Source organism: Spinacia oleracea, chromosome 4, assembly GCF_020520425.1.
Source record: "Spinacia oleracea cultivar Varoflay chromosome 4, BTI_SOV_V1, whole genome shotgun sequence".
Taxonomy (NCBI): Eukaryota; Viridiplantae; Streptophyta; class Magnoliopsida; order Caryophyllales; family Amaranthaceae; genus Spinacia; species Spinacia oleracea.
In genome coordinates this window covers 148611436-148683524 of record NC_079490.1, presented here as the reverse complement: position 1 = coordinate 148683524, position 72089 = coordinate 148611436, and the positions used below count along the sequence as shown (strand labels likewise).

Here is a 72089-nt window from a genome sequence, read left to right as displayed (position 1 = left end):
AGAAAAAGAAATCAACAATCAAGAAATCGACAAACAAACAATCAAGAAAATTCGACCAAAAAACCCAGGATATTCGACAAAATGAACCCAAAAAATCGAGAAAATTCGAGAAAAACAACTAATCTTCATTTCTTAAGCAAGATCCGTACAAAATGAACCCAGAAATTCGAGAAAATTCAACCCAAAAATTCGACAAAAACAACCCAAAATTAAACCCAGAAAATCGAGAAAATCAACCATAATTAACCCAAAATCAAACCCAGAAAATTGAGAAAATTAAACCCAAAAATTCAACCAAAATTCAACCGAAAATTTCAACAAAATTCACCCAAAATTATACCCAGAAATCGAGCAAAATTATACCCAAAAATTCGACCAAATTCGAGATAATTAAACCCAGAAATTCGACCAAAAAAACAGAAAATTAAACCTTGAAATTCGAGAAAATTATACCCAAAATCAACCACCAAATTTGACCAAATTTAACCCAAAAATTCAGCCAAAATAACAACCAAAATCAACCCAAATTTTCGACAAAAATCACCCAAAAGTTCGACAAAAAAACGCACAAAAATAAATTAATACTCACTTTATCTCAATGTCACGATTTTGAGGATTTAGAGGTCAAATTCGACCATGAAAACTCTAGATCTAGAGTTTTCATAGTCGAATTTCACCATCTAAAGCCATAATACGTATTCTACAACTTTTTCTGGAAGGTGGTGGCAGTGGCGGAGGTGTGGTGGTGGTGGCGGCGATCTAGAATTTCAGTGTTCTTGAAAGAAATGTGAGAGAAAGATGGAAAATGAAGAACATCTTAGTGTTCTTGAGAGAAATAGAGAGAGAAAAGTGAGAGAGGAAGGAGGAGAGAGGGAGAAGTGAGAGGAGGAAGATGGAAAATGAAGATGTTCTTCAGAGAAACAGAGAGAGGAAGGAGGAGAGAGAGGGGAAGGAGGAGAGAGGTCCGAATAACATAATGAAAAGAAGAGAGAGATGAAGATAGGGACGGGTAAGTTGGGGGGAGGGAATGAATAAAATAATGAAAGTGGTGAAATTTAGGTTGGAAAAAGGGTAGAATCTTAGGGTTTTTTGGTAAATAGTGGAGAATCTTAGGGTAAATTGGTAAAAAATCTATGGCAAAAAATAGTAAAGATTCAGTAGGGGAACAACAAAAAGAAATGCCAAAAAAGGAAATGGGAACAACAAAAAGGAATGGAGGGAGTATAAGGCTATATTATACTAGCATTTATGAGGAGTCGAATAACCATCTAAAATCGTAAAATTAATATAAATTATACTTAACCTCACTTAATCAGAAAAATTAAGAATATTATCAAAAAAGAAAAAATAGAAAATCTAAGACTTGACCATACTGTCATTCATATTAGGATCAAGTGGTAAACCTTATGATTATTAATTGTATCAATTAACTTATCATAAATTGATCCTAAGTTTAGGATAGATTAGGATCAAGTACTAATTAGTTCTACAATTGTTCCTAAACTTGACGCTACAATTATAATTTACAATTTTATAATTAAATTTAAAACAAAGATCTTAGACCCTAAGATGACACGTATAACTATGTAGATAAAAATTAGTACCAGGAAAAGTTCCTAGAATTTAAGAGTAGAAATATAGTTAAGGGTGATCAAGAATCAAGAAGACTCACTATGTACGCTTAATTAATTTTTTCTAACTTTTTAAAAAAGTTGGTAGGTAAGGTATGTATTAATCTAGACAATATAATAAGTCGAGATAATAAGGTGGGTGGAGAAGCGGGTGGTAAATATTAGTTAGGCGAGTGGAGCTAGAGAGTGTTAAAGTGGGGTTTGAGATTTTAAGGGTTAAGGTACGTTTTAATAAAAGTTAGCAATTATCAAAATAAAGTATAAGTGGCTTTTTAGTTTTTACTTCTATCAATTCAATAATTTTTAAAAACTCAATTTGCCGAATAAGATGTCAAACACAAACTAAATACACACAAATTAGGTATATATTACTAAATAAAAATTGAAATTAACGCAACCACAACATTTCGAGTTCTATGATATGGTAATGCAAATAGTTACATTATACCCCCATACAGTCCATGTATACTAAAGGATTATGATAGTTAGTTTTGTGATAGGCAATGTAAATTTATGAAGTGAAATTTTGTGTTTTGACAAGTAGTAAATATTAAAGCGTAAAACTTTCACAACTACTATATAAATTAATTATTTATAATATGTAATTATATATTTTAGAGTTTTATATCATCACTTATTATTTATTGTTATTTGGATGGAACACGTACAAGAGGGAGGGGGGGTGAATTGTATTTTGGAACTTGCTTCTAACTTTTGCGAATTATAAAAGAAACTTCAAGAAAGTATATATAGAAAATAATGCAAGAGAGAATTTTGGGTGGAAATCTTTTGCACACATACAACTTGAAAACCACGTTAGTTGATTACTTTAGTTTGTCATCATCAAAACCATATAGGCTCAATATTTATAGTTTTAAATTAGTGATAGCTTAATATTTGAATTTTTATAAACCGTGCAATTGCACGGGTACTATATTAGTTATATATAAATTTGTATGAAATCTGGTAGATAATATATATTATCTATTACTCCCTCCGTCCAGGAATACTTGCACCGCTTTCCTTATAAAGTCGTCCTGGATTACTTGCACCGTTTCGATAAATGGTAAACTTTTATAAATATTATATCAACTATCCCCCTTCGCATGTCATTTTGTGGTCTCATTCACCCTCCCCCTACCCACTTACCCCATTTTAAAAGTTGACACATATCTCTATCTATATTAAAAAAAATACTCCACTATCAACTACCATCTAATTAAATAATAAGTCAATTACTTTGTATTAAACTCTGTGCCGGTCAAACCGGTTCAAGTATTCTAGGACGGAGGTAGTACATTATACTAAAACAGACAGCAGGAATGACACATGTTATTTCCTGGTGCAAAATTTTCCCGCCAAAAACCATTACCTAAAAAAAAATCTACTTTATTCTTTTTTATTTTCTTTCCTTTTGTATAAATGTTTATATATGAAAAAATTATGGAATATAACATTATTAGACAATTTTGGTAATATTTTAATCAAATCTTCATATCAATAATAGAAAATAGTTTTACTCAATATTTTGGTTAAAATTAGCATATTAACCATATCAAATATTTTGGTCAAATCATCATGTTAAACATTTAAAATATATAATACTTAGTAGGACGGTCATTGTATATATATGATAAAATGAGTACTTTTTAGATTTATTAATTACGCATGCAATAGATTTAACTATTTAAGGGATAAATATTTCATAAAAAAGAGGGTTAAATAATAATTTTTAAATATCCGTGCGTGCACAGGATCTAATCTAGTATATATATAAAGGTTTTTTTTTTTGTGAGCATTGGGAGTGTCCACGTAGAATTGTCCTGTCATTAATTATATTTTGAAAAGATAAGGAAAGTGAATTTTGAAAAAGATAAGATTAAGTGAATATTTAAAAGAATTAATTTGATAAATATTTTTTTATCATTTTTTAAAAGATAAAATCAGATATATGTTAACATAACTTCATATCCAATGTCAAATTTAACTCCTATATAAATTATTGACATGATGCATCGGCTGGAACCATGAAAGTTGACGGCCGGAGAAAATGGTGAAAAATCAAATAATACAACACAAAATAAATTAATCCGTGCATTGTACGAGCTTAAATCTAGTTATCATCAAAATAGAGTTTATAAATATATATTCTCCAAATAAAAAAAATTAATGATGGATAAATTTGTTATTGCTCATTCAGGGTCTTATTTATTAAAAAAAAATTCAACAAATAAGGGTAAATAGATAAAATTATTTTCATTCTCGTTCACCACTTATGTCAAACATAAAGTTATCACTTAGATATTAATACCCACTTAATGCTCGCACAGTCGCCCCGTCAACCTCATGACCAAATCCCTTAACATCTATCTAGACCATTTACTTTATTGAGTTAGAGATGACTTTGAGTCGGGGTAGGGTCTTCACACCCACACCCGCCTAAAATTCTCATTTCCATCTCCTCCATCTACGATAGGAACCCCTGTTCATCACCTCCCTTCACGTGTATCCACACCCACCCCTATACTCGACCTTTTTTTTATAAGAGAGTTTTGAATTTTTAAACTCTATTATATAGAGCCTTTGAAAGTTCGTTTGTCTGATTAAAGTTATTGAGTAAATAAACAAAATATTATAATATGTAAGTTAATAGTACTTTTTTGTATATATTCATAATCAATCAGATGAATTAAGGATTAACGACTCGGGCAGGTCCAATATAAAATTCATCACCGCCCCTTCACTCACAGCGGATACATTTTTTAACCCTCACCCAATAAACTTTCCTTTATCGCCGCCCGCTTGGGGCGGATGCATAGAGGGGTCTCTCAAAAACCCGCCCCAATGACAATCTGACATCCCTCTATTCGATAAATAATTAAATTTTATTTTCAACTAAATTTTAAATATATTTATATAAGTTTATTACGAAGTATCAAAATGATTGTATTAGCTAAAATATTGAAAATATATTTAAAAGTGACATACATAATTAGGATTGGGTGAGTGTTCTCAAATCCGATCAATTAAAACTCGCCCCATCACCAAGGTGGGTACATGCTATCTTATACCCATCCACCAAAAATATGTTTTTGTTAGTCAACATTAGTCAATCATCTACGTTTAGCTTTGTCGCCATACCAATATAAAATTCAAACTTGCCCCATCATCAAGTGTTGATTCACCATTTACATATATAATTTTTTTTGTACGAAATTTTATAGTGATATTGCAATCATTTACATTAATATATAAAAAATATTTTGTTATTGCAAACATATTAAGAATAAGGAAACCTAATCATCTAGATCATATGACTTTGGATATAGTTGATTACAATATATTAGTCAAAATTTTAATCAACATGCTTTTAAGACTTCAATAATACGGGCGAATAAATTATTATTTGTGCTCCGTATAAAGATATTACGATGATGAGAATGTGGTAAAAAGTTGTTTTTTATATTTAAGATTAAGTATAGGATTCGTATGAAAGAAATTATATGACTAGGGGGTTCATTTTGTTAGTTAACAAACGACCTATAAAATGTTTGAGACAACCTTGTTAAATACATTAAAACAATAGTTAACTTTGTTATGCATATCCTTATTCATTACATGCCACAAATTCTTAAAAGTGGATAGTATTATAATAATATAATTGATAGTCCAAGTTAAACTATTATAAGATTTTCTATATCGGTTATCGATTAGAAATTATATGCAAATATTTTTCATTGGATAACAAATAAAAAAAGAATAATTGATTCTAATAATCTCAACTTTGTGCGGTTTGCTTTTATTAATCCCAACATAACTATGAGTTAGTTTTCAATAATCCAAACTTTAGGAGTCATTCTCTTTTGACAGTCCTAAATGACATGTAACCTTTCAAACATGTCAAAAATTCCTTTGTTAACTTGTTTTTTTTTTTTTTGAATCTCCCTTCCCGTTGTCTACCCTCCTTCTTCCATTAAATCTTTAACTCACAGTCTCACACCACAATCCCAATACCCCCATGACCATGCTCTCTTCTATCTCCTCCCAAAACCATCCTTCTCTTTCCTTCTTCATTAAGCCTGTAAGTACTACATTTTTTTTGTAGTTCCAACTAAAAAGTGAAAATACCATCTTAATAAAAAATAAAAAATCCCAGGAAGTTCAAACAAACATCAAGTATAAAAAAAGTTTGAAATTATGATAAAAAACAAAATTGCGAAAAAAATGCTCTAAGTTATAAGATTAAAGTTGCACCTTCCTTCTAATTGAGTAGGAAACCACCATCTTCGAACGTCCCATTCGTAATTCATGCAACATCTTTTACACCACTCATTATTCATTTCTAGTAAAATTGCAATTATAAAATGGAAAAGAAAAAGTTCTTTAGCAATATAATAGTATCTGATTTCCAACATTGATAGTAAACTACTTCGTACTTCGTAATAAGCGAAAATAAATCAAACTAACTTGAGTTGCTTTAATGGCATCTTGGTTATTGTTGATTTTTTAGATGAATCAGTTAATTTTATTTTTACTGAAAAGAGACCAATAAAAAAATAACACGTGGCAACTTTTACCTGTCTAGTAGGTTGTTTTCGATTTTGACACATTAAAAACGAATTACTCATAAAGTTTGAATTATTAAAAAATAACTCATATTTGGGATTAATAAAAGCAGACATGTCAAAGTTGGAATTATTACGGTCAATTTCTCCAATAATAAACGATCAAATGAACGTTCGAACATATATGTACCCAGTATATGACACAATTTCTAAACAAAACTTGATAATACTTACAATTAATTATTATTTATGACATAAGAGAGGCAAATCAGAGAGCAACATTTGTCATCTCTACATCATTTGCCTCTATTTTAGTATAGTACGGAGTATATAGATTTAAATTAAGAAATTTATTGACATGTGTAAATAAGTAATTCGTAGTATAATCGATTATTACCATAAGTAATTATAAGATTTTAGGTAAAATATATATAAAGTATATTAATTATTTTATCATAGGTTAGTTACCAATATTATAAAAGAGGCAAATTAGAGCAACATTTGTCAGCTCCACATCAATTTGCCTCTCTTTTAATATAGCACTTCATATATAGATGTTTGTTAAAAGTCGACTAAAATATAAATCAATTGTTTAGACTAAAATATTTGGAGGAGCTTTTTTAGGTAGAGAGGACTATGTGTTAGTCGTGTTTTCTTGTTTACTAATTCTTCCATTTTTTGTTTGGATAAACCACTTTTTTTTTTCACGTTTGTTAGTAAATAACTTCAACTATTAATGTAATACCTCGTATTTTTCGTAAATTATAAATATATTTTTATTATATTTATAAGGATTTTTACGAATTTAATTGCATTTAATGGGAATTAAATGTATTTTATTTTTAATTAATTTAATTATTAATTATTTGCGAAAACCAGATTTTATTAAATAAATTCAACGAATTTATTTAATCGGGAATTGTTGGGTCATGTTTTGAAAACGAATTTAATTTAATCTAAGCCCAGTCAAATTTCAAGATCAAACACAACAAGGCTTGCAATGAATTAATATTAATTAAGCCCGTAAGCAAGCCCAACCTTAAATCCTTAAACCTAGCCCATGAAGGGATGAGAAACTATAAATACCTCCTTCCCTTCATTAAATCCCCACTTAATATTTCAGCAATCTCTCTCTCCCTCTCTCTCCTTCTTTTCGTCCGCCCCTTTCCTTCAGCCCCAAGGCACGAGCGTGCCTTTGCTCGTGTGCCAGCCCGCGCCTTACGCGCAGCAAGCCCTCACTCCCTCGTCGCTTGCCCGCGCGCCTAGCAGCAGCGCACTCCCTGCCTGCTCGCTCGTCCTCGCGCCCAGCAGCAGCGCCCTCGCCTGCTCGCCCGCCCTTGCCTCGCGCGCGCTGCGTGTCGTGCTGTGTTGTTGCCCACGTCGCTGCCCCACACGCAACACACTAATTGTTGCGTGTGTCTGTTGTTGGTGGATAATCAAATCGTATACTTTTAACTTTTCAAATTTTAGTTTTTTAAATTGTTTTAATTATTTAATTGCGATTATTTAATTGTTTGGATTATTTAAATTGATGGGAACGGTTATGAACACCGTGTTTTAATATTTCGTATTTGAATTGTTGAGATTGATTTTAATTCAAAATAATTATGATTTTCAGATTTAAGGGTTAATTAAAGTGTCAATTTTTAAGGTCAAAACATGATTTTATTAATGACCTATTAGTAGGATTTTATTTCCGATTGTTCAAGCGATTGATTCACATAATTTAATGACGATTTAAATTATGGGAATCAACTTAAATTTTCAGATTTATTAAAAAGCTTAAAGTGTTGATTTTTAATGGTTTTTAAGGTCAAAATTCAATGTTTTTATGCTAGGACTTGAGTTGACTATTTGAGACTATTAAATTAACGAATAACGATTAATTTCTAAATAAACCAAGGGTTTTAGATTCTTAAATAGTTTCTGAAAATTTAGCAAACATGAATAATAATTAAGTTTCTCCTTTGTGTTTATAGGAGTTGATTTCTAGCTTGAGTAGTGATTCGCACAGTGACCCCCGTACTTAGGTATTCCAGGTACGTACAAGACTAGGGTGACCACCCATCCCATGAGGACTTTATGAAGTATATTGATTGTGAATCACGTGAAATTAAGTGTTGAGAATTCATGTTTGATGTGTGAACAAGCATGTGAGAATTGTTGTTGAATCTATGTGAATGAGCATGTTATGGATTGATTAATGCTTTATAGATTCTATTGAACTATCATGCTATGGAATTTTATAATCATTGAATTATGTCAAGCATGTTGTTCAAATTGGTATGCATGTATGAGTGTTTCGCATACAAGTTATTATGATTATGCTATTGTACGGGATGTCCAGCATACAATGAGCCTATTGAATATTGCCTCAGTGCATTGTTTATTATATTGCCTCAGTGCATTGTTTATTATATTGCCTCAGTGCATCGTTTATTCTACCGCAAGTGTAGAATACATTTAAAGAGTTTGTGTGAATTGAACTAAGGACTATTCGTGCTAAGGGCACATCCCGCATGTTAGAAAGGACAATGCTGGGTCGTCTCAACGGTATTTTGAGATGGAACTATGGAATAAATTCACTTGAGTCCTATGTTTGATCACAAGTCCTAAAGGATTAAAATGAATTGTCATTGTTTAAGTATTCATGTGTGTAATTGTTGAATTACTTGTGAGTTATGTCTTTGGGTTGAGTCATGAACTTAACATACTAAATAACGTAAAGTGCAACCCAAATGAGCTTCAAAACTCTTGGAACGTATATACCTTGAGTATGAACAATGGGGGAGTCGTGTCGGAGAAACTCGTACTCCTTGAATGATACAAGACGTTGTTTCATTCTTTTGGGTTATTCGCTTATTAAACGCGCAGGAATTCCGTCGGTATGGTCCGACTGTCGGTAGAAAGCCCTACTCTATATTATTTGGTGTTTGGTGGGCTCCCAACACCCTCAGTTTCCCTCAGTGGTCTTGTTTCCCTCAGTGGGTTTTGTTATTATATTTTGAAGCTAATTCTTATTAATCAATGAGTTAAGGGTCGTGTCAAGTCTTGAGTATATCTTTTTGGTTGATTGGTTTACTTGAATGGCTTTTGCATGTGGATTATCTTTGTTGTTCGAGTGAAGCATGTTAGGATAGAATGTTATTCTAGCTTGTTCGTACTCAACTTTTGCTGACTTCGTGCTTCATGTCTTTCGGTCATGACCTTCGCGTTAATGACCCTATGATGATTCATCATTGCACTTGCATTGTTGGGGAGTAGATTTCAATAAGCAGGTTGGTAGAGATAACTTGCGGGAGAAGTTATCATGGGAATAGTGATGAGAGAATATTTCATCTTTCGCATTTATAAACTCTATTTCTTATTTATAGTCATGACTACTATTACTACTATTATCACTATTTTGAACTATTTACTACTTTGGTTTGGGCGTTGGTGGTTCCAGTTTGTTAAATGATCATTCACTATTTAATGTATTTTGAAAGTTAGTTAATTTCGCTGCGTAATTCTGGTAATTTCTTGGTAATTCCTTTGTTTTAGGTTGGAAAAATATTTTATAAAAATCAAGGAATTATTAGGGTGTTACAATTAATATCTTTAATTATCAATTAGTAAAAATTATTTTAAAAATTGATAGTATTATGTAAGTATTTAGACAAATCCAACAAAATGCTACGGAGTACATGACTATGTTCATCATAAAGTATTAATAATCACCAAAAAACAGAAAAAGTTGTTAGGTTATGATACATATGATATTACATAAATCATGCGGAAACAACCATTAACCCAGGATTACATATTATTTACACATAATCATATAGCATAATTTAGATGCATACTCTTTGTTGCGTGCCCTCCCTAGCTGCGCCCGAACCGAGCAAGAACAAGTCTTTAGGACTCCAAGTGTCGTCCCTCCGTAGATAGTCCACAGCACGTCCGGATCCGCCTTAAGATTGACCAACTAGAATCGCCCTTAAGGTACTAGAATTTTCGGCACTTTTGAGCAAGATGTGTGATTGAATTTTTCTCTCAAAAACTCACTTTGAATACTTTTAAAACTCGTTATAAATTGTGAACCCAGGCCACATATTTATAGGGGTATGGAAATGGAATTGGAATCCTATTCAGATACAAATTAATTAAACCTAGAATCCTACAAGAACTCTAATTAATTAATTTATCAAATAGAATTAGGAATTTAATCATTAACCGAACTCTGCACGTTTTAGGAATCGTGCATGAACACAAACACTTACGCACACACACACGGCAGCCACGATGGGCCGCCCATGCGCGTGCGTGCGAGCAGCAGCCCACGCAGCGAGGCCCACGCGAGCTACAAGCCCACGTAGCTCCTGCGCGCGCTGCGCGCGCTGTGCGCGCTGCCACGGCCTGCTGGGCCTGGCCTTGCGCTGGGCCTGGCGTGGCCTTGGCTGTTCGTGTGGCGCGCTTGGCTTGCTGGGCAATGGCCTGGCTTCGTGCTGGGCCCTCGTCCGGCAGGCCTCGTCCGATGCTTATTCGTACGATACGCTTCCGATTAAATTTCCGATTCCGGAATTCATTTCCGATACGAACAATATTTAATATTTCCGATTCCGGAATTAATTTCCGTTTCGAACAAATATTTAATATTTCCGTTTCCGGAATTATTTTCCGATTCCGATAATATTTCCGATTCTGACAATATTTCCGTTTCCGGCAATATTTCCGATTCTGGCAATATTTCCATTTCCGATAATATTTTCCGATACGTACCATGTTTCCGTTTCCGGCAACATCTACGACTTGGATAATATTTATATTTCCGATACGATCCATATTTTCGTTTCCGGTAATATCATCGTTTCCGGAGTATTCATTTCTTGCCTGTGACGATCTCAGCTCCCACTGAAACCAAGATCCGTCGATTCCGAATATTCATAGATGGAGTATTTAATGCCATTAAATACTTGATCCGTTTACGTACTATTTGTGTGACCCTACGGGTTCAGTCAAGAGTAAGCTGTGGATTAATATCATTAATTCCACTTGAACTGAAGCGGCCTCTAGCTAGGCATTCAGCTCACTTGATCTCACTGAATTATTAACTTGTTAATTAATATTGAACCGCATTTATTAGACTTAACATAGAATGCATACTTGGACCAAGGGCATTATTTCCTTCAGTCTCCCACTTGTCCTTAGGGACAAGTGTGCATTTCCTAATTCCTTTGTCGCTTGATGCTTTCTCTTGAACATAAGGTAAGAGTTGTCATCCTTATTATGTCCAGAGGTGTTCCTCGGTTTCAGAGTTCAACTGATAAAATAAACAGATAATCATAGCCTATGATTCATCCGAGCACGACCATGCATTTCACAGTTTCTAGCTCTCCGAGTGGCCTTGTACAACTTTTAAGCATCTCATCCCGATTTATGGGAGGACAATCCCAATCTTGCGATCTTGAGATTAGACTTCGTTTGATAGGTGATTACCTGAGCGTTGCCTTTATAGCCTCCTTTTACGGTGCGACGGTTGGTCAACGTCAAAGAAACCAGTTCTCAAACAAGTAATCTCAAATCACTCAGGTATTGAGGATTTAGTGTCTAATAATTTAATGAAATTTACTTATGACAGATTTTCATCTCTTACAGTAAAGTTTCATAGGTCTTGTCCGATACTAGTCTTCCCAAAGTAAGTATCTATGCAAATGATTATGACATTGCCATGTCCACATAGTTCAAGAAACAGAACTACTAGTCATCTTGCATTCTAATCGTCTAACGTTTTCTATGCGTCCAATTTTATAGAAAACTCCGATTAGGGACCATTTTCAACCTTTGACATTCAAGTTCACTTGATAGACATTTCTTAGTCACAGGACTGGTCCTGACAGTCTATCTTGAATATATCGTCAAATTGAAGGGACTCATCATTTAATAAACCACAAATTAAATGGAAAAAATGAATTCTTTTCATTTATTGTGAATGATTAACCAATAATGTTTTACAAATATTTAAACTCTAAAACTTTAAAACATTAAACAGAGACATCAAAGCCATTCTCCAATATGCTTGATTCCCATAGCTGCAGTGTGCGAGTTGTGCTTCGCTTGCGGCAGAGGTTTAGTTAATGGATCTGATATGTTGTCATCAGTTCCAATCTTGCTTATCTCGACTTCTTTTCTTTCAACGAACTCTCGTAGAAGGTGAAATCTACGAAGTACATGCTTGACTCTCTGGTGGTGTCTAGGCTCTTTTGCCTGTGCAATAGCTCCGTTATTGTCACAATACAGGGCTATTGGTCCTTTAATGGAGGGGACTACACCAAGTTCACCTATGAACTTCCTTAGCCATATAGCTTCCTTTGCTGCTTCATGTGCAGCAATGTACTCCGCTTCAGTTGTAGAATCCGCAATGGTGCTTTGCTTAGCACTTTTCCAGCTTACTGCTCCTCCGTTGAGGCAGAAGACAAACCCAGACTGTGATCTGAAATCATCTTTGTCGGTTTGGAAACTTGCGTCCGTATAGCCTTTAACAATTAATTCATCATCTCCACCATAGACCAGGAAGTCATCTTTGTGCCTTTTCAGGTACTTCAGAATGTTCTTGGCAGCAGTCCAATGCGCCTCTCCTGGGTCTGACTGGTATCTGCTCGTAGCACTGAGTGCGTACGCAACATCCGGGCGTGTACATATCATAGCATACATTATTGAACCAATCAATGATGCATATGGAATCCCATTCATTCGTCTACGCTCATCAAGTGTTTTTGGGCACTGAGTCTTGCTTAGAGTCATTCCATGAGACATGGGTAGGTAGCCTCGCTTGGAGTCCGCCATCTTGAACCTATCAAGCACCTTATTGATATAAGTGCTTTGACTAAGTCCAATCATCCTTTTAGATCTATCTCTGTAAATCTTGATGCCCAATATGTACTGTGCTTCTCCTAGATCCTTCATCGAAAAACATTTCCCAAGCCAAATCTTGACAGAGTTCAACATAGGAATGTCATTTCCGATAAGTAATATGTCGTCGACATATAATACTAGGAAAGCAATTTTGCTCCCACTGACCTTCTTGTATACACAAGATTCGTCTGCGTTCTTGATGAAACCAAAGTCCTTGACTGCTTCATCAAAACGTATGTTCCAGCTCCTGGATGCCTGCTTCAATCCGTAGATTGATTTCTTTAGCTTGCATACCTTTTTAGCATTCTTTGGATCCTCAAAACCTTCAGGCTGTGTCATAAACACAGTTTCTGTTAAAACGCCGTTTAAGAAAGCAGTTTTGACATCCATCTGCCATATTTCGTAATCGTAATATGCAGCGATTGCTAACATTATCCGAATAGACTTCACATCCCCAAATCTTAAGAAAAGACACATTTGGAGGCTTTCCAAACCATAATTCGTATGGAGTCTTTTCGACAGCTTTAGACGGAGCTCTATTTATAGTGAGTGCAGCTGTATTTAGTGCATGTCCCCAAAATTCTAATGGAAGTTCGGCCTGACCCATCATTGACCTGACCATGTCTAGCAAGGTTCTGTTCCTCCGTTCCGACACACCGTTCCATTGTGGTGTTCCAGGAGGAGTCAACTCTGATAGAATTCCACATTCTTTCAGATGGTCATCAAATTCATAGCTCAGATATTCACCGCCTCTATCAGACCGCAGTGCTTTAATCTTCTTGCCTAATTGATTCTCTACTTCACTCTGAAATTCCTTGAATTTGTCAAAGGATTCAGACTTATGCTTCATTAGGTAGACATAACCATACCTACTGAAGTCATCACTGAAAGTGATAAAGTAGCTTAAACCACCTCTAGCATTTGTACTCATTGGTCCACATACATCTGTATGGATTAAACCCAATAGTTCATTTGCTCTTTCTCCAACTTTAGAGAAAGGTTGCTTTGTCATTTTGCCAAGTAAACATGATTCGCATTTACCATAATCCTCTAAGTCAAATGGTTCTAGAATTCCTTCCTTTTGAAGTCTTTCTAAGCGTTTCAAGTTTATATGGCCTAATCGACAATGCCACAGATAGGTGAGATCTGAATCATTCTTTTTGGCCTTTTTGGTATTTATGTTATATACTTGTTTGTCGTGATCTAATAAATAAAGTCCATTGACTAATCTAGCAGATCCATAAAACATCTCTTTAAAATAAAACGAACAACTATTGTCTTTTATTAAAAAGGAAAATCCCTTAGCATCTAAGCAAGAAACTGAAATGATGTTTTTAGTAAGACTTGGAACATGGAAACATTCTTCCAGTTCCAAAACTAGCCCGGAGGGCAACGACAAATAGTAAGTTCCTACAGCTAATGCAGCAATCCGTGCTCCATTTCCCACTCGTAGGTCGACTTCACCCTTGCTTAACTTTCTACTTCTTCTTAGTCCCTGTGGATTGGAACATAAGTGTGAGCCACAACCTGTATCTAATACCCAAGAAGTTGAATTAGCAAGTATACAGTCTATAACGAAAATACCTGAAGATGGAACGACTGTTCCGTTCTTCTGATCTTCCTTTAGCTTCAAGCAATCTCTCTTCCAATGCCCCTTCTTCTTGCAGTAGAAGCATTCGGATTCAGAAGTGGGTTGACTGACCTTCCTCTTTACAGATTTGGCTCCAGTTTGCTTAGTTGGGCTGGCCTTGTTGCCACCTTTCTTAGCATTCCTCTTCTTTCCAGATTTCTTGAACTTGCCCCCACGCACCATAAGCACATCCTGCTTATCACTTTTGAGCGTCTTTTCAGCGGTCTTCAGCATACCGTGAAGCTCAGTGAGCGTTTTGTCCAGACTATTCATACTGTAGTTCAGTTTGAACTGATCATACCCGCTATGAAGAGAATGGAGGATGGTGTCTATAGCCATTTCCTGAGAAAATTGCTGATCCAGCCGACTCATATTCTCAATGAGTCCAATCATTTTGAGAACATGTGGACTTACGGGCTCGCCTTTCTTAAGCTTGGTCTCAAGAATTTGCCTATGAGTCTCGAATCTTTCGACTCGAGCCAGATCTTGGAACATGTTCTTCAACTCACTGATGATTGTGAAAGCATCTGAGTTGATGAACGTTTTCTGCAGATCCGCACTCATGGTGGCGAGCATTAGACATTTCACATCCTTGTTGGCATCAATCCAACGATAGAGGGCTGCCTGAGTGACCCCGTCGCCTGCAGCTTCGGGCATCGCCTCATCTAGGACATACTCCTTTTCTTCCTGCATAAGAACTATTTGCAAGTTCCTTTGCCAGTCAAGGAAGTTTTTCCCGTTCAACTTCTCCTTTTCGAGAATTGATCGAATGTTGAATGAATTTTTGTTTGCCATATTAAAAACTACAATTGAAAAGAATAAACAAATAAATAACCATTCACAGTTTCTCTTAATAAACTTAAATTCTAGCATATATGCATAATTCAATGTTTATTAAGCATTTTATTCAAGTTATGTGTTCCGGCAGGTGTGAATAAAATGATTCCAAGATCCTAAAATCATTGAAGAACTAAGCACAGTTTGTCGACTTAATCCTAGAACATCTTAGGTAAGCAAAAGCCTTTTGCTAATAGTCTAGAAACTATTCTTGGTTGATAGGTACGTCTAAGAACTTATTAGGTAAACCTATCGATTTTGCCACGACATAAAAGGACTCCTTACTTATATCGTTGAGTTTCACCAAAACTAACATGTACTCACAATTATTTGTGTACCTTGCCCCTTTAGGACCAATAAGTAACACCTCGCTGAGCGAAAACTATTACTAGATTGATGTAAAGGATATCCAAGCAAGTGTATATTTTGGCATGGCACCTTTTAACTCAATTTTTAAGTTTGGAACTTAAGACTCTTACTATGTTGGTTAGATTTTAAGTGAACTAAAATCCTTAATCATGCAACATAATCAAGCTTTTGATCTCATGCATTTTAAGACATATTTAAAAGCGATAAATAACTTAAAACATGCATAAGATAAATGTGATCTAGTATGGCCCGACTTCATCTTGAAGTTTTGACTTCAAAGTCCGTCTTGAAAATCTCCGTGGGAGGCACCATTTTCTTCAAATAGGATAAGCTATAACTAATCACAACTATTTGATGGTTCGCAGACCATATTTGAATTGAAAAATAACTTTGGTACTTTAGACCAATTACATTCAAATTGATGGTACGCAGACCATATTTTCTATCCTATTTGGGCCATACTAGTCACTTCATAACCTGCAAAACAGTACATATACAATATATACCATTCACCCATTCATTATCATGAATGGCCCACTTAGCTGGTTAGTAAAACACATTATGCATCACGTAAATATTTGCAGCAATTAATCAAGGGCACCAATAATCTACCAATTATTCAGTCCTTATTAATTCTAATCAAGTTGTTTTAACCTTAAGGATTTGTAGACCTAATCAAGAGTTTATGACTAAAAAGCGCTCCCACTTAAACCAATAAATTCATATGCTTTACTAATTTTAAACATAAAAATGTATTTCTAGTCTAACCGGAAACATACAATTTTAATTAAAATTTAAAGCTCATATAAATTTATAATTGAATCCAAAAAGTTTAATTTAATTTCAGTCGTTATTTAAATTAATTCATGATTTTAATTTTAGTAAAATAATTAGAATAAATAACATTTATTATAATTACAATATTCAAAATTAAAATCCAAGAAAATAATTTAAATTATTAATTTTAAAATTAATTAAAATTACGTGAACTGAATTTTTTTTAAATTAAACATTCAAAACGATCTAATCGTAACGCAAACACCCTACGCATTGCACGCCCATGGGCCGCACGCATACAGCCATTGCTGGCCATATGCGCGCAGCCCATGCGCTCGTCGCATAGCTGCTGCTCTACCAATCGCAAGCCATCGCACGCTGTGGTGCTCGCTGCGCGCGCGCCAGCGCTCGTCGCACGCGAGCCATCGCTCGCAGTGCGCGCTCGCCAGCGCTCGCTGTGCGCGCGAGCCATCGCTCGCTGGGCGCGCGACATCGCTCGCTGGGCGCGCGACATCGCTCGTTGTGCGCGCGAGCAACGCTGGGCGCAGCGCTCGTGGCACGCGAGCTTGCGCTCGCTGCGCGCGAGGCTGCGCGCTCTTGCGCGAGGCAGTGCGCGTTGTGGCGCAGCTCGCTTGCTGCCCACACGCGACTGCCTTGGCTTGCCTTTCGCCCATGCCCATTTGTTCATAGCTCGTGGCCCACGACACAAGGCAGGGCTGCTGCCTTGTGCTCGTGCACTACGCCCTTGCTCATTGCATTCGTGCCGCACGGGCGACGAGCTCCCTTGCTCGTCGTCGCATGCCCGCACTATACAACACCCCTTAAGGGTAACACGAAGCGTCCATTGCTTTGTGCGTGCAAGTTTTATGAACGAATCGCATAAAAATTTAAAATTTATATTTAAAATTAATGACAAATTAATAAATAATATTAATTTCATAATTTTAGGGCGAAAAATCGAAAATTTATTATCCAATTGATTTCCGATTGTCATGGATTCAAGTCTAGGTCATAAAAATTTAAAATTTATCATAAATTTACAATTTTTATGGTGGTTTATAATCATAGGTTTCTAATTAAATTATAATTAATTATGAAAATCAAATTAATTCTAAATTATTCTAATTTTCAACAAATTAATCATAATTACAAATTAGATTGCATAATTAACAAGGCTAGGCATTCAAACTTGTTAAACATATACAGTAGGTCAATCAAAAATTCAAGATTTATCAACAAGAATCGCAAATATTTAATTTAACATCTTAAATTTACGAAATTTTGCATTCGAAAAACTAAAACCTTCGAAAAGTCATAGTTAAGCTTCGAATTTGAGAATTCTGGGTTCGGCAGAAAAATACTGTTTTTGTCAAAATTTTAGAATGCCTTTTACATGCGGAATTGACACAAAAATCACTCGATTTGGATGAGTAACGAAGAAACTGCCGAAAAACTGCGTACGTATAATTAAATAAACGCAATTTGCAATTAATTAACAATTACGAAAATTAATCACCCCTTTTAATTCTTGCAAATTTGTAATATTTAACCATGTTTATGCAAATTAGATTATGAAAATAATAAGGGGCTCGTGATACCACTGTTAGGTTATGATACATATGATATTACATAAATCATGCGGAAACAACCATTAACCCAGGATTACATATTATTTACACATAATCATATAGCATAATTTAGATGCATACTCTTTGTTGCGTGCCCTCCCTAGCTGCGCCCGAACCGAGCAAGAACAAGTCTTTAGGACTCCAAGTGTCGTCCCTCCGTAGATAGTCCACAGCACGTCCGGATCCGCCTTAAGATTGACCAACTAGAATCGCTCTTAAGGTACTAGAATTTTCGGCACTTTTGAGCAAGATGTGTGATTGAATTTTTCTCTCAAAAACTCACTTTGAATACTTTTAAAACTCGTTATAAATTGTGAACCCAGGCCACATATTTATAGGGGTATGGAAAGGGAATTGGAATCCTATTCAGATACAAATTAATTAAACCTAGAATCCTACAAGAACTCTAATTAATTAATTTATCAAATAGAATTAGGAATTTAATCATTAACCGAACTCTGCACGTTTTAGGAATCGTGCATGAACACAAACACTTACGCACACACACACGGCAGCCACGATGGGCCGCCCATGCGCGTGCGTGCGAGCAGCAGCCCACGCAGCGAGGCCTACGCGAGCTACAAGCCCACGTAGCTCCTGCGCGCGCTGCGCGCGCTGTGCGCGCTGCCACGGCCTGCTGGGCCTGGCCTTGCGCTGGGCCTGGCGTGGCCTTGGCTGTTCGTGTGGCGCGCTTGGCTTGCTGGGCGATGGCCTGGCTTCGTGCTGGGCCCTCGTCCGGCAGGCCTCGTCCGATGCTTATTCGTACGATACGCTTCCGATTAAATTTCCGATTCCGGAATTCATTTCCGATACGAACAATATTTAATATTTCCGATTCCGGAATTAATTTCCGTTTCGAACAAATATTTAATATTTCCGTTTCCGGAATTATTTTCCGATTCCGATAATATTTCCGATTCTGACAATATTTCCGTTTCCGGCAATATTTCCGATTCTGGCAATATTTCCATTTCCGATAATATTTTCCGATACGTACCATGTTTCCGTTTCCGGCAACATCTACGACTTGGATAATATTTATATTTCCGATACTTCCATATTTCCGTTTCCGGTAATATCATCGTTTCCGGAGTATTCATTTCTTGCCTGTGACGATCTCAGCTCCCACTGAAACCAAGATCCGTCGATTCCGAATATTCATAGATGGAGTATTTAATGCCATTAAATACTTGATCCGTTTACGTACTATTTGTGTGACCCTACGGGTTCAGTCAAGAGTAAGCTGTGGATTAATATCATTAATTCCACTTGAACTGAAGCGGCCTCTAGCTAGGCATTCAGCTCACTTGATCTCACTGAATTATTAACTTGTTAATTAATACTGAACCGCATTTATTAGACTTAACATAGAATGCATACTTGGACCAAGGGCATTATTTCCTTCAAAAGTAAGGGTATGTGTGAATATAATAGCTAGATTAAAAATCAAATAGTTGCATCTAAAATTTAGGAACTACGTAGTAAAGTAGTATATAGATTAGATTACACAAGTTTTTTCATGTTTAAAGAAGTTATATTAATTTTTTAAAGACGTAAAATATTACTATCAATTGCGGTGATGATTATCGAATTTAGTTGCTAAATATACTACGTACAAAATAGTACAATCAATGACGGTTATAATTATCTCATTTAGTTGATAAATATATTACGTATAAAATAGTACAATCAATGCCTTTTTATAATGATCGCATTTAGCTGTTAAAATGTTGTAGAGTACGTACTATTGTAATTTTTTATACACTCCTATTCATACTTGATTTTCTAATTTATTTGTGTTCGAATTATGTAAGTACGAAATACAAATAAGTAGAATACCCTTGAATTTTTATAAAAATCATAACATATTCGGTATAATGGATTAATTTTTAATAAAAAGATAATCTTAAATTGATTATATTGTTACCAAATATAGAAAAGATACAATATATAATTTAAAAATGTATTCCCTATGTATAGAATGAAATCTTTTTTTATTTTGAGGAAAAGAGAAGCAAATATATTTTTGAGGTAAATGTTAACAAAATAATTATAGAATCAAGTATTTTATTTTACTTTTTAATTTTTTTATATCTACAAGAGAGGCCAATCAGTGAGATTTGTCATCACCACATTGATTTTCTCTCTTTTAGTATAATATATAGATTAGCTCATGTCATATGTCAAGCAGAGCTAAGAGCATCATCAACCTTGACAGAGGCCTGTTGTCAAGTTGTAGTTGACCTTTTCATTTTTGTGCAATGTTGACAAAGAGGAATATTAACTTATTTCTAAACTTGGCTTGGGTCAGGTTTCTGGCAAATGGTCAAGTAAATAGGCGTGCCTTTATTTTTCATTGTTAATGGTTTAAGTATTTATCTTTTATTGGCTTAGAATATTTGTTTTGTGGTGTTTTTAAAAAAAATAGAAGATTTGGGTTGTGGTGTTAATTCGCTATTTTTATATGTATGAAAATAATTTGCATTATTTTAATATATTAATTATAATTTTTATTTTAAAATTTAGTAGTTGATAAAATTAGTTATTGTGTAGGAATTAGAATTTGAGGTGGGGTTTATGTAAGAAATAGGTGAAATAAATTATTGATCTTGAGTCAAGATTGTAGAAAAAAAAGAAGTAAGAATCAGAGTGAGGTGTGTCAAGTTAATGAAAAATGAGGTGGAAAATGAAGAAAGATGAGAGAAAAATTATTCTACGCTTGACCAAGAATCAAGGATGTATATGGTCTAAAGAACATACGTACTCAAGTTTTTTTTAACTGTTTTGTCTCGATTGCATAACCATATTTTACTATACATTCTGACCAGTATAAGAAAAATGAGTTATGTTGGTCAACAACTTATTAGATCTGTCTCAATGTATATACTTTCTCCTTTTGGAAATACTCGCAATGTTTGGACTTTTTACACTATTCATATATTCTATTTTGACTATTGTCGGTGATTTATATATTAGATAAATATAGTAATTTGGGATCTTGTTAGATTCGTCTTGATGTGTATTTTTAAAATATTAACTTTTTATTATTTTTGCTTGAAGAGAATTTAAGATATTAATGATCAAAATTGTGCATTGGCATGTGTGAAAGTGACCAACGTTGCGAGTATTTTTAAACAAAGGAAGTATTTTATAATATCAACTTATAACAAACTTCTAATGTTAATCTATACTAATATATTAAAATACTATAGAACAATATACGTGCACCCGGCTCAGGGTGCACCATTTCAAATTTTCTCATTATATGTGAGGAGAAAATGTGAGCACTAATAATTTTCAGAGTAATTAATCAACTAATGATGAAGAAAAGGATAAGACTTTGTTTTGATTTTCGGATGTGGAGTTTCAGCTTGGGAAGGTTGCTACGGCCGCTATTCTTGTGTCACCCCCGTAATTTTATAACGACAATATCTATATGGGCACATATTTACAACAAATAAATATGAGTAGAAGTCAAAATCCGGGTGACGCCCCAGCCACACAATAGTTTAACATATTAAAGATTGAAGTCACACATTGTTAGACAATGTAATAATTAACAACGAAATGTAAACTACTATGGCATATTACATTTAGTCATTTAAGATGCAGTAAACCAATTGCTTGTTGGTTCAGTGTTGATTGGGGCTGAACTTGGTAGGGAGGACCCGTGTTCGATTCCTCGCAACAACAATTGGGAGGGGACTGAAACCTATCCACCCACAACTCATCCTGGATCCGAATTAGCCCTGAGGATGAACCGGATTCTAACACAAAAAAAAAAAAAAAAAAATACCATGCATTAAGACGTTCGAATATTTGGTTTGATATTTGGACCCATTCAGAATCATTAGATTAAACTTTGTAAGTAATGACGGATCCGGCAACTTAGAGATAGGGTACGTAATGATGGATATAACTTCCAATAAACTCATAACCATGAAATTTCGGGGCAAAAAATCTATAGGGAAATTCTCATTGGTAGCATTATACTTTTGCAAATTCTCATTGATAACAAAATTTTTGCCACATTCTCTAAAATAGCATTAATAATTTAGAATCTCTCTAATCTAACATTATTTTAATAATTTCTAACAAAATGTATTCTCTAAATAATAGATTACCAACTTAGACTGTTCGAGTAATTTAATCTTTGAATACATGTTATCTCTGCTTGATTTTCTTCTAAGGGAATTATTAATTTTTAATATCATGACCTTAATGGATAGGAGATTAATCACAACAATTGAATTGTAGCATTTACACGATCATTGGAGTCACCTTCCCTTTCTTCGGAGATCTTCTCAGTTTCTTCGGTGGATTCGGCTAATCGGCTTTGCTCCCACGTCGTACTTCGTAAGCTCTTCACAGCAAACCTTCTTCTCTTACTTGTAACATTGGTTTAAAAAAAACAGAGCTTTAACTTTGCTGTCATCCCGAAATTTGTTTTGGAGAGGAACTAAACTCTGAATTTTGGTAAAGTATTTTGGTTGGGAATGTTTGAGGATAGTAATTAAAAAGATGGCTATTTAGTATAATATTGAACCATATTCAGTATTTAATCGGTTAATTTGGTGGAAATTTTTAAAATAATGTTAGATTAGAGAAATACTAAATTACTAATGCTATTTTAGAGAAAGTGATAAAAGTTTTGTTACCAATGAGAATTTGCAAAAGTATAATGCTACCGTGGAGAATTTCCCAAATCTATAATATAAATTCATCCACCAATTTATCAGTCGTTGATGTATATAGTTCAATTTTTTGATATTGATGTCTACGGTTGCAAAGAAGATTGTATATTTGTAATTGATTGATCCATTAAGATTAGTTTGCCAAAATTTTAAGTTAAGCTCTTCTATTGATTGAACCTTTGAAAAAGATAATTAACGTTGACACGTACTTTTATTACTCCATTATCCATACACATCTTGATAATTAAAAATTATTCCTTCAGTTTTTAATTGTTCTCTTTTAAATTTAGTTTTTTCAAGCAGATTCCAAATATTTCGTAGGAAAAACAAAAAGAAAAGGATTAGAATAATTTTGATCCCGTTAATTGTGATAATTAACGTTTTAATTGTGGTCGATAAAATTAAAACTTGAATTGCTCAAAATATTGAATGCGGAGTATTATCATTTTTGTTCGTTGCAAATAGGAAATAGAAAATTCATGAACGATTCCCTAAAAATTGCTAAAACGAAAACTTATTTCCAACTTGCATTGGTTTTAAACTATTTTTTATGATACCGTCTACATAGGATCGTGTACGAGTTTCGTACGTTTTTTTTAATAATAAGATAAACCACTAACACCAGTAGCAGTTTAATTAAAAGAACCACTAACACTAGTAGCATTTCTATATGTTAAACTGTTACCACTGATAGCGGTTCATCTTATTATCATTAAAATAATCATTAAACTAGTATGTGTGCCTGTGTGGGAAACATATAATAAGATGAACTGCTAACAGTGATATAACATATAGAACCGCTACTAGTGTTAGTGGTTCTTTAGGTTAAACCGCTACTGGTGTTAGCGGTTCATCTTAGTAAATCGCTAACATTGTTGACGGTTTTATGCCATATTAAAAAAGAATTTACGAAGCTAAGACTCGATTCTACGTAGATGGTACAATAATAGTTTATAAATCATTGCAAATTAAGAATTAGTTTTCGTTTTAGTTTTTTTTTTTAAAAATAAATCGTTCGAAAATTCATAGATCTGCTACACGTGGAATCAAAAGTTCGTAATTTTTTTCTTTGACATCGGGGTCTAAAGTCATTCAAAGACTGCAAACACCAAGAATATGACCGACAAAACAAGCAACTGCATTTTTGCTGTGTTCAACCGTTGGATCACTTTGATGTAAAGGTCTTTAGTCTTTACCATTGAAAAATATGATTTGGACATCACCGACACATAACTGACAACTAATTGCACTTTAATTTGCATCCCGTTTATTTGTTCACTTAATTTACAAATTAAAGCACGAAATAAATTTTGTACAAATTTTTCTTTTACATCCTGCGTAAATATTTTAAATGATTAAATATTTAACTTTAAGTATCTTATTAGAGATTTTAAAGGATTCTCAAAGATATTTTAAAGGATCAATCTATACATAGTCTATACCTAGTCTATTTATACCTAGTATTTAAAAAGAATAACCATATATTATTATAAGTCATGTGTCACCATAGATTATTTTTATTGATTTATTTCATAAATCAGAAATGCTCAATTTATTGGAGCTAACATATAATTGTTTAAAATGTTATTCCATGATTGGTAGTACTTTTTAGAAGACCAATAAAATAATTACAAAATGGTGTAATTTTGTAAGAAAACTAATAAAATAATATAAAGAGTGAAACGTTGTGAGAGAAGAATAAGAATACTTTGTTTAAGAATTAGAAGAAAAAAAAAAATGTATGCATGAGTTCTAATCATTTGATTTACAAATAAAAATTATCTAAACTTATATGATATTGTCTAAATATATCGGACCTAATTTTAGTGATAAATCTCACTTGCGTGACCTTCAGTCTTTGTGAGTCTTCTCTAAACTTTATTGATTGTGAAGTAAGTGAAAACAAGGTGACAAAGGAGTTCCAGAGGTTAACTTTTTGGTGCCAGTAAATTACAACAATTTTACTATTCCGAATAATAAATTGAATAAAAAAAGAAAATGGGCGCTAAAACAGAGCTGGCAGGGAGTCGCATTCTTGTCTGGGTCTCTCTCAAACAGCGGTTACATTAGATGCTTCCACTTCACTCCTTCACCTTCCCACCCTTTTCATCTTCTTTTATGTTAAAAAGAAATATACCCACCACCTACTTAACTCAAGAGGTGCCTGCAATTGCAATACAGAAACAAATAAAATCACATTATTAAGTTTTTACCAACTACAGTACGAATTTCATATACACAGAAATTCCCCAGATCTTGTTAGCTTGAAAGCTCGCAAATTATGGCGTCTAAGCTTGTTATCATTGCTGTTATTGTCCTGGATATCATTGCTTTCGGCCTCGCTGTTGCCGCTGAACAAAGACGAAGCACTGTAAGTTTACTATTTTCATTTCTTATTGCGAATGTTTAGACTACTTCTTCTGTCCGAAATTAATAGTCGCGTTGATCGTGTCACGACTAAAGTAAGGGGAACGACTGAAATTTAGTTGATGGGTTAGTTTATTTGAATGATGATTTTGCTAATTATGATTAGTTGATTGGAATTTCTTATTACTAGATCCGACAGAATTAGCAGATGAGGGCATTTATTTTATTGATTTATTCTCACAAAACAGAGCAAGTTAGTAGCATTTTTTTGTTTAATATATTTTGATCAATTAGTATTTAAATCGTGTGCTGTTTGTTGATCTGATGATATGCTAGATATTTACTGAGTTATTAGCGTTTAATTAAGCTAAATTCCCTGCTTAAATCTTGACCTTTTGAGACTATACTAGAACCCAGAACTGAATCCATGTGGCTCTTGGTGTTGGTCTATTGATCTCACATCTTATTGATTTTCCAAATAATTGAGCATCTACGATCTACCACACATGTAGCACATAAATAATTTGGTAATTTCGATAATTAAGGCGAATCAGATTCTGATATCAATGTATTTTTGCGATCTAGTTGCCATTAAGCTTGAATTATTCAGTTTTGTTGCTGTCAGTTGGGTTCTTTCTGTTAGGAAATGAACCAGTTTACTTATTTGTATCAGAAGTATCAAACTTATCAATGAGGTCTTAGTGTAACGGTTGAATATCCGATGGGAGTACATGTTGTTATTGCCTCTCTAATGAAGGGAAAGAGAGGTGTCATATTTCATATGTTTGTATCAGTTGTTGTAATCAAAGGCCTCAGAAGGACTAATCTTTTGAGTTTAGAAGATTGCGTATTTTCATCTTAATTAGCAGCATCATTAGCTCTTTTTGTATTTTTAAATTTCCATTTATGAATCTCAGCATTGTGTAAGAACATGTAGCAAATGACGGATTTGTCTTTGGCCAGGCCCATATTGTAACAGACCCAGACGCAGACTACAAGTACTGTCAGTATGATTCAGACATTGCCACAGGATATGGAGTTGGTGCATTTTTATGCCTTCTGGCTAGCCAAGCGGTTGTTATGGCAGTAAGCCGATGCTTCTGCTGTGGTCCGGCTCTCGTTCCTGGAGGATCAAGGGCTTGTGCTATCATTCTTTTCATTGTCTGCTGGTATGTATATTTATTCCGTTACCCATAATTATCGTCTTTATGTTTTAATTAACCATTGCAGTTTAATTAATCCTAAACTGAGCCGATGGAGTAATAGAGGTTGCTGAATTTGAGGTCAAAATTCTATTACTTCCCCAAATGTTCTCCAGAAAGGTTGAGAAATCATGGGACTTAATTGTTTCCCTTTGCTTGCCAAGAATGTTGATTTTTACTGAGAGTTCTCTGCTGGTTTTCTCTTCATAAAGCAGAACCTTTTAAACCTTTGATCTTGTTAATTATATGAAACTCCTTGATTTCAGGCTGACATTCTTCATCGCGGAGATATGCTTATTGGCGGGCTCTACAAGGAACGCCTACCACACAAAATACAGGGCCTTCTATGAAGACCGTGCCCCATCTTGTGAAACTTTAAGGAAAGGTGTCTTTGCAGCTGGAGCTGCTTTCACTTTCTTCAGTGCCATTGTCTCTAATTTCTACTATGTTTTCTACTCAAAGGCAAGGGATACCTTCCGACCATGAGCTGCAGTACATAGATCAATATAGGGCCTCCAATACCATGAAAAACATACTACGATGTTTTGGAGTCTTCATGAGCTCACAGAAGACTTTTTTTTTTTTTTTAGCCATTAGTCCTTATTTAGGAAGCCTTTGGAGGAGCATATGTCATGTGTTCGTTGTCGTGCATGCGCTGGTTGTTTGCTTGTTATCTTAGATTCTTGTTGGTTTGTAAGAAATTAAGAAACAAATAGACGGTCTCTCATATCATTGTATTGTAATGTCCCGATTCTTTGGTTAGTGTGACTTGAATAATTCCTACTTGTATAATCTTCGGCAACATCAACAACGCCTTAAGTTATATGTGATTTCAGTTTTTCATATTCCACACATGAAATTTGACTATGACAGAGCCACAGGGGACAACCTTGACTTAAAAACTATATGAAAAATCTCACCAGAAAGCATGATGGTCATCCTCATTACCAGTTTCTGTAACCTTGTTAATCCTAGAATCCGGCCATTGCCAATGCCAATGCCATCATTTGGGATGTCCTTGGACAAAGGTTCTCACAAGTCTGAGTCATAACTCATAAGGAGAAGTCAGTCTGAGTTGAAAAGGCATTGCTAATAAGGTGTTCTAAGAGTGGGACACCACCATCTCTAGCGTTGTACATTTGCAAATGTCAGTGTCTTTGCACCGGAACTCTGGTAAGAATCTCAGCTGTTGGGGTGCTTTAAACGTCAAAAATCTCCTCCAACTCCTCACATTTCGTCACTTGGAAGTGCTTCCAGACTACTGTTGCTGTAGAATCCAATTTACTTGATATGTTAAACAACACTGAATTATAAAGTAGATCACTTAGAAAAACCAGATAACTAAGTCAACAAAATCTTATACTTGAAAAAGTTATTTGATCTTACTCTTTGTTAAAGATAATTTATCGTTGACTTCAATAATGAAGGCAAATCAAGCATGTGCATCAGTGCCAGCAAAACTTAAGCATGAATGAAAGCGTCAAAACATTTTTACTCTCTAAGCATTTATAAAATACTCAAGCAGATGCCATCTCCAGTATTTAATCAATTGTTATACAGTCATATTTATCTCCTATTTCTGTATTTTGAGTTCAGATACAGACAGGAGGAGAAAATACATATCTGAAAAGCGTATTGGAATTTGGAAGCAGTAAACTTCCAATTATGGCTTCAAAGATTGTTATAATCTTGGTTTTGATCCTTGATATCGTCGCTTTCGGGCTTGCTATCAATGCTGAGCGAAGACGGACCACTGTAAGTTTATCTGATTACTCAATTTTAGTCCCCATTTATGCTCCTGTCCCCTTTTTTTTGTACAAGAACAAACTTACTTTTTATTACGATGGTTTGGTCAATATTGATTCTTCATATTTCATTTGATACGTTTTACTAGAATTGTTTTGATTTTATATCTGCTGGATCTAGTAGATTTTGTATGTACAGATCCTTTTCTGTAATTTTGTTACAAAAGCAGAGAAAAACACAACTTTTAGACTTAATTTGTTTCATAATCTACCAGTTTCTAATCAGTGCTATTGAGCTTATGATCTGCTGAGTTTCGAGGGTTTCAAGTTCTACCTTGTGCACGGTGCCAATTTTCCCTCAAAAATCAACTACATACATCTTGACCTTTCCTAACTATACTGCCATCCACTTCATTTATGTTCCTTCTGTAATAGATTTAGCTCACACATCCTGAAGATCTTCAAATTTGGTTTTTTTTTTTTAGATCTTTCCTACTTTTTCCGTGCTTTGGTGATGAAATTCGGAATAATTCAGTCTCAGAATATATTAACAATCTTTATAAGTAAAACATTTGAACCAAAAGCATCAAACTTTTCTCAAAAAGCAATAAGAGAGAAAAAAAGCTAAATTACTTGTACATTACTTTGCATACAAAATAAGAAAAGTAAACAAAGAAGTCTCACAGTTAACCAACTTGGGAAACCACCAACTACTTGCTAATGCTGCGTAGTATGGAGTACATTATTTCGAGACAGAGCACTGATCTTTGAAAGATTAAGAATTTTCTTCATGAATACGTACAGTATTATACTATAAAGTTATTAAGAAGATGATTCAAGTGATTGATTTGTTAACTGACAGGCTCAAGTAATTTCAGACCGGGACGTGAACTACAAGTATTGCCGGTATGATTCAGACAATGTAGCAACAGGATATGGGCTAGGAGCATTTTTCTGTCTTTTGTTTAGCCAAATAATTATTATGGCTGCTAGTCGTTGCTTATGCTGTGGAAAGGGTCTAAAACCTGGTGGATCAAGGGCTTGCGCCGTCACTCTTTTCATCTTCTGCTGGTAATTCTTTTCATCATCAACTAGTGGAGTATTACTTTTATCATCACAGCTTTTATAAGTTTTACTTTTACCAAAAACTTTCTCCTCAAATTACCAGAATCTTTACAATCTATCTTGTCAATTTTCCATTTCAGGCTAACTTTCATTGTTGCTGAGGTATGTTTATTGGCGGCCTCTGCAAGGAATGCATACCACACAAAATACAGGGCCTTCATTGGAGAAAACCCACCATCATGTGAGACTCTAAGGAAAGGAGTCTTCGCAGCAGGAGCTGCTTTCACCTTCTTCACCGCCATTTTCTCTGAATTTTACTACATTTCCTACTCAAAGTCGAGGGGCTGACCCTCAGCCCCAGAACACAGATAAACACAGTTTGTTAAGATGCCAGTAGTAAAAAGTCATATGGAGTAATTCAACACCAGTTCATTTGTGGTTGTTACTAAAATCTTGGTTTTAGGAGTAATTTGTGCAGGAGATATCATGTATTCTACTTTTGTGCTGAGTCTTTTAATTTAGTTTGGTTGTTAAGCTAGATTCTTGCTGGTTTAACAAATGAAACCAAAAATAATAGCAGATGGTTTATGTAATTGCATGTTATACTAAAGTCGTTTTGGAACGAAAGAGTTGTAGAGATGCAAGATCACTCTGTATATATTTCAACCCTCTGCATTCTTTTTATAGACAACTCCCTCCATATTACATTTATAAATTCCAAGCATTTGAATTGTACTAGGAACTAGGAAGCAAAGGACTGGTCTCATCCTCTACAAATTCTACCCCTTTAATACACACTTCCTTCTCATACTGCCAAATATCAAGTTCAGCAGCATGTATACATTTGATTGTTTTCCACAATGTTGGGTCATGAAGCCAAAATCTGTAGCAACTCAATGATGGTGAAGATTGTAACAGCTTTCAGATATATCCCAAGGGCAATAGGTTACCTTCTCCAGACGATTTAGACTTTCTAACTCCCTTGGCGCTTCTTCAAGATTTCAGCTCCTACAAGATCCATTACCATCAGTTTTGAAAGCTTCGCTAGTGAAGGAACATAAGTTAGCTCCCTACAATGTGAAAGTAAGACCACCTTCAGAGTTTCCAAATCAGAAAAACTCTCTGGTAACTTCTGAATTTGAGTTTCAAATAAATCAACAACTGTGAGGGGCTCTCATGTGCACAAAAAATGATTCTGGAATCCCAATACCACATGGAATTTCCTTGATATCATTCCAGCTAAATGAGGCTTTCACCAGATCCTTGCTCCACAGCTTCTCTTCTGGTACTTCTTGGAGTCTTTGTCTTGATTTTAACATAAAACATGGACTGCTTTTTGTGATCATAATAACCATATCTTGTTGTGGGTCCACCCCACTTGTTGCACAAGTAACTAATTTAATATAAAAATTTCCATTTATAGAACGGTGCAACTATTAAAGGACGATCCGAAAAGGAAAACGGTACGAGTATTAAGGGACGGAAGGAGTATATGTATAAAACAGTCAATATTTTTGTGTATACATAATTAAGTAATTGAATTCTTATCAAAATTACATCAAAAAGTTATTACTATATGACTATTAGAGTAATTATATTACATATAAATACAACTAAATCAATTTAAGAGTTACTATATGGTTTTTGCTGTAAGTATGTCACATATATTAATAACTATATTGTTAAAATTTACTACTCCCTCCGTCTCTTTTTGTTTTTTACGTTTGGTATTTTGCACGCGTTTTAACGATTAATTAATGTGCATTGAGATTTTTCTAAGGTTTTATGAAAACGAGGAAAATTACGCTTATTTATAATGTTTTCACTCTTATCAAAATTCTTATATTGGGAAAATGAGAAAAATTTAATGTCATAATGGAAAAGTGTGAGACATTAAATGACCAAATGAATTTAATTGGTTAAAATAATAATTGTACAAAATTTTTAATACTCCGTAGAATATTAAATCATTTATTTATAATATAAAAGGAAATGTAAAGAACATTTTGGAACACCCAAAAAAGAAACGTAAAGAACAAAAAGAGACGGAGGGAGTATATGACTAGTAGAATAATCATATCACATATAAATACAACTATATCAACGTAAGACTGTAAGAGTTACTATATGTGCGGCGTATTTTTTGGATCACGTGACGTGAACATTGTTAGTCTATGTCATATTTAAACGTTGTAAAAATACCTAACATATCCCGATTCAAACTGACAATAGCAAGTCCATCCGAGTGAGATTGTAAAAATTAGTGTAATTTGAATCGGATATCCAAATCATGTTAATCCTAACATTCCTCATTAATCCTTATGAACATCGGCTTTGAGTTAGAATTTAGCGTCTCCCCCGTCAAAGAAAAAGAATTCAGTGTCTCCCTCCTACCCAAAAAATACGTCGCATCTCCTTCCTCCTCCTCCCGCAACCGCATCCACATCCACCTTCTCTTAACACCCTACAAAAGCAGCATCTTTACTTGTAGTTATATCTCTAGTCGCCGGTGCCTCTGCCAACCACCTCTCCTTCTCTGCTGTTGCTATTCTCGGTAAATCGATTTTCTTCTGATTTTATTTGTACTTTTATTGATTCAAAAATGTAATTTTCTAAATTGTTAAATATATTCTGATGGGTTTCAAATTGTTAAATATATTCTGTTTGGTGTTGTTTTGTATTATAATTTACTTGATATTCGTATAATCCGTTCTGATATGGTTCGATTTTTCTGACATTCACTGTTCATTCTCCTTGAGCCCAGGACGGGCTCCCCTCCTGCCCTCCCTCAGGGACGGGCCTGAAACTGATGATAAAATTACTGTATGGTTAGTGGTAGTAGCCTTGTAATGGAAGAACTTACACTAGAGGGCGAGTCTGAAGACGAGGATGTTGATTTTAATCCATTTCTGAAGGAGAGTCTTTCGGGAGAGGGTTCATCGAGCTTGAGCTTAGAAGTGGAAGGGTTGGATACTGATGTTGTTAATAGTCATGTTGGGAATGTAGTTTCTGCTGATACTCATGGGTCACGCAAGGGGATGGCTGATGTTGCTCATGAGGGGGAAAGTAGTGATTTTTGTAAGAGGGGTTCGGTTTTAGTTTTGGGTCTGGAAAACGATAAGGTTCCAGATAAGGAGAATGAGTTGAATAGTGGAACTGATGCTGTTGAGGATGTTTTAGAGGCCGAGATGAGAATGGTTAGCTTTAGGAACAAACCTGTAATTGATTTGGATGATGAGGAAGCTATTTGTAAACGGACTAGAGCTCGGTATTCTCTCGCCAGTTTTACGCTTGATGAGTTGGAGACATTTCTACAAGAAACTGACGATGAAGAAGATATTCAAAATGTTGACGAGGAAGAAGAGTATAAGAAGTTTCTTGCAGCAGTTTTGAATGGAGGGAATGGGGATCAAGGGAATATGGAGGGTAATGGTGATGATGACGACGAAGATAATGATGCAGATTTTGAGATTGAAATTGAAGAAGCGCTTGAGAGTGACATTGATGATTGTGTTTTGACGCCTTATACGGATGAGAGGTTTGAAAGAGCTAGTCGGCGTTCTGAGACTAGGCGAAAGGGACAGAAAAAGGCCAATGCCCAAAATAAAAAGAAGGTAGCGCAGCAGGGAAAGATGCCATTGCGTCCGCTATTGCCTGTTATTCCCACTACACCTGTTCCCTGTCTTGGCTCTAGATATCATGCATTTGAGACTAATTCGCAGTTCCCCCAGCGTGATCAAGGTTTTTTAGTGAATGGATTCCAGCCTCATCAGATAGGTCAACTGCATTACTTAATATATGAACATGTACAGCTCCTTGTCCAAGTATATTCACTTTCTGTCCTTGAACCGTCCCGGCAGCATATTGCATCTCAAACTAAGGGCCTACTGGCGGAACTGCTTCACAAACGTGATCTAGTACTAGCCTGGAGAAATGGACCTTACTCCACTTCTTGTTTTCTTCCCTCGTGCACTTTCCCGTCTGTTTCGGTTGAAAATAAAGAGGACTCTGGTGTATCACCTAATGATGGTCAGGTACACTTTTTCTTATCTAGTAGCAGTCCAAATAACGTATCCTTGATTTGTGATAGAATGTTGAAACTGCAATGAAGAGACCTTGGTTGCCTTGTTCAGGACTGTCGATGGTATCCGGTTGTAGGTGGTTCTGTGCTATCAGTTTTGGATGTTGCACCATTGAAGTTAGTTGGAAGATATATTGATGATGTTTCTAATGGTAAGTTTCGGGTTTAAATAAACCAAATAGCTTATCTGATTCTTGATTGAATATAATTTGTCTTTTCTTTTGTTATCTCTTCCTTTTCCAGCTGTACGAGAGCATCAAAGGCGCTGTTTGGAAACTACTAATATATATTTAGAAAAACAGCCTCTTTTCCCCCTTCCTATTCGTTCTTCGCCTGAAGTGGATCATAATATTTCTAAAGGAGTCGATCGATCATTAAATACCAATGATTTATCACCAAATAAGAATGTGGCTAAAAAGACATTGGCTGCTACCCTTGTTGAAAGTACCAAGAAACAATCCGTCGCTTTGGTCCCCCAACAAATTACAAAACTGGCACACCCCTTTTATTCGTTGTTTAATCCAGCATTATTTCCTCACAAGCCACCTACCTCTGCTGTTGCTAATCGGGTGCTTTTCACGGATGCTGAAGATGTGTAAGTCTCTTTCTTTTTGCTGTTTAGTTAACTTGTCTTGAAATTTTTGGTGTCTTTGGGTTGTTTGGTTATTTTATAATTATCTTGTCATCTACAGTTGGCAAAATTTGTATGTTTTGAGGACGTGGTGTCATGGTGATAATTTACCTGTTGTTATTTTGACTATCTTCATTTGTCATGATTTCTGCTCAATGTATGCTGAATAAGTAGCATTGAGATCAACGGAACATTGTGACATTGTACTTGATTGTATATACAAGGTGCTTAATATGCGGCTTTCTTCCCCTGGTCTGGGATTCGTAAATCTAGGTTGCTTGCATCGGGAATAATGGAATATAATAATGATTGGAAATCTATTCAACAGCGTTTTTTGCCTTGCAAATCAGAGCATCAGGTAAGAACTTGTTAACTTGTTATTAACAATTTCTTATATTGATCTATTGCTGGAGCTTGTGTTCTACATCTTGTGCTATTGTACTACTTCCTCCGTTTTCTAGTATTTGCATCTTTGACTTTCACGCTTGCCAACTCACAACTTTGACCATTCATATAATTATTATATGTAAGTATAAATTATATAAAAAAGTTATGTTTGTAAAATGTACATGAGTTGAATCTAACAAGACACTTTCTAGGCTTCTAAACATCATGGGCGAATTAATTTCTTCTCTTAATATTTTCTGAGCTCTGTTGATTCATAGCAAGGATTATTGTTGGCAATGCCAAGGACCGAGAGCCAATTACTATCAACCTTCATGAGAAAGTGCAAATTCAGGGAGCCGGTAATGCTAAACAAGTAAACAGCTAAATCTCTTAGCATCGATAGAAGAGGGAGGGGGACTTTAGGTAGTAGCGTTATTATTATTCAGTTATTAGTAGCTTGACGAAGATAGATAGTTGTCTATAGGAGAAGCTATATGAATAGAGGAGATTAGTAAAAGAGAAAGCATGTGAATATTAATGAGAGTTTCCTATTAGTTATTTTTCAGTTTTGGGAGAGAACGAGCCTCTCGAATGCTTGTAACATTCTTCTATTTTTGCTGTATTTTACGGATAATAATCAATTATGCTTCATTCCTCCCCCCCACCCCCCCCCCCCTAATCTTCATGTTTCTTCTCTTAATTCTTTTCAAGCTCTTCCGGTCCGTCGCAGTCCCGAGTTGCTATGTTTTACCTTACATATAAATCACCAAATATGGTCAAAAGAGAGTATGTGGAATCGTGAATAGCTCAAAAGTCATACAGTTGTAACTAAAAAAGAACAAAGGAAGTATATTGGTGTGCCTGATTTGCTCTGCAGTTTAGATGTGAATTTTACAGGATTCAGTTATTTGTGTTGGTTGTGTAAAGGAGTATTAGTTATTACTGTTCTATACTTTCATTTATCCAAGTTTCCCATGTAATCATATCATCATATCGTGTTTTAAAAATTTGTGTCCAATTTTTTGTGGTATTCAATTATTCGTTATCGCATATGGCTTATCTGAATGTGTTGTACTGATGCTTTTGGTCATTGGGTGCCTTAAGTCCTTGTTTTTGTCACATATTTTCAGCAGTTTTGACTTTAAAAATTGATATGCGTAAATTTCCATTGAATGTTGAAGTACTTGATTGGTAACCATCAGATTTGGCCAATTTTTCATCATCCTGTCTATACTATTTGTCACTTGTCTCAAGAGCACATCAAAATAAATTATAGCAACTTTGCTGTCCATATTGAAGTTGGTTGGAAGGATGGAAAACGTAAGACTGTATACTTATGAGACAACCATGTTTTCCTTACTCCCTTCTATCATCTACTTCCTTCCCTGTAAAGTACATTTTTCTCTCCTATTCTTTTGATACTTTCCTTGATGTAGACTGTCATCTTCGTGAAGGCAAAGATGGCTGCCATTTGAATTTTTTGGTTTTCGTGTTTAATTTTTTGAAATAATTTTTTTTTTGAACTCGGAGCTGGATATTCTTTGGATGTCATCGTCCTCTCACCCAATGTTTATATTTCTCCGGCACTCCATTATGTTTTAATTTGCATTTACACTTAAGCTGAAGTGAACTGGTTGCCATGGTTTGTTATAACAATTTTGGTTGGAGGGGAGTGGGGCTGGTGCGGTATACTGTACATTGCCTGTTCTTTTAACTTGGTAGTATAGCTGTTATTCATCACTGTACTGCATTCATGATCTGCAACCTTAGGCAATTTATATTTTGTACTTCGAAGTTTGAGCCATATATGTTAATTAAAAATTAATTGGATCTATAGTTCTGTATGTAATGTTATAATTAAGTTGTTATGCTTTTAGTCTTGAGTTTTTAGGAATGGAGTTCTTTACTGTGTCTCTTCTGTGTAAATTTGTGGTGTTCTGTTCTGCTTTTCTGGAGTTTTCTATGAATGATGTACACCATGACTGTGGTTCAATTATAAATTATGTTAGCTTTTTAGAAGACTCTTTCGATGTACTTTCCGACTTCTTACTTGACTGGAATCTTTTTTCATGAAAATGTATATTTCTTCCCTTTTTTTATTTTTATTATTGCGCCATTTGGATTTTCACGCTTGTGGTACAACTTCCACCATTAACGCTCAATTATCTTTTAGTAAAAAAATATATAAATGAGATATTTTGAATGTGTATATCAAGAGGAATCTAACAAGATACCACACCTGCTAAAGTGGAGGGAGTCCTTCCTAGAAGGTTTGTCTCCCTTTAGTTGGGCTTAGTTTGTAATAGTTGGTTGATTAATATATAAAATCCTCTCTTACTTGTCAAAAAAAAAAAAAAAAAAAAAAAAAAAACAAGATACCACATGACTATATTTTTTCACGGGTATATTACAAAGAATGGTCAAAAGGAGAGTGTGTGAATAGTGTAAAATCCAAATAGTGCAAGTATAAAAATAAATAAAAAAACCCAGAGGAAGTATATGCTATGATCAGCTTACGTTCTTGCTATCTTTTCTATTTTATATGTCAAATATATGCATGAATTTTGATTCTTTTAAGTTGATTTTTTCTAGAATCTATGTGTCCTTAATGGCATCCTATTGTATGTCCCAGATTTTTGTAAGAGCAAAAAACCGCTGTTCCGCTAAGGCACCTGATAATCCAATAAAGGTATTCATTCATTTTTGTCAATGGGATAAAGTTCGTGGTATTCATCTAAATTATTTGATAGCTGCCCAGCAATGATGTTGGCATCTTGCTTTGATAGAGATGTCTATCAAAGTATTTATCATTGTTTTTCCTTTAATATTTTCAGTTTCTTCCACCCCTTGTATGCATATATATGTGCTAGTTTTACTCCAGCGAACGTTCTCAACTCTATCTATTGTTAACTAAACACGCTTGAGAAATCCCTAGGTGTGAGGCATACAAAGGTACCTCCTGCAGGATCTGAGAATTTATTTGGAGCTGCTCAGTCTGTGCCTGCTTTAAATGTTTAAGCAATCAATACTATGTTTTGACGCATACTTGAATTTTAAATGACATTCAATATATATTGACAATTTAACTTGTTAATGAACTTATAATCCGTATGATTGATCCCCTTTGTCATTCAGGCCTTAGACAAACTAGTTAATTATAAGTTAAGATATGAGGTTCATGTTACAAAAAAAAATCTAGAAGCGATTATTGAAATTAAAATACGAATCCTTATGTTGGATGCCTTGGGATTTATTGCTTGATTTTCCTGATTCCCTTTCTCTTCTATGTCGTTGAAGTCAAGTCCCCCACCCCTCCCCCCCCCCCCCCCCTCCTTTTGTTTCTCTTAACATCTGGTGTTTGGTGCATTCACTTGTGTCTTTTCCATCTCTTTCCCATGCAGTTTGTATTTCTTTGTTCAACATTTGCAACTTGCCATATCCTAAGATGAATTTGAACCTTGATGAGTCAAGGTGTTAAAATCCAACCTTCCTTGTACTTTTCTTATATTTTCTTGTATTTGTCTTATCTAAACTTTCTAGGACTTTTCTTTTAAGTTTCTAGGCTTTAGATAAGATTATTATGTTACTGTCATTCCAGTGTTCACCGACAGTTTATAGCTAATTCAAAATAAACCTTTATGAGGGGTATGAACCAATACCTCTCTCCAGAAGTTGTCTTTGCTTAATCACTAGCGTTGTTGTAAGCCTTTATAGATATTGCGTTGTCGCTTGTTTTAAAGCTTTCTTGCCCCAACAAAGTCTCCTCGCGTCGTTGACCCCACTTGTGATTGTTGTGCGCACAAGTGCCCGATCGGCGCTCGCGTCCAATTCTTGTCGCCAATAGACAAGAGCGCCCCTTCTCCGCTCGTGCTTCACGAGCCCCTTTGAATTCGTTCCGCACAAGGCTTGCCCCCCTACTGCCCAAATAGGTAGGAGCGCGCTGCACGATCCGGTGCCCAAAACATTTGGACCGTGACACAAGGGGCATACCGCTACTTGTTTTTCATTATGTTCTTATGCCAAGATGAGGAAAAAATTAACGTGGTAGATTAACTGTGATTCGAGATGATTATGAGGTAGGAAACGGTCTACCTAGGAACGGTTTTTTACAGGAGGATGTAATGCATCCTGTAGTTGGTAGACCAGGATCTGCATCTAAGATTCTAAGGTTAATGCCTCTTGCTGTAGGTGTCCTAGTGTAGAGGGTCTAGAGTCGAGATGCTATGGATTTCTCAAAACCTTTGACTCGATTGTTATTATAGGTACGAATTATTGGTCAAGAATCTTACACTGCTGTCTAGTTTCTAGTGTCGATAAATTGGAATGAGTGGGGTTACTGGTTTCCCAAGGACACTTTAAGTAAAACTTAGCGCCCTCATTCAGGGAAAATTTGTGGTGGATAATAGCAGGAGACCAAGCTTTGTTATGGTGTTGGTGACTAACATCAGTGACCTTTGTTTTTGTGGAGGAGGCTTTGTGAGTAGAAGAGATGACCACTCCTTATGGAATTTGCACCTTAGGGTTCCTATTTATCTAGACTTGTAATTGATACGGTTCGTCTTCTATCAAGTACTGGCATGGACTGAGACTGTTTTGCAAGGAAGAGATCAGGGCAGCTGATTTTATATAGATATGGTAAAGTCTTGGCGTGAGATCTATGATATTAGGACAACAAAAATCTATGTCAACACAAGCAAAAATGGATATGAGTGTGAAATGTTGAGCAACAATGAAGAAACAGAGTAGACAGGGAGAAAAAGAAAGAGGAAAGTATGAAGAATTTATATCTAAAATGTCCACACAGTTCAGATATTATTGATGGATATAGTGACAAACATCTCTTGGACAGATTGGAGTTTTGGACTTTTGGAGGTCATAAGAAACAACCTCAAACTCGGTTTTATGATTTGTAACTGTGTTTTTGGAGATGTGTGAACTCAAGCTCTAGTGTGTTCCCTCCTTCCCGCAAAGGATTGTCCATTTTGTTTGGGCACATAGATTAAAAGATTGTAGTTTGATGGGGCATTGTTGAGTGTAAGTAGACTAAAAAAGTTGAAAAATAGTGGGGCTCTATTCTTTATTTAGACGAGAAAGAAAAGGAAAGAGGACGTTATAGAAAAGAAGCGAAAGATTCATACATTCAACCTTTATACTTCCCCCGTTCCCTTAATATCGCACCATTTGGTTTTTACACTATTCAAACTAGACTTTTGGTTATCTTTTGTGATTCATACATAAGAAAAGTTGTAGTCATGTGGGATCTTGTTAGATTTGTATCGGTATATTTTCTAAGCATCAACTTTTTATAATTTTTACTTATACATAACTATAATTTTTACTTATACATAATTCTAGTTATTAAGAGCCAAAGTCATGTATTGGAGAGCATCAAGTCAATCATGATACAATATTTAAGGAACGGAATAAGTACTAGTATTTTATTGACCGGACCAAACGAATGAAAGGAAATGGGTAATCCTTTCGGGACAAACTAAAATGGAAAATTTTACAATCTTTTAATGTACAGAGGGAGTACTTGTTCACTAAAATATTCATCTTTTTAGGCGAGGGCCTGAGGGATGGTTAGACTGTGTTCTGTTGGTTTGATTACAAGTGTGTAGGATGATTAATTTTGGATATTGGCTATTCTGTCCCCCCTTTTTTAGTGTGGTTTTTTGGGATAACCCTCAGCAGATCCTATAAATAGCTCCAGTAGTTAATGAGTTGGTTGGAGTGGCTAGGTTGAGGATGTGTGGAGCTATGTTTCCTTAGCTGGATTTATGGAAGGTACCCCGTTTATCCTTTATCATTTTTTGAAGAGTAAAGGTATTGTTATTAAAAGCTGAAAATGGATTTGTTTCCTTCTTTTTCAACTTTAAGAAAGATTATGGGTTTCTTCAAAATGTGTACTACAGAGGATTAGTTTGCCTCCACACAGGGTTGCATTTGTTGCCTTAGTGATGCTAAAAAGGTGTTCATTCTGGAGTTTTTCAATGCAGGATGTATGCTTCCCATCTCCAGTTTATAACTTCATATGTTCTTCTTCTTCTTGTATAGTGGTGAGGATAGGTCGAAATGCCTTTGTTCACGTTCATTTATGTAAGATCTTTTTTGGCGCTAAAGTTATTTTCGTTTGGTGCAACCAATATAGGATTAAAAATTAATAACTTCGAATTTCCTCCATTCCTAAATTATTAAACATGAGGCACACGATTTTAGGAGCGCACATGATGAGGAGAGAGATATAGTGGCAATAATGGGGATCCGTGTGATGAGGAGAGAAATAGAGAGAATCGATTACCCGAACAATGTAATGTTGCAACTGATTTGAAACTTCTTAAAAGGGAAGTGTTGCAACTTTTTAGAACGGAGGAAGTATCACTTGTGATATGTAGGTATCTGATGTGTTATTTAAGCATCAAAGAACTTAGGTGTCAGTAATATAGACTTGTACGAATGGGGTTTGACTATTCTTAGGTCCTTGTGTTGTCTGGTTTTACAAAGATCTTATTCATTGATAATGGGCCTTTCTTTCACCTTTTGTTTGATGAATTGTTAAACTTTGTGCTTTTAGTGTCCTCTCTGTTTGAGATTGTATTTAAGGTTGCCACTGTACTGGTTTATTTAACAAATACGGACTTTCCTGTAATTTGGGTTGAGGAAAACTGGAGGTGATTAATTTAATGACTGTTGACCTATTTTGAATGGACGGATAGGTGGAATTGTCTTGGTTTTATGCCCTTCGTTATCTAGGATATCTTAATGGTGGTTCTATTTTAATGGGACTTTCCGCTAACCTAATTTCTTATGGCATTGAGTCTATAGAAGTAGCACTCTGAAATTTGGACAACAAAGACAAAAAATGTATCATAATTGTTCAATGAAGAGGCATTCAAGAAAGACTTCTGATTCCTATTTGTTTCCTCCAACGAAAATTCCAAATGGATCATTTTTGCGTTCAAGAAAGACTTCTAATTCCTATCTGATTCCTTTCTTTCACCTTTGGTTTGATGACTTGTTAAACTATGTGCTTTTAGTGAGTGGGTAGATATGGGTTTTAGCATAACTTGATTGCACTTTTCCTATTTCGTTTGATGAATTGTTAAACTATTACGCTTTTCTTTGCTTTAGTATAACTTGATTGTACTTTTCAAAGTGGTTTGACTTTTTGAAGAAATTAAAGGAACATGCAAGTATTGCTTTGTTAATCCAAAAGATAAGGAAAATGCAAGTACCTTTCCTAGCCAATTTCTTTTGATCCAAAATATAAGACATTTCTTATTTTCACCAACCAATGCAATATTTAATGTCACTTCATAGCAACTTATGACATCAAATACTGTGTTAAATGCCATAAAATTTAACCAAAATATAAGATGTGTGATAATTTTAACCATTACGGGATAGCTACTGAACAGTGAACACTATATTAAAACATCCTATCAGTCGCAACATTAAATAGTGGTTATGTCAATAACTTAAGATCGCATCGGTATTGTTTTGCAATATCTGTCTCCTCATACTTATGAGGTAATGTTTTCGTTTTACCCCATCCACAGTTGCTATCTTTGTTTGGTTGTTATGTGTATGTTGAGGACATTGTTGTAGACTGTAGACATCAGGAATTTTTGCTGTGGCTTGGGAAGGTTTATAATTACTTGGTTGGGTCGAGGTGTATTAGACTTAGGAAGAGGGTAGTTTGGGTTTAGAAAATGTGGTATTTGAAAATGTTCCCTTTAAGAAAGGAGGGGGTTTGTGGGGATTTCTCGCTAACCAAATCTCTCACATAAAGTGATCTGTGGGTAGATACGGGTTTTAGCCTAATGTATTCAGTGTAAAGAGTACATGTATGATGTATCACTTATGCAAGTTATGGAATCTTAAGTTGTGGTAGTTAATAGATATGGGATTTAGTTGAACGGATTTGGCGATAGAATCTTAAGAATGTGGCTCATTTAATTTTAACCTTAAACTACTTGAGTATGAAGATAAAGATTCAAACTTCAAAGTGTGGGATTGTAATGGTATTGGAACATGTATTACTCTATGCTGCATGTACTTCACTAAAAGTGTCAAATTCGGCTACATGCGAAGATGTTTGATCTGGAACTTTAGAATTTTTCTTGGTTTTGCTTGAAAACTAAGTGTTCATACGTATTTTGAAACTTGATAGTGTCGAATACAGAGTATTTGAGATGGGTTAATTGAGGTGACATACAAAGTCTGGTTTACATGGATTCATTTATATATTTTTTTTCTAGACACTTGGTTTTTATGCTTCACCATTCTTTCGTTGGCTAGCGTGCTGGACTAATGTCATTTGAAAGGATAAGTTGTACAGGAGGCGTTTACATGACATGTATCACAAATTATTTCTGTGATAACTAAATGATGTTCTTTTTAGGATATTTTCTCAAGGGTTGTTATAAGCTTTAGTTACTGAGCTACCTTCTGAAACAGCTTCTAGTGCCGAGAAACTGGGAAGAGTTCTTTGGAATTTTTTCCGGTTCACTGGGATTGGTGTATTTCATTAGAGCAAAGCAAGTTCCTTCCCTGTTCAGTGGAGTCAACTAATTCTCCTGGCTTCTAGTAGACTCTCTCTCATAAATATGTTTCCTAATTAAATCGTTTTGAGATATCTGGTGGTCGTAATTTGGCCTATTTTTTTCTCTTATATTTTTTTTAGGAAGAAATAAGGCGGTATTTGTATCTAAGAAAATGCCAGCGTCCTGGTGTTCCTCTTCGTCCACCTAGAACTTAGTTATTTCAGTTGCAAAATTCTACTTATTTGAAAAAGACTGATGTTTTTTTTTTGGTTTTTTTTGAATGGCTTGGCTTCTTTCAGAATGTAAGAAAGATGAAAACATCTCCACTCACAGATGAGGAGAAAGCTCGTATTCAGGAGGTAATTTTATTTTCTTGGATTTCACTTCGTGTATTTCAATTACCCACTGAATAATGATTTTCGATTGATTACTGGGTGTTGCATTCTATTGCTTGCACTTTAAAATAAACTAGGGACTAAAAGCATTCAAACTTGACTGGATATCAGTTTGGAGAACTATGGTTCCCTATAGGGATCCAAATCTGCTCCCTCGGCAGTGGCGCATTGCTATTGGAACCCAGAAATCATACAAAGCTGATTCAGCTAAGAAAGAGAAACATAGAGTATATGAGTCAAACAGGAGAAGAAGCAAAGCTGCAGCTGTGGATTACTTTCAGACTGGATTTGAAAAGGAGGTACCTTTCATATCACCATTGTACTTGCTCTAGATACATGCGCAAATATATGCAGAAGTAGGTTTACATACTTCTAGGGAGATTGGGTGAGAGAGAAAGCACAGTAGCACCCTATGCACATTGCACTTTCTTTGAGACATATTTAACCGCTTAATGAATGAGATTGTGGCAAAAGGTGATGTCAGCTCTTAATTTCACGTTTCACCATCAATTATGGAAGTCATTTTCAGATTTCTTTTAAATTGCTCATGTATGAATATCTCATGTCAGTACACAGAAAGAGGTTCGTAATATAATTGTTGCAGGCCTTGCAGCTAATGTATTGAATAACTGCTCCTGATGCACGTTCTTTTGTTTTCTGGTTTAGAAGATTTTGACTTTAAGCTTGGATTCCATTCAGTTGATTCTTATTAAGTAATTTTTCTTGTAAAATATTGGTTTCCGAAGTCCGGTTGTTGGAATTTTGATGATTAAACAGTTTGGGGCAGTGTGCAATAGTTGGCTTGGATTTTCTTTGTACAAAACTGTCATTAACATGATGAGGTTTCTTGTTCCCAAAACGAAAGTGGAGAGGACTGCATGGACTTGATTCTTGTGGAGTAATCTTTTCCAGTGAAATATTGTTTTTTTGCTGGGATTTGTTTAAATAGTTTGGTGCAGTGTGCGTGTTTGGTTTGTATTTTTTGTATAAACATGTCGTTAACATGATGGATTTTCTGGTTGTCAGAATGAAAGTGGGGAGGACTGCATAGAAAATGAAGCATATGTTCATGAAGCTTTTTTGGCCGACTGGAGACCCACTCCCACTGTAGTGGTTCCTTCCAAAATATCAGCTTCAAGCCTTAAGTCTGGATGTCTTGTCGGAGATGTACCATTTGCTGGGTCCTATAATGTCCAGAACGGGATAGATAATCAACGGAACGAAGCATCTCAATCTGGCAAAGTTCATGCCAACAAGGTCTCAGCTGCTTCAGAAGATTCCCATCTACATTGCAAATCTGTGCATCCTCACATGACTTCTAGCTTTCCTCCGCCTATACCAATTTCAGAAACGTTTGATCAATCAGTGTTTCGGTCCCAGAGGGCTGGAAAGCCTAGCATTTCCAATTTAGTAAAATTAGCACCAGAGTTGCCCCATGTGAAACTTCCTCCAGCAGTCCGTGTTATATCTCAGGCTTCGCTCAGAAGTTCCCAGCTTGGAAGCTCAGGTGAGGTTGGTGCTGTTGATGCTGGGGTTGATAAGGCATTTCGTGATCCTAATGCTTTTAACTGCTCTGCAGATTTAGTAAAACATATGCAAGACAAATCTATGATATCAAATCCCAGTTCTGTAAGCGTGACTTCACAGAAGGATGAACTCTTGAAGAATGGATGTCTTACTAAAGAAAGAGGCGCAAACTTGGATCCTCAAATGCACCCTTTACTGTTTCGAACCATTGAAGAGGGGCATTTACCATGCTACCCTGTTAACAGTCCTATGAGGATTCCTACTTTTAGTTTCTTTCCACCTACTCTACTTCAAAATCCTTGCACTTCTGTTCCCGATGCTGGCTTAAAATCTTCGAGCCCAAAAGAAACTGCCCCACCATCTTCCAGTCTAGATTTTCACCCCCTGTTACAAAGAGCAAAGGAATTCCGTTCCAACTCCTTAGATACTGGTTTGGATGCCTCTGTACTGAATACTGATCTGGAACTCTCTAGGGATCAATTCGTGGAAGATATTGTTTATGATGCTGGTGCAACTGCAGCTCAAATGGCTGCTGCTGCTAGACCAATCAGTCCCAGTGATTTGGACTTGAATATCCACCTGAGCTCTGCATCTAAAAGGAGAAAAGTTTCAAGTCAAGAAGGGGCTGAAATAAATCCATCAAGTCCATCAGTTAGTGGATCAAGAGTTTTTGAGAGTGTGAAAGAGAGAGGTGGCATGTGCAGTGAATTTTCTCAATATGCTGAGCTTCAGCCTGCAGATCTTGTTGCTAAGAGGCATACGGATATACCTAATCCTGAAAAGTCTGTTGCAGTGTTGCATAAGCTTGATAGTAATGACGGCTTAAATATTGATGATGATGTTGGTATTCATCCTCTTTTAGAAGTAATAATGGAACAGGAAGAATTGAGTGATTCTGATGAAGAATGGGAGGATGTAGAGTTCGAGTATGAAGAAATGGCGGATTCTGATGGAGAAAAGGAATCAGACGCTGTAGAAGTTGTCGACGGCTTTCATAAGGTGATATTTTTACTTCTTACCTGAAAAAAAACATCTTTGTCATTGGTGTGTCGTTCATTTCTTCTGTTTTAGTTAGGTGTCAATTTTGTAGGGTCTGTCACAGGGCTTATTTGAGCAACCTGCTTTCCCCCTCGATTATGGAGTTAATTGCAGATACTTTTCTGCCCACGGCATCCCAACTCTTGGTATATAGGGATTTTACTGAATAACTTCGCAACCCCTTTACGGTAGCTCATTGATTCATTCGGAAGGGGGTTATTTCAGGTGACCCAAGCATAGTACTCCCTCCGTTTTTTTATGATGTACCCACTTACTGTGAACTCTTGTTTCTAGGAGAAATAAGTGAGTGTAAGAAAAAGTGGAAAAGTGAGAGAGAGAGGTAGTAAAATGGTGGATAGATATAAGAAAAAGGTGGATAAAGCAGGAGGGAGTGAGTGGAAAGGTGGAAATATTGTGAGGAAAAGGGACAAGATGGAAAAATATAGTTGCCGTAACATAATGTGGAAGTGGGTAAGACAAAAAAATACACCCTTTTAGGGTCTATTTGTTTCAACTTATTTTGACTTATTTCACCAAAATTAAGTTTTTTTTTTCAAACAATTCAACACACAAATAAGTTATTTTCAGCAAAAATATGTTCTGTTCAGCAAAAAAACAAGTTTAGAAAATATGATGACTCTTTTCTAACGTCCTGTAAGGCTGTAATAGCATAAACTTTAAATAAGCTTATTTAGATAAAGCACAACGACATATTATTTTTCCATGCTGGAGGTTGGTTGCGCCTTGCTTCGTATTCTTAGTTTGCCTTAACATATCTAACCTTATCCTGGTCTAGGGTACCCTTAACCATGAGTGTCCAAAAATCTCTTTAGCCTGCAGTTGTATTTATTATACTTTGCTTGTTGAATCAGGAGCAGGTAGATGCTGCATTGGGCACAGTTACAGCTACCCACGCTCAGCTTTTGAAATCACTTGCGTCTGGAGCTTCTGAACAGACTCAGACTCAGACTCAGACTCAGAGAAAAGGAAGAACTCCTAGGTTGGGTCTGGAAGGGCCAGGGAAAGCGAAAGGCCACACGAAGGGTTCCTGGTTAAGTTTGAATTCTCATCATAAACCACATTTAAGAATCAAGAGGACAAAAAGTCCCTGCAAACAAGGTAAGGAAATTTCAAGCTCAAAAGATGTGTCTTGTTCAACTGAACCGAAAACTGAAATTTCTCAGAAAGAACCCTTCTCCTTCTCCTCTCCATCAAGGAGGACTAGAAAGCATGCCTCTAAAAGCTCATCATCCCCTTTGGAAGTAAACTCCAGTTGTGTAAAGGAGGGGAAAGTTTAATATTCAGCAACAGGAACTGTTGCTTATGTTGGTTGTATCATGAAAACAGTTGCTGACCAACTCAGATTCCGGACAAGCTGGAACCGAAAGGCCTATGACACACGGCTGGCCGGAGTCGCTCAGAACGAGATGCACAAGTCTGTGGAGTTCTGGTATTCCCTCCTCATATATAGTGAAGTGGTTTTTGATCGCCGTTTAAACTTCATGTTTACTTGTACATCCCTAGCCAGCCCTTCTTCGAGGAAGGGCGAATTGTACATAATGTATATTTATATGTTATATCATTCTTTTATGATGTTTTGCATTCTGATAGGATTCTTAGAGAGTGCTTGTGTACATATACAGCTCATCTAGATGGGTTTTTTAAAGTAGAAAAATGGTGATGGGTTCATAATTCTCCCATAAAACAAATGACGGTTGCTCTTGTTGAGTGCCACTGGGAGTCGGTTGTAGACTTCCGTAAAAAATGGGAACTAAAATCAGGGACATAGTTTTATCTTGATAAAACGGCCAAGCCAGATACTATGTTAAATGGTTTTTGTGAAAATACTTAAACACACAAAGATTGGCCTCGTACTTGTTTTTCTGGTCGTAAATTAACAGACGTGACATTGAGTTATGACGTGCTATGTAAAAAATTTCGAAGATATGCGATATATTTGCTATATTACTCTCCGTAATATGTAAATTTAGTTTATTTGAATATTTATTTTACACACTTTGAATTTATACTTTTCTGTATATTCTTTTTATTTTCACATATTCCTAATATCACAAATCTTTATTTAGTTACTATAGAAATAATAAATTATTTTAGTAATAATTATGCATTGCACAGGTCTTATACTAGTTATTTAGACTAAATTTAACTTATTCTACTGAATATGGACGTGAAGAGAGCATGATTTTATTCGATCATGTGATTTATCATACACAGACCTTCAATCAAAATCACTAGATCAAGCAAAACTCCAAGTTTTAAATGACGGGTCGATATGTTTACTTTTCCTAAAGAAGTAAGCGTACTATTGCATGATTGGCAAATTAAATGTTTCATGTGGAGAAAAGAGCCAACTTAAAAATATAGTCCTATTTAGGTTATAAAAATGGCTAGCCTCCATTATCAAAAGGCCAATTGTGAATTATGATGTTTCTTTGATGTTTCATCTGACTTACTAATTATGCCTAATTAAATTAAACCATAGTACGATTAGCACATGGAAGCATAAACATACAACAGGATTAAACCTTGGTTGGTTTGGTCCCCATTTCTTTCTTTTCTGTCTCATTTTCGTTTTCCATTAATAAAACATATTGCATGGTCCACTTAATCTTGTGTAAGTGTCCTTTCGTTTGTTCAACAACATAATCATCCCATTAGATTTTTGTCGAAATAGTGTTTATTTTTTATTTTTTAAAAAAAAACACTTACATGCTGAATTAAGCTTATAAATCACATAAATTAGCAGTAAAGAATAAAACACAATATAATTAGACAGTTACATCACTTAGTCTCTAGTAGTAATTTTTTTTATGGAAGCAAGGAACATAATATTACTAAAAACAACAGCGAAGAAAGAGTTTAAGGAGGTTTATCCTCCTATGTTACATCTGACAAATAATCCGGGGAAGTATCCCACACATTAACAACATTTGCTACAAAATCAACAGTCCTACAATATCTTGCACATCTATCCATTTACTTTGTTTCCAACACGCCCTCCAAACTCCAACTTAAGCCCACCAACTCTCTCCACGAATTCCCTGCATTGTTTGACAATCAAATAGTTATCGTCTTTAACACCTACAACATTTAAAATAGTGTTCATTGCTTGTTGGGAGTCCAAGCACACAATTGTATGTGACCAGCTCTTTTCCTCCGGTAATTGTAGCCCCACAAGTATGGTTTAAGCTCGCCCATGAGGGCTTGATTGCAACGTGCATTTCACACCAAAATCGAATTTTCAAGTGTCTTGATGGTCCCTAACAACACTTGTCAGGCCAACAATTTCCCCCATTTTTATGAAGTATCAGAATTTAATTTCCACCAGTTTTGAGGAGGAGGAGACCAACCAGAATGGGCAGTGGCGGCTTGAGAATTGGCCCTGTTAGAGAGGTTTCTTTGAGGAGAAGAACTCCCAAGCTAAAACTTGGGATTCAAGATCTATCATGTAAGGTAAAGTGATGACGGAACACTCTCTCATTTCTTTGTAGCCAGATTTTCCATAAAGAGAAAGAGGAAGGGAGATACTAACAGTTTGAGGGGTCGATTTATGGGTGAGATTAGAGGAGACCCATTCTAAAAGAGGGTTAGAATAAAAAGCATCTGAAACATTGAGAAGACTCCAAACCTCTTTTGCTTGAGGGAAATCCTTGAGAATATGGAGGGTATTCTTAGGAGTATTAGCACAACAGTCACAAGCATTTGATTGAGTGATATGTCTCAACTTTAACAAACTTTGTGTGGTAATCTGTCAATAAAAGCCAGCCAATAAAGACTCTAATTTTAGACAAGGTGCAAACTTTCCATATCCAACCAAAATCAATAATGTGTTCCACACAAATATTCGGTTTTAGAGCCTTAAGAGCAGCAGAAAATTGAAACTTACCATTGGAAATAAACTCTGAGTCATAAAGTCTTGGGGATTATTGATCTGTAGTATGTATTTTTTTGGTGTAAAGGAGGAAACAAAAGCCCTATAAAGCAGTACAAGAACAGAAAAGAAATGCTAAACTAAAAAAACAAAACACAAACTAACGGACACAGAATACTACTCGAGCACTTCAAGCTGTCGGAGTAGGCACTCGTCTAGCAATCGTCATTCCGCCCAAGTCCTCCAATAAAACAGCCAGAAGATCCACCGGGACGCCTCAAATAGTAAAAGACGTTGCTCCATATTGAATCCATAATTAGCAAGCAAATCTGCAACCCGTTTGGCTTCACGATAACAATGGTGTATTGTCACCTCCCAACCTTGTCTTTTAATCACGCTCTTACATTTTCGGATAATATGAAAAGCAGTTGTATTTGGGATGTTCATGTCCACCAATAGCTTGACGACCACCTCCGAATCAACTATGAGTTAGACCTTATAGAAGCCAGCATTCCAGGCCATAGCTAAGCCCCGCAGTACACCCCACAATTCAGCTCGAGTACTGGAACAAGTGCCACAATTCGAGGCAAACATATCAAATATTTCTCCTTCATGCCCACGAATCACCCCTCCGCATCCTGCCCTTCCCGGGTTTCTTTTAGAAGCTACACTCGTATTGAGTCGAACCCACCCTACCAGAGGAGGAATCCAACGTACGAAGATTTCCTCCTTCTGTCTCTTACGTTTGCCAAGCATCAAGTCTACCTTCATCATTGCTTGCTTAATTCTCCCAACCTGTCCCATTATGAAGGTAATTTGGTCCACTGGAATGTCAACAGGTGAGCTGAAACATTTCATACACCTCCATTTCTAGAGCCACCATAGAGTGTTAGCAAACACAATATACCAGTCATCCGCCCAAGCCTGATTCTGTTCGTTCAGATTGCTCATCAACCAGTCATTAAATAGCTTATCCAGTAGCTCACTATCAGTAACCCAAGGAAAATTTTCTCCATACTGTGACAGAAGAAGGACACCTTCGCATAATGTGTTCCATGTCTTCCTCAAGAGCACCACAAACCATATAACCTGCATCTTGAATTAAACCCCTAATTCCTTTGTTAGTATTTATCATAAGGCGATTACGAACCACTAACCACATAAAGAAACGGATACGCTGCGGAATTTTGAGTCTCCATAACTTCTTCCATGGACACGGTTGTTCTTCCTCCTCATCCATACGGATCAACTGCAAAGAAGAATTAATACTGAATCTCCCGACGCCTCTCCATTCCAATAAACACGGTCAATAGCTTCAGGGTCATCTTGAAGTTCAAATGATTCAATAATTTGTAACAAATCAGTAGACAAATAATCAGCAAAAATATCAGTCTTGCAACCTGAATTACTATCCCACATATCCTTAACTGGCATGTTTAGGATCTCAGAGGGAGGGGGAAGGATCACCCGTTCAATGAGAGGAACATTGGTAGCCCACGAGTGTCTCCAAAACAAAGTATCCTCCCCATTACCCACTGCTCTGCTCATTCCCCGTTTCAACACATCTATGTTTTCTATGATACCACGCCACGCATTCGATACATCTTGTCTAGCCTTAAACCTCTCAATGTCGCACCTACCTTCACAGTACTTGCTTCATAACACACGGGACCACAAGGCTTCTGTTTCAGCTAGGACACGCCACCCAAGTTTCGCAAGAAAAGCCGAATAATTATCTTGCCTCGTGGACCTAATTCCCAGACCCTCCAACATCTTAGGATTCATAATTGTATTCCACGAAACCAAGTGAATCTTCTCCTTCTCTTCTGAACCACCCCACAGGAACCTACGCGAAATCCGATCAATTTCATCACAAGTGGACCGAAGTAGCTTGGTTTTCTGCATAGCTTAGTAGGGCATCGAAGAAAGACAAGACTAGACTAAGGTGGCACGTCCCGCCATCGAAATCATTCTCGACTTCCAGCCAACTAACTTACTTAATATGGTCGACCAAAAACTAGTATTCCTTCTTCGACGAATCTCTATCGATGGTAGGGACACCAAGGTAAGTCCCTAGATCATTAGTTTCAGTAATATTAAGGGCATTACAAATTCCATTCTTAACTTCTGCAATTTTATTATTCGAGAAGAATACACGTGATTTGGCGCAACTAACTTTCCTCCCAGATACTTTGCGGAATTGGTTCAAACATTCTGCTATATTATATCCTGGCCTGATCAATAGTAGTTTCCCCGAAAAGAATAAGATCATCAGCAAATGCGAGGTTGGAAATATCCGTCCCACTTCGACGGGCCCTAACCGGCTTCCAAGTCAACCTCTCCATACAAATAACATATAAATAAGGAGAAAGGGGGTTGCCTTAGCGTATACCTCGACTTGGGGTAAAGCTATTTGTTGGTTCTCCATTCCACAATAGTTGTAATTTAGTCGGAGACACGCATTGCATAATAACTTCGACCATCACCTGTGGTAGCCTAAGTTCCATCAAAGATTGGCGAATAAATCTCTATCGTAATCGATCATAGGCTTTTTCAAAGTTGATTTAATGGCTATAAATCCCATTTTTCCTTGCTTTTTCTGCATTGTGTGAAGCATTTAATGCACAATTATGATATTGTTCGTGATTTGTCTCTGTGGAACAAAGCTGCACTGGGTTGGGGAAATCATTGTTGGAAGCATATATTTCAACTGATTCAACAGAACTTTGGTCACCATCTTGTAGATAATATTGCAAAGTCCAATCGGTCTGAATTGAATCACTAATTGAGGAGTCGACTCCTTCGGGATAAGCACCAAAAATGCATTGTTCATGTTCTCTGGGAATTCACGACCCTCTAAAATTTACAGTATTGTCTGCGTCACTGATGGGGCTAGCAGGTTCCAGTAATGTTGGTAAAAAAATCGATTGAAATCCGTCAGGCCCAGGTGCTTTATATGGTTTTATACTCATTATAGATGCTTTAATTTCACAAGGAGAATAAGGCCTAGTTAAATTGTTCCAATCATCCCGTGGAATATGAGGAAAAGAATTAGGCATAAATTCCCCATATTGAGAATTACCTTCTTCTTGAAACAATGATTTCCAATAATCCATCATAAGGGACTTGACTGCATTCGGATCAGACACCCAGTTACCATCAACATCCTTTAACATGTCCACACGGTTCCTACGTCGACGGATAACCGTTGAAAGATGAAAAATTTAGTGTTTATGTCTCCATCTCTCAATGCTTCAAGTCTGGACTTTTGGAACCACAAGAGTTCCTCATGTTGCAGAACAGTTTCCTTCTCTTGCCTTAGCTTCTTTTCCAGGGAAATCAAGTGGTTGAAACGGCGCACCGTTAGCCTCTTTTGCACACCCTCTAAACGAGCCCATAACTGGGATTTTTTGTGGAAAATATTATGGAATATCTCTTTTTATTCCAATTATTCAGTTTATTGGCAAAACTAAATAAAAAAGGAACTAAATGAGCCGAATTTTCCATGTTTGCTATCATTAATTCATCAAATTTATCATGAGTTAGCCAAGCTGCTTGGAACCTAAATGGCTTGCAAATCATTAGAATTGGAGCAAACCCACACGTACCCAAAACGATTGGACAATGATCTGAGCACGCCTTTAGAAGGTGTTTCACAGCTCCCTCCTCAAGCCTGATACGCCAGTCTTCGTTGGCCATAAACTTTTCCAACCGGACAGCTTTGAACGTAGCCTGAGAATCTCCCTTGAACCAAGTATGGTTTGGGCCAGAATATCCCAAGTCAATAAGGCCATTAACGTCCATCCAGTGACTAAAATTCCTGCATCTTCTCTGCATTTCAGAACCACCTACCCCATGTCTCTCATCCATGGTTCATGTTTCATTGAAATTGCCAGCCAAGAGCCATGGACCAAAGAAATTTCTTTTCACATTTTCTAATTCTCTCCATAAATTCCCTCTAATTGTTGAGTCTGGGCTAGCATAAACTGCAGAGAATAGCCATGGCTCCTCACCCAGTTTGTTAATCTCCACTGTAATATGTTGGTCGTGTAACTCAACAGGAGATACCATAACCTCTTATTGTTTCCAAAAGAGCCATATACAACCACTAAAACCCTGGCTTCCACTCGTAGTTGTCTTAAAAATCCAATCCGATCACAAATTGTTTGAGCTCTAACTCCACTGATATGCGTCTCTACTAGAGCTAGTACCTGGGGTTTATTTATTCTAATAATCTCCTTGATTGTAGAAAAAAACGTCTACTTCGCTGCCACTTGAATATTCCATTTCATAATTTTTAATGATATATTAAACATTGGGAAAGAATGGTAACGATCATAAACGTTCAAAGGAACGTTAGACAGAATGCTCAGGAATGTGTCTCTCAACGCATTCATTGGATTCACTAAGTCTAGAGGGTGTTGGATGGTCACCATTAACACCTTGGGGACATGAACTGGTGGCAGGAACGAACTCAAGTTGAGTTCAACTTCGTGAATCAATGCATGGATTACTGTCATTGTGGGACCCTCTTTACGGTAGTCCAGAAAGGTTGTGTACGCCGGAGGGATGCGAACTTCGAAGGTGATTGGAACTCGTAGGGGGTCCATGGTAGTCGTCACTCACAACTCTCTGGATAATGGGTGGATTATTCTGAAGAGAAGGGTTGATGAGAGGGTTAGGGCTAATAATACTCAAAATTTCTTTTACTGGGGCAACTTGTTTAGTACCACTAGGGGTCAAACTCCGTAGTTCATTGGGCTTATTCTTGTTTATCGGGGTATTTTCCTTAAATGCGAATTTCCTAGGACCAAAAGATTTCCTAGTATGACTCAATAACGAATTTGCCTTGGTTAAAAAATTGACTTAACTTAGGGGGTTCTTAGTCACTAAATTAGGGGAGGCCATCGAATTTAATCGGATCGTTGATGCATTAAGGTCATTGTTATCCAATGGAGAATGCTCTGCCAACTCATGAATATTATTCAAATCAAGGGAATTTTCCCCCAAATCAACTTCTTGATACTCCAAGATATCCTCACCTTCCTTAAATAAAGAATTTTCCTCACAGTTTCCTTAACAGTACAGTTTCTTTCCATAGCCAAATCTTGGGCACTAGACGCCAGCTCACCCATTCCGGCTAAATTAGGTTGTAAATCCTCCTGCATTACCTCTATTGTTTCATTAACAATATTTTCCGTTTAACTTACTTGAATTAGAATATCAAATCTTGACCCTTTTGATCCTGATTCCTGATTTTGTGGCTTAATTCTCTCCCTTTCTTATTGCTTTTTGGACTTTGAAGATTTTTCCCTTGCTGGTTGGTTCTCTCCGGTGGTTGTCTGCTTGTTTCCGGTAGTGGTTTTGGCTTTCGACGTTTATATTTGCGGTGATCGTTGGACCAACATCTAGGCTCCGTATTGATAATTAGCACTCTTTATTGGCTTCGTATTAGGCTTTGAAACATTCAGTAGTGCACCTTCCTTATCACCCATTCGAGTCGATGGATTAGCAAATGCAGGGCATCCCTCTTCTTTGCGTCCTAGATTGCCGCATTTGAAACAAATATGTCTCAATCCTTCATGTTGAATTCCCCAAAATCTACCGTTAAGCCGAAACTTTGACAATAGGGGCTTAATAATACCCCTTCAATACACAGCCTAATATACTGACCTTTACTCATGGATTCCGTGTGTTTGTCTATCTTTATCACTCTACCGATTTTTCACCAATCTTCAGTAGAAATCTTTTGTCAAAGTATTCGATTAACAGATAAGGGATACAGACCAAAGCTGTGAGCACCTTGATTGGTTCTTCATCAGGGACAAAATTCGAAATCCACTTACGAATGGTTAGATAGCTTTCATTGATCGTCCATGGTCCTTGAGTAAGGACGAAGGAATAATCCTCCAGGTACGAAAACCGTACTACATAGTAAGAGCATTCAATAACAGGTAGGGAAATGTCCCCTTTCAGGCTCCATTTAAGCCTCAACCGCTGAATTAGATCCTCATACCTCATTCGCCTATTTAAGAGTTTGATAATCGGAGCATTGCGCCATGGTTGCCTTTGTTAGGTTATGAATAATACAACAATATAATTCATGAGGAAAAACCATAAAGCCAGAATCAAAATTAATTGTCACATAGTCAATTAGCATAATTTAGGTGACATACAATGTGATGCATGCCTTCCCTAACTGCTCCAGAACCGAACAAGAACAAGTCTTTAGATCCCCAAACGTTGCACCTCCGTAGAAAGTCCACAGCACGTTCGGATCCGCCTTAGATTCAACTAACTAGGATTTTACTTAAGGTTTTATGTATTCGGGAAGGATTGTATTATGTTCTCCCTTGAACACAATGGGAATAAAGAATATGATTTCAATTCAATTGATGTGTATAATTATGAGTCCCTAGCCTTATATTTATAGTGTAGGAAATAAGGAATTTGAGTTTCACTAGGAATAGAATTACCAAACCTACTAGGATTGAAAATCTTATTCAATTAGAATTGCAACTATAATTAAACTCTTAATTATTTGAATTCTAGTAAAACTAGGAATACTTAATCTAAGGTTACTTGGGAATTAAGCAATCGAATATTTCTTGGAGCCCAAGACGAACAACCCAACGCAGCCACAAGGGCCCATGTGGGTGTGCGTGCTTCCTTGGCCCATGCCTCGGCAGGCCTTGCACACGGTGCTCGCAGGCTGGGCACAGCTCATGCGCTGCTGCCTTGCCGCAGGCTTAGCGCGGCACATGAGCTGTTGCCTTGCTTGCAGCTTAGCGTGGCCCATGAGGCTGCTGCCTTACTTGTAGCTTGGCGTGGCCCATGGATGCGGCCTTGCTCGCAGGGCGCGGCCCCATGGCTGCTGCCTTGCTTGTCGAGCGATGGGCCGACTCGCTTGCCGGCTTGTCGCTCGTCGAGCTTCCGATTCGTTTTCCGATTCCGGAACTTATTTCCGTTTCGAACAAATATTTACGTTTCCGTTAGTATTTCCGATTACGGAAATAATATAGTTTTCCGACAATATTTCCGATTCCGGCAATATTTTCCGATACGAGCCATGTTTCTGTTTCCGGCAACATCTACGACTTGGATAATATTTATATTTTCGTCATGAACCATATTTCCGTTTCCGGCAATATCATTATTTTCGGAGTATTCTTTATTTTGCCTTTTGACGATTTCAGCCCCCACTGGAACCGAGATCCGTCAAATCCGAATGTTCATAAATGGAGTACTTAATGAATAATATATTCACTTAAATACTTGATCCGTTCACGTACTATTTGTGTGACCCTACGGGTTCAGTCAAGAGTAAGTTGTGGATTAATATTATTAATTTCACTTGAACTGAAGCGGCCTCTAGCTAGGCATTCAGTTCACTTGATCTCACTAAATTTATTAACTTGTTAATTAATACGTACTGGACCGTATTTATTAGAATTAGCATTAAATGCATACTTGGACCAAGAGCATTATTTCATTTAGTCTCCTACTTGTCCTTAGGGACAACTGTGCATTTCCTAATTCCTTTGTCGCTTGATGCCTGCTCATGAACATAAGGTAAGAGTGGTCATCCTTATTACGTCCAGAGGTATTTCTCGGTTTCAGAGTTCAAATGATCAAATAAACAGATAATCATATGATTCATCTGAGGACGGCCATGCATTTTTCAGTTTCTAGCTCTCCGAGTGGCCTTGTAAAACTTTCAGCATCTCATCCCGATTATGGGAGGACAATCAGAATCTTGTGATCTTGAGGTTAGACTTCGTTTGATAGGTGATTACCTGAGTGTTGCCGTTATAGTCTCCTTTTACGGTGTGACGCTTGTCTACGTCAAAGTAACCAGTTCTTAAACAAGTAGTCTCAAATCACTCAGGTATTGAGGATTAGTGTCTAATAATGTAATGAAATTTACTTATGACAGATTTTCATCTCTTACAGTAAAGTTTCATAGGTCTGTTCGATACTAATCTTTTCAAGTAAGTATCTATGCAAATGATTGCGACATTGCCATGTCCACATAGTTGAAGAAACATAACTACTAGTCATCTTGCATTCTAGTCGTCTAGCGTTTTCTATGCGTCCACCTTTATAGAAAACTTCCGACCAGGAACCATTTCAACTTTTGACATTCAAGTTCACTTGATAGACATTTCTTAGACACATGACTGGTCCTGATAGTCTATCTTGAATATACCGTCAAATTAACAGGACTCATCATTTAATAAACCATAAAATTAAATGGAAAAATGAATTCTATTCATTTATATGGATGGTTAACCAAAACGTTTTACAAAGTATTAAACTCTAAAACTTTAAAACATTCATTTAGGACATCAAAGCCATTCTCCAACATGCTTGATTCCCATAGCTGGAGTGTGCGAGTTGTGCTTCGTCCGCGGCACAGGTTTAGTTAATGGATCTGAGATGTTGTCATCAGTTCCAATCTTACTTATCTCGACTTATTCTTTTCTTTCCACGAACTCTCGTAGAAGGTGAAATCTATGAAGTACATGCTTGACTCTCTGGTGGTGCCTAGGCTCCTTTGCCTGTGCAATAGCTCCATTATTGTCACAATATAGAGCTATTGGTCCTTTAATGGAAGGGACTACACCAAGTTCACCTATGAACTTCCTTAGCCAAGTAGCTTCCTTTGCTGCTTCATGCGCAACAATGTACTCTGCTTCAGTTGTAGAATCTGTAATGGTGCTCTGTTTAGAACTTTTCCAGCTTACTGCACCTCCGTTGAGGCAGAAGACAAACCCAGACTGTGATCTGAAATCATCTTTGTCGGTTTGGAAACTTGCGTCCGTATAGCCTTTAACAATTAATTCATCATCTCCACCATTGACCAGGAAATCATCATTGTGCATTTTCAAGTACTTCATAATATTCTTGGCAGCAGTCCAATGTGCCTCTCCTGGGTCTGACTGGTATCTGCTCATAGCACTGAGTGCGTACGCAACATCCGGGCGTGTACATATCATAGCATACATTATTGAACCAATCAATGATGCATATGGAATCTCACTCATTCGTCTACGCTCATCCAGTGTTTTTGGGCACTTAGTCTTGCTTAAAGTCATTCCATGCGACATGGGTAGGTAGCCTCGCTTGGAGTCTTCCATATTGAACCTTTCAAGCACCTTATTGACATAAGTGCTTTGACTAAGTCCAATCATCCTTTTAGATCTATCTCTGTAGATCTTGATGCCCAGTATGTACTGTGCTTCTCCTAGATCCTTCATCGAAAAACATTTCCCTAGCCAAATCTTGACAGAAGTTTTGCTCCCACTGACCTTCTTGTATGCACAAGATTCTTCTGCGTTCTTGACGAAGCCAAAGTCACTGACTGCTTCATCAAAACGTATATTCCAGCTCCTTGATGCTTGGTTTAATCCATAGATGGACTTCTTTGAAGGAAATAATGCCCTTGGTCCAAGTATGCATTCTATGTTAAGTCTAATAAATGCGGTTCAGTATTAATTAACAAGTTAATAATTCAGTGAGATCAAGTGAGCTGAATGCCTAGCTAGAGGCCGCTTCAGTTCAAGTGGAATTAATGATATTAATCCACAGCTTACTCTTGACTGAACCCGTAGGGTCACACAAATAGTACGTAAACGGATCAAGTATTTAATGGCATTAAATACTCCATCTATGAATATTCGGAACCGACGGATCTTGGTTTCAGTGGGAGCTAAGATCGTCACAGGCAAGAAATGAATACTCCAGAAACGATGATATTGCCGGAAACGGAAATATGGATCGTATCGGAAATATGAATATTATCCAAGTCGTAGATGTTGCCGGAAACGGAAACATGGTACGTATCGGAAAATATTATTGGAAATGGAAATATTACCAGAATCGGAAATATTGCCGGAAACGGAAATATTGTCAGAATCGGAAATATTGCCGGAATCGGAAAATAATTCCGGAAACGGAAATATTAAATATTTGTTCGAAACGGAAATTAATTCCGGAATCAGAAATATTAAATATTGTTCGTATCGGAAATAGATTCCGGAAATGGAAATTTAATCGGAAGCGTATCGTACGAATTAGCATCGGACGAGGCTTGCCGGACGAAGGCCCAGCACGAAGCCGGGGCCATCGCCCAGCAAGCATGCGCGCCACAAGCCCAGCCAAGGCAGCGCCCAGGCCTACCGCAAGGCAGGCCCAGCGCGCGCCAAGGGCCACGGCTGCGTGGGCCGTGCTACGCGGGCTGCTGCTCGCACGCGCATGGGCAGCCCTTGTGGCTGCCGTGTGTGTGTGAGTTTGTGCTCATGCGTGATTCCTGAATCTACAAGAGTCAGTGTATGATTAAATTTCTATTCCTAATTGGATAAATTAATTAAATAGAATTCATGTAGGATTCTAATTCCAATTAATTCGCATCCTACTAGGATTACGATTCCTTTTCCATAACTCTATACATAAAGGCCTAGGGGTCATAATTTATATACAAGTTTCAAAGTATTCAAAAGTGAGTTTTTTGAGAAAAAATTAAAACACATCTTGCTCATAAAGTGCCGAATTTTCTAGTACCTTAAGGGCGATTCTAGTTGGTCAATCTTAAGGCGGATCCGGACGTGCTGTGGACTATCTACGGAGGGACGACACTTGGAGTCCTAAAGACTTGTTCTTGTTCGGTTCGGGCGCAGCTAGGGAGGGCACGCAACAAAGAGTATGCATCTAATTATGCTATATGATTATGTGTAAATAATATGATTCCTGGGTTAATGGTTGTTTCCGCATGATTTATGTAAATGTCATATGTATCATAACCTAACATTCTTAAGCTTGAATACCTTTTTAGCATTCTTTGGATCCTCAAAACCCTCAGGTTGTGTCATAAATACAGTTTCTGATAAAACGTCGTTTAAGAAAGCGATTTTGACATCCATCTGCCATATTTCGTAATCGTAATATGCAGCGATTGCTAACATTATCCGAATAGACTAGCATTGCAACTGGTCCTTTTGCCTATATCCTTTTGCAACCAATCTAGCTTTAAAAACTTCTAGTTTCCCATTCTTGTCCTTTTTCAGTTTGAAAACCCATTTGCTTCCTATGGCTTGATAGCCATCTGGCAAAGCGACCAAATCCAAAACTTGGTTTTCAGACATGGAGTCTAATTCATATTTCATGGCTTCTTGCCACTGCTTGGAGCTAGGGCTCATCATAGCTTGTTTGTAAGTCGCAGGTTCATCGCTTTACAATAATAGAATTTCATGGCTCTCATTCGTCAAAATACATATGTATCTTTCCTGTTGAGACCTATATCTCTGCGATCTACGCGGGGTTACATTTCTAGTTGGTTCTTGATTCTCACCAGATACTTCTAAAGATCTCTGAGTTTCAACCTGAATGTCATCTTGAGCATTCTCTAGAGTTTGTTGTTCGACTCGAATTTCTTCGAGGTCTACTTTTCTCCCACTTGTCATTTTGGAAATGTGATCTCTTTCCAAAGAGATACCATCTCGAGCAACAAACACTTTGTTCTCAGATGTATTGTAGAAGTAATACCCCTTTGTTTTCTTTGGGTAGCCCACAAGGATACATTTGTCAGATTTCGGTTGAAGTTTGTCTGAAATTAATCGTTTGACGTATACTTCACAACCCCAAACCTTAAGAAAAGACACATTTGGAGCCTTTCCAAACCATAACTCATATGGAGTCTTTTCAACAGCTTTAGATGGAGCTCTATTTAGTGTGAGTGCAGCTGTGTTTAGTGCATGTCCCCAAAATTCTATTGGAAGTTTGGCCTGATCCATCATTGATCGAACCATGTCTAGCAAGGTCCTGTTCCTCCGTTCTGACACACCGTTCCATTGAGGTGTTCTGGGAGGAGTCAATTCCGACAAGATTCCAGATTCTTTAATATGGTCATCAAATTCATAGCTCAGATATTCACCGCCTCTATCAGACCGCAGTGCTTTAATCTTCTTGCCTAATTGATTCTCTACTTCACTCTGAAATTCCTTGAATTTGTCAAAGGATTCAGACTTATGCTTCATTAGGTAGACATAACCATATCTACTGAAGTCATCGGTGAAAGTGATAAAGTAGTTGAAACCACCTCCAGCATTTGAACTCATTGGTCCACATACATCTGTATGGATTAAACCCAATAGATCAATTGCTCTTTCTCTAAATTTAGAGAAAGGTTGCTTTGTCATTTTGCTAAGTAAGCATGATTCGCATTTACCATAATCCTCTAAGCCAAATGGTTCTAGAATTCCTTCCTTTTGAAGTTTTTCTATGCGTTTCATGTTAATATGGCCTAATCGACAATGCCACAGATAGGTGAGATCTGAATCATTCTTTTTGGCCTTTGTGGTATTTATGTTATAAACTTGTTTGTCGTGACCTAGCACATAAAGTCCATTGACTAATTTAGCAGATCCATAAAACATCTCTTTAAAATATAACAAGAAACTATTGTCTTTTATTAAAAAGATAAATCCCTTAGCATTTAAGAAAGAAACAAAAATGATGTTTTTAGTAAGACTTGCAACATGGAAACACTCTTGCAGTTTCAATACTAGCCCAGAGGGCAACGACAAATAATAAGTTCCTACAGCTAATGCAACAATCCTTGCTCCATTTCCCACTCGTAGGTCGACTTCAACCTTGCTTAACCTTCTACTTCTTCTTAGTCCCTGCGAATTGGAACATAAGTGTGAGCCACAACCTGTATCTAATACCCAAGAAGTTGAATTTGCAAGTATATAGTCTATAACAAAAATACCTGAAGATGGCACGACAGTTCCGTTCTTCTGATCTTCCTTAAGCTTCAAGCAATCTCTCTTCCAATGCCCCTTCTTCTTATAGTAGAAGCATTCAGATTCAGAAGTGGGTTGGCTCACCTTCTTCTTTTCAGACTTGGTGCCGCCAGTTTGCTTAGTTGGGCTGGCTTTCTTGCCACCTTTCTTAGCATTCCTCTTCTTGCCAGATTTCTTGAACTTGCCCCCATGCACCATAAGCACATCTTGCTTATCACTTTTGAGCGCCTTTTCAGCGGTCTTCAGCATACCGTGAAGCTCAATGATCATTTTGTCCAGACTATTCATGCCGTAGTTCAGTTTGAACTGATCATACCCACTATGAAGAGAATGGAGGATGGTGTCTACAGCCATTTCTTGAGAGAACCGCTGATCCAGTCGACTCATATTCTCAATTAATCCAATCATCTTGGGAACATGTAGACTTACAGGCTCGCCCTTCTTGAGCTTGGTGTCAAGAATTTGCCTATGAGTCTCGAATCTTTCGACTCGAGCCAGATCTTGGAACATGTTCTTTAACTCACTGATGATTGTGAAAGCATCTGAGTTGATGAACGTTTTCTGTAGATCTGCACTCATGGTTGCAAGCATTAGACATTTCACATCCTTGTTGGCATCAATTCAACGATTGAGGGATGTCTGAGTGACCCCTTCGCCCGCGGCTTCGGGCATCGCCTCCTCCAGGACATACTCCTTTTCTTCTTGCATAAGAACTATTTGCAAGTTCCTTTGCCAGTCAAGGAAGTTTTTCCCGCTCAACTTCTCCTTTTCGAGAATTGATCGGATGTTGAATGAATTGTTGTTTTCCATAATTAAAACTACAATTGAAAAGAATAAACAAATAAATAACCATTCATATCTTCTCTTAATAAACTTAAATTCTAGCATACATGCATAATTCAATATTTATGAAGCATTTTATTCGAGTTTTGTGTTCCGACAAGTGTGAATAAAATGAATCCAAGATCCTTAAATCATTGAAGAATTAAGCACATTATGTATTTAGAATTAATTCTAAAATATTTTACGTAAGCAAATCCTTTGCTAATAGTCTAGAAACTATTCTTGGTTGATAGGTACGTCTAAGAACTTATTAGGTAAACCTATCTCATTTGCCACGACATAAAAGGACTCCTTACTTATATCGTTGAGTTTCACCAAAACTAACATGTACTCACAATTATTTGTGTACCTTACCCTTTAGAATCAACAAGTAACACTTCGCTATGGCGGAAAACTATTACTTAGATTGATGTAAAGGTTATCCAAGTAAGCGTTATTTTGGAATGGCACCTTTTAACTCAATTTTTAAAGTTTAGAACTTAAGGCTCTTACTATGTTAGTTAGATTTTAAGTGAACTAAAATCATTAATCATGCAACATAATCAAGCCATAATCTCATGCATTATTAAGACATATTTAAAGAAATAAATAACTTAAAGCATGCATAAGATTTAAATGTGATCTAGTATGGCCCGGGCTTCATCTTGAAGCTTCAACTTCAATTTCTGTCTTTTAAAAATGGATTGGAAACTCCGTCTTGAATTTCACCATGGGAGGCGTCATTTTCTTCAAATAGGATATGCTATAATTAAAACTAATTACAACTATTTGATGGTACGCAGACCATATTTAAATAAAAACTTTGGTGCATAAGACCAATTTTACATTCAAATTAATGGTACGCAGACCATATTTTCTATCCTATTTGGGCCATACTAGTCACTTTCCATAACCTGCAAAACAGTACATTTACAATGTACCATTCATCCATTCATTTATCAATGAATGGCCCACATAGCAAGTTAGTAGAAAAATCACGCATCACATAAACATTTGCAGCAACTAATTAAAGGTTCCAACAATCTACAAATTATTCAACCTTATTAGTTCTAATCGAGTTGTTTTAACCTTAAAGGAATGTAGACCTAGTCAAGATTTTAATGACTAAAAGCTCCCACTAAAACCAAGAATTTGCATGCTTTACAAATTTTAAACATAAAATTGTATTTCCTAGTCCAACCGGAAACTTACAAATTTAATTAAAATTTAAAGCTCATATAAAATAATTTTTAAATCCCTTAATATTATTTTCAGTTGATTAAAATTAATTAATTATAATTTTATCAAGGTTTTAATTTTATTAAAATAATTAGTATAAAATAATTTGTAATAATTAAATTAATCAAAATTAAACACCGAGAAAAAATAAATAAATTACGAAGTTAAATTTAATTAAAATCGTTTTCAACCGAAAAATTAAACGAATGACCCAACGTGCCAAGGTAAGGCCGTAGGCCGAATCCCACGCCTCGCCCAAGCAAGCCACGCCGCAACGCCCATGGGCCGCGTGCACAAGTGCAGCGCCCATGGCCTGCTGTTGGCCGAGTGATGCACCACAGAGAGCAACGCAACAACCCTTGCTGTGCGCTGGCAGGGGGCTTGGCGCGACGGCACGCGAGCTCCCTGTCTTGTTGTGCTGCTGGCCCGCCTCTTGCCTAGCGCTACGACGCATCGTCGCCTTGCTCGGTCACCCGCACAACACACACCGCACAGGCCCGTGCCCGCGCGCGCATGTTTTGCTTGCTCGCTGCTTCGTACCGCATGGGCGACGAGCTCCCTTGCTCGTCGTCGCATGCCCGCACTATGAAATACCCCTTAAGGGTAACATTTAGCTTACATTACTTCGTGCATGCAAGATTTGTGACCGATTTATAAAAATTAATAACTTTTATATTTAAATTTAACGACAAATTAATAATCATATTAATTTCACTAAATTTAGGCGAAAAATCGAAAATTTATTATTCAAATTATTTTTCGATTACATATATACTTAGGGAATAAAACTAGGTCATAAAATTTTAAAACTTTTCAATTTTAACAAATTTTATGGTGGTTTTTAATCATAGGATCCTAATTATATTATCAATTAATTATGAAATTCAAAACAAATTCTAAATTATTTGAAATTCAACTAATTAATTATAATTACAAATTAGGTTGTATAATTAACAAGATTAGACCTTAAAATTGTTAAAAATATACAGTAGGTCAATCATAGATTCAAGATTTACATACAAGATTCGCAAATATTTAATTTAACAATCATAAAAATTTACAAATTTTGCATTCGAAAAACTAAAACCTCCAAAACGTCATAGTTAGGCTTCGAATTTGGGAATTCTGGGTTGGCATCAGATCTCTGATTTTTGTCAAAATTTTAAAACGTCGTTTACATGCGAAATTCACTATAAAAACATAACATTTCGACCATTATTTACAAAACTGCCGAAAAATCCTACGAACATATAATCAAATAATCGCACGAATTTACAATCAATTACATCCACGAAATTAATCATCCCTTTAATTCATTGCAAATTTATAAAATTTAATCCATGTTAACTATAATTGATTATGGAATTAATTAGAGGCTTGGATACCACTGTTAGGTTATGAATAATACAACAATATAATTCATGCGGAAAAACCATAAAGCCATAATCCAAATTAATTGCCACATAGTCAATTAGCATAATTTAGTTGACATACAATGTGATGCGTGCCTTGCCTAGCTGCTCCCGAACCGAACAAGAACAAGTCTTTAGAGCCCCAAACGTTGCCCCTCTGTAGAAAGTCCACATCACGTTCGGATCCGCCTTAGGTTCAACCAACTAGGATTTTACTTAAGGTTTTATGTTTTCGGGTAGGCTTGTATTATGTTCTCCCTTGAACACAATGGGAATAAAGAATATGATTTCAATTCAATTAATGTGTATAATTATGAGGCCCTAGCCTTATATTTATAGTGTAGGAAATAAGGAATCTGAGTTTCACTAAGAATAGAATTATCAAACCTACTAGGATTGAAAATCTTATTCAATTAGAATTGCAACTGCAATTAAACTCTTAATTATTTGAATTCTAATAAAACTAGGAATACTTAATCCAAGGTTACTTGGGAATTAAGAAATCGAATATTTCTTGGAGCCCAAGACGAACAACCCAACCCAGCCACAAGGGCCCATGTGGGTGTGCGTGTTGCCTCGGCCCATGCCTCGGCAGGCCTTGCACACGGTGCTCGCAGGCTGGGCGCAGCCCATGCGTTGCTGCCTTGCCGCAGGCTTGGCGCGGCCCATGAGCGTTGCCTTGCTTGCAGCTTGGCGCGGCCCATGAGCGTTGCCTTGCTTGTAGCTTGACGCAGCCCATGGCTGCGGCCTTGCTCGTAGGGCGCGGCCCAATGGCTGCTGCCTTGCTCGTCGAGCGATGGGCTGGCTCGCTTGTCGGCTTGTCGCTCGCCGAGCTTCCGATTCGTTTTCCGATTCCGGAATTTATTTCCGTTTCGAACAAATATATAGGTTTCCGTTATTATTTCGGATTCCGGAAATAATTTCCTTTTCCGACAATATTTCCGATTCCGACAATATATCTATTTCCGATAATATTTTCCGATACGAGCCATGTTTCCGTTTCCGGCAACATCTACGACTTGGATAATATTTATATTTTCGTCATGAACCATATTTCCGTTTCCGGCATATAGCATCATTTCCGGAGTATTCTTTATTTTGCCTTTTGACGATTTCAGCTCCCACTGGAACCGAGATCCGTCGTTTCCGAATGTTCATAAATGGAGTACTTAATGAATAATATATTCACTTAAATACTTGATCCGTTCACGTTCTATTTGTGTAACCCTACGGGTTCAGTCAAGAGTAAGTTGTTGTAATATTATTAATTCCACTTGAACTGAAGCAACCTCTAGCTAGGCATTCAGTTCACTTGATCTCACAGAATTTATTAACTTGTTAATTAATACTGAACCGCATTTATTAGACTTATCATTAAATGCATACTTGGACCAAGGGCATTATTTCCTTCAACCTTAGCCTCATCTTTTCTATCTTTGTCAGCCTAATTACTGGACAGTTAGGATCTTCAATATCTAAACCACCTTGATGCCCATCATCCGAAGTTTCTTCATTAGTTATTATTCCTTCGATATCAAAAATCTCATGGATCGAATCACCATGACCTGCAACATTACTGTATGAGAAACCTACTCTTCGAAGGCTATTAGCGGAAGTATCAACTCCTATCGTGGGAGACACGTGAGTTAAGGGGTCTTCCTACATGGCCATAACCTCTTCATTGGCATTTCTATGCTTAACTTTCTTATTCGATCTTCGCATCGGATCAGCTTTCTCATTTGAGTTTTCCTCATTTTCTCTATTAACGAGAGCGTTTCTCATTTTCTCTCTCTAAGAATATTCTTAAAAAGACAATTGAGTAGTGTTTTTATCTGTAGTATGTATATTGATCTGTGTAATAGTCCGAATTATCTTCGATTGTACACAACGAATAATTAGCAATTCCCCTCGCGAGGAGGATTTCCTGATTTTAGCTTTTTTTACCTTACATAGAAAATTATGTTGATTATTCTCTTTTTCCTTTTTCAAGGTGGTAGTCGAATTAACATGAGGTATCTCCTTAACAATCTTCCATCTATTTATCCCTTTCTTTACATGATTCGAATGTGTAAACTTCTAATCAATTAAGAGGACGGACAACTAAATTTATCGTTATTACCGGATGAGGAGTTACTTCTTACCCTGGTTATGAGGGTCTACTTAGAAAAAAGTCTATGTCTCACTACGTTAAGAGTAGGGATGGAAATATTCATTGGATGATCAACTAACCTGGTCACCCGCTATAATTGAACGGGTGAAAACCCGAATTAAATGGATGAAAAGCGGGTGATGGGTGAAGTGCGTGATGGATGCGTGTCAGATGCGGGTGATGTTTTTTTATCCATAACCCGACCCATCACCCGTATACCACCCAATCCGTCACCCTTTTATTTAAAATATATTATTTATATCTATATTTAAGCATAAAATTTGTTGACAAATCCATTACTTATTAAAGTTAGTGCTTGTTTTACTTTTTTTAGTTATAAGTTATGGGTGATAAGAAATAATTATATATTTTGGAGATAAATGTAGGTAATATAAACTTTTTCTTTTGGTTAATTATTCTTTATATTATTAGGTGGTGAATTTTTAATGGTTTATAATTTTCACCCGAATATCACCCGATCCACCCGGTTCATCCATGGGTGATGGATGGACGGAATGCGGGTGTCAGCTGAACTGGGTGGAGCGGATGGATGTGGGTGACAAATGTGGATGATGCTCCACCCGATCCAAATCCCACCCATATATTTCCATCCTTAGTTAAGAGGTTGATGAAAGTTGCTCGATTAAAATATTTTTCGTTAATAAGATGCCTTCCCCCATCCCGTTCTTCCTCTCAAAAAAGTATACATAGTACAACTTTCCTAAAAAATACAGATATACTTTTATATTAGTAACTTCTATTACTTTATATTAAAACAGACACCAGGAAAGACACATGTCTCTTCCTAGTGTAATTTTTTCCCGTCAAAAACCTATTTCCTAAAATATATCTACTTTATTTTTATTTATTTATTTTCTATCATTTTTTATAAACAATTTATGTATAGAAAAATATTGGATTAATCGGACAATAATAAATACCACATAATAATAATTTGTTAACAATTATTTTGGACATCTTTTAGTAAAATAGGTATACCAATAATGGAAAATATATTTACTTTATACTTTAATATTTTAATCATGTTTATTAAGCATATAAATATACGTAGGACAAAAATTTCATTATAGATATATGATTAAATGAATATCTTAAGATTCCCTCAAAAAAAAATGAATATCTTAAGATTGATTAATAATGAAAGTAGCTTTAAGGGGATGTGAGGGGGTCGAAAAAGCACGAGGCTAATGCGTGACCTTGTCCCTCGTGGGTGTGACGATTCTTTTTATTCAATCAAGTGTAATTGGATTTCCTGTGAGTATACACCCAATTGACTAGTAATATAGGAGTCGCCATTCAGTTTTTAACGACAATGAGAAAAACTGACAAAACCCGGTTATCGTGACATAAGGGGAGTGCAATTATGTTTGACCACGACGGCCATAGGTTCCCTTGTGATCCCTGGTGTGGGGATCTCTCAATATACACCCGCAAGGTAGAGATTGAGGGTTCGGGGGACTGTAACTACCGAGAGGAGTAATTCGCTCGTCGATAACTCCAGAGGCAGGATATCCTTACTAGCTCAGCATAAATAATTGAAGGGACATGCGTTAACTATTAAACTAATCTGAATTGATTTTAGCAATATGCAACATATAATACTAATTCGATCGTGATTATCTGATTTAAATAGCATTAAGGGACCTAGCATGATAATCCGATTTCCCAAAAATATTATATTTGTTAGGCGTGATAGAACAATCATATTAGGTTAGTTTAACAGTTCATAAAAAGGGCGTGGAAAGCAGTTAAATCATCGAAAAGGGACACATTACGACGCACCCTTGAGAGGTGCGTCACGGTTCTCAGAAAACTAACCACTTTGACTTTGCTATTTCTCCTTTTTATTTAACGAATCTCAATTATGGAACAGGATACGTTCTGTTCGATTTATGGATCGATTGCGACAGAACGCGTGAACAGTTTCGCAGCGAGAGGCTTAGGCTAAGGGGTTTAGAGTCAATACTCAGAATATATTATGTGTTGTTGTGTGTCCTTTCACGTCGAAACTAGGGGCCTATTTATAGGGAAGAGTTCGTGGAAAGATAGGATTGCAGTGTTCTAATCCATAAAGAACTAGGAAAAGAGACGTACCCAGGTATTTTCAGCGCCCAGTCCTGGGCGCCGAAGATTTCGGCGCCCAGAGCCCGGCGTTGAAAATAGGGTCTGGGCAGTTTTGTTTAGTCAGATTCGGATTTCTAAAATCCGTAGAGTTTGAGATTAATTCGAGTCTTTTAGTGCGTATCAATTTTATGACGGAATGCGTCTGGGCCCGTTACGAACTCTAGGTTCGTTAGGATTTTAATTAATACGTGACTCCTATTTCCGAATCCTATTAGTAATAGGATTCTCGCGGTTTTCTATCTCATTTAGGATTTATGTTGGAGTGCAACACCTAATTCTGACAGGTTTCTATCTTTTATGATTTGCCACTTTTAGACGCTACCTTTTACGGCAGTTACTATTTTTAGCAGGTTTCCATAAATAGCAGGTTTCGGGTGAAATGAAATGGGGAATCGAGATTCGTTTATTTTATAGGAGATGCGTTGTCAAGTGGAGTTTTTATGCTTTCATCATCGAACCTTTCCCTTGCGGGAACGGGGACAAAAGTAGGTGTCTACAGTTAGCCCCCACTTTGACTGAGTCTTGGAGTAAGACGATGGTCAAAGTATTTAGACGGAGTGCGTCACACAAGCCATGGTGTATGTGACCTATTTTGCGAGAGTCTTACGAGCCCCCGAGTGATAACATTTGACTTAAGGGTCATCACTTGAAGTGTCGACATATCCCTCACGTGTCATTGGGATTTGTCAACTGATAGTATAGAAACTTCCTCACTTTGTCATTGGAAGGATCTAAAGGTGCGTAGAAACTCCCTCACTTTGTCATTGGGAGTAACTACATATGTTTTCGAAATTAAAGGTGTAAAATGTAATTGGGCCTGGCCAAGCCCAATCACGAGGTAAAACGTTTTTAAAGATTCTCATTTTCAGGGCTAGCTAAACGAGAAAACCCCCTTGTTTTTATAGGACGTAAAACGAAGGAAAATCCAGCACATCGTTCTTTTTTGGAAAAACGAAAAACCAATCCTTTAATTTTTGGAAAAAGGGAAAACCAATCCTTTAATTTTCGGAAAAAGGGAAAACCGATCCTTTAATTTTTGGAAAAAGGGAAAACCGATAAAAGTTATCGCTGCAGCGACTAAGGACCTGCGTTGTTAGTGACGCAGACCCTGCCCGCTGAAGGTGGGCGAGCCTGTCCGCTGAGGGTGGACCCCCCGTCCGATAGAAGTGGACGAATCCGTTTTGATGTTTTTTGAAAATAAGGACCTACGCGGTTTGTGACGTAGACCCTGCCGGCTGAAGATGGCGAACCTGTCCGCTGAGGGTGGACGCCCCGTCCGATAGAAGTGGACGAATCTGTTTGAAATTTTATTTTGTTTTTGTTTTTTTTTTTTGAAAATAAGGACCTACGTGGTTTGCGCCGTAGACCCCGCCGGATGAAGATGGCGAGCCTATTTTAAATTTGAAGACTTTATTTTTCGAAAACTGAGGACCTGCGCGGCTGATGACGCAGACCACGCCCGCTGAGGGTGGGCGGGCCCATTTTGAATTTCTTATTTTGCCTATGTAGAAGAGCTTTTGGTGATTACAACCTGTTGGTGGGTCGTAATATTTCCTGATTAGATGTGTCCTATAAGTGGGTCCACACTGTGTATATTTTTGTTTAACAATATATTTTT

At 36.6% G+C, this 72089-nt stretch overlaps 3 protein-coding genes across 6 annotated transcripts; all 3 read left to right on the top strand.

Moving 5' to 3' along the window:
• The first annotated feature begins 25087 nt into the window (after window positions 1-25087).
• Window positions 25088-27437, top strand: LOC110804072 (uncharacterized). The gene is made up of 3 exons (XM_022009638.2): window positions 25088-25396; window positions 26356-26561; window positions 26861-27437. The coding sequence occupies exons 1-3, from the start codon at window positions 25307-25309 to the stop codon at window positions 27078-27080; spliced, it is 516 nt and encodes a 171-aa protein (XP_021865330.1). The 5' UTR covers window positions 25088-25306; the 3' UTR covers window positions 27081-27437.
• A 527-nt stretch (window positions 27438-27964) lies between these two features.
• On the top strand, window positions 27965-30031 carry LOC110804068 (uncharacterized). Its single transcript, XM_022009635.2, has 3 exons — window positions 27965-28349; window positions 29202-29410; window positions 29545-30031. The coding sequence occupies exons 1-3, from the start codon at window positions 28260-28262 to the stop codon at window positions 29750-29752; spliced, it is 507 nt and encodes a 168-aa protein (XP_021865327.1). The 5' UTR covers window positions 27965-28259; the 3' UTR covers window positions 29753-30031.
• Window positions 30032-31683: 1652 nt separating this feature from the next.
• On the top strand, window positions 31684-47614 carry LOC110804064 (uncharacterized). Of its 4 annotated transcripts, XM_022009631.2 has the most exons (11): window positions 31690-31958; window positions 32169-33438; window positions 33538-33637; window positions 33729-34080; window positions 34390-34474; window positions 37136-37192; window positions 43349-43408; window positions 43522-43743; window positions 44471-44951; window positions 45024-45970; window positions 46882-47614. In XM_022009631.2, exons 2-11 carry the CDS (start codon window positions 32230-32232, stop codon window positions 47305-47307), a joined length of 3939 nt encoding a protein of 1312 aa, XP_021865323.2. In that variant the 5' UTR covers window positions 31690-31958; window positions 32169-32229; the 3' UTR covers window positions 47308-47614. The 4 variants fall into 4 exon arrangements, with proteins under 4 accessions (XP_021865321.2, XP_021865322.2, XP_021865320.2 ...); XM_022009629.2 differs by having other exon boundaries at window positions 31684-31958; window positions 44471-45970; window positions 46888-47614; XM_022009628.2 differs by having other exon boundaries at window positions 31688-31958; window positions 44471-45970.
• The last annotated feature ends 24475 nt before the right edge of the window (window positions 47615-72089 follow it).

Bases quoted from the DNA above. Each gene is read 5' to 3' on its own strand.
- LOC110804072 (XM_022009638.2), top strand. From the start codon at position 25,307: ATGGCGTCTAAGCTTGTTATCATTGCTGTTATTGTCCTGGATATCATT. The intron at 25,397-26,355 runs GTAAGTTTACTA...GTCTTTGGCCAG, and splicing joins CTGAACAAAGACGAAGCACT to GCCCATATTGTAACAGACCC. The intron at 26,562-26,860 runs GTATGTATATTT...CCTTGATTTCAG, and splicing joins ATTCTTTTCATTGTCTGCTG to GCTGACATTCTTCATCGCGG.
- LOC110804068 (XM_022009635.2), top strand. From the start codon at position 28,260: ATGGCTTCAAAGATTGTTATAATCTTGGTTTTGATCCTTGATATCGTC. The intron at 28,350-29,201 runs GTAAGTTTATCT...GTTAACTGACAG, and splicing joins CTGAGCGAAGACGGACCACT to GCTCAAGTAATTTCAGACCG. The intron at 29,411-29,544 runs GTAATTCTTTTC...TTTCCATTTCAG, and splicing joins ACTCTTTTCATCTTCTGCTG to GCTAACTTTCATTGTTGCTG.
- LOC110804064 (XM_022009628.2), top strand. From the start codon at position 32,230: ATGGTTAGTGGTAGTAGCCTTGTAATGGAAGAACTTACACTAGAGGGC. The intron at 34,081-34,389 runs GTAAGTCTCTTT...TCGTAAATCTAG, and splicing joins TTCACGGATGCTGAAGATGT to GTTGCTTGCATCGGGAATAA. The intron at 37,193-43,348 runs GTATTCATTCAT...GGCTTCTTTCAG, and splicing joins CACCTGATAATCCAATAAAG to AATGTAAGAAAGATGAAAAC.